General features: G+C 39.2%; 1 protein-coding gene across 3 annotated transcripts; it reads right to left on the bottom strand.

Annotated features, from left to right (window-relative positions):
- Positions 1–20,718: 20,718 nt before the first annotated feature.
- On the bottom strand, positions 20,719–49,387 carry LOC132040082 (DNA mismatch repair protein MSH7). 3 transcript variants are annotated; one of them, XM_059430697.1, is made up of 17 exons: positions 48,993–49,385; positions 48,043–48,553; positions 46,352–46,447; positions 46,182–46,237; positions 45,795–45,861; positions 45,440–45,535; positions 45,050–45,181; positions 44,917–44,950; positions 44,768–44,815; positions 42,898–43,094; positions 42,688–42,814; positions 42,323–42,600; positions 25,947–26,138; positions 24,176–24,589; positions 23,988–24,084; positions 22,215–22,342; positions 20,719–21,612 (listed from the first exon to the last, which is right to left on the bottom strand). In XM_059430697.1, the coding sequence occupies exons 1-17, from the start codon at positions 49,217–49,219 to the stop codon at positions 21,133–21,135; spliced, it is 3,180 nt and encodes a 1,059-aa protein (XP_059286680.1). In that variant the 5' UTR covers positions 49,220–49,385; the 3' UTR covers positions 20,719–21,132. The 3 variants fall into 3 exon arrangements, with proteins under 3 accessions (XP_059286680.1, XP_059286681.1, XP_059286682.1); XM_059430698.1 differs by lacking the exon at positions 24,176–24,589; XM_059430699.1 differs by lacking the exon at positions 20,719–21,612 and having other exon boundaries at positions 24,160–24,589; positions 48,993–49,387.
- Positions 49,388–65,314: the final 15,927 nt, after the last annotated feature.

Here is a 65,314-nt window from a genome sequence, read left to right as displayed (position 1 = left end):
ATAATATTTATACGACTCGTCCATTAAAATAATTTTTGAAAATGTCTCGCCCTCAACTTTCCACGACGACCTTGAAATTTCCAAACGTACAATATACGGGCTATAACAACAGGCAGTTGAATAAGGTGACGATAAAGAATAAATATCCTCTTCCGAGAATTGATGATTTGTTTGATCAACTACAGGGTGCCAAGTGGTTTTCCAAAATAGACCTAAGTTCAGGTTATCATCAAGTGAGAGTTAAAGAAGAAGATATTCCTAAAACAGCTTTCAGAACGAGATATGGCCATTATGAATTCCGGGTGATGTCATTTGGGACTAATGCCCCGGCAGTGTTCATGAATTTGATGAATAATGTATTCAGGCCTCTCTTAGATCTGTTCGTGATAGTGTTTATCGATGATATTCTGGTATATTCTCGGACAGAATCAGAACATGCAGACCATTTACGTATTGTTCTTGGAATCCTTCGAACTCGAGAATTGTATGCAAAATTTCAAAGTGCGAGTTTTGGCTGAGTTCTGTGACATTTTTGGGTCATGTTATTTCAGATGATGGTATTCGAGTTGATACTCAGAAAATTGAAGCTGTGAAGACTTGGCCAAGTCCTACAACGCCCACGGAAGTTCGTAGTTTTCTAGGATTGGCAGGTTACTATGGGAGATTCGTGGAAGGGTTTTCATCTATTTTAGCCGCATTGACTAAGCTAACCCAAAAGTCAACTAAATTTCAATGGAATGATGCTTGTGAACGTAGTTTTCAAGAATTGAAAGATAGGTTAACCTCAGCCCCAGTCTTGACACTTCAAGAAGGGCCAGATGGTTATGTTGTATATTGTGATGCTTCTGGTGTTGGTTTAGGATGTGTACTGGTGCAGCACGGTAAAGTCATTGCTTATGCTTCGAGACAGCTGCGGAAACATGAAAAGAACTACTTGAACTCATGATCTAATTGGTTTAGCTTATTCATGCATTAAAGATGTGGAGACATTACTTGTATGATGTTCATGTTGATATCTATACAGATCACAAGAGTCTTCAATACATTTTCAAACAGATGGAGTTAAATCTGCGGAAGAGGCGGTGGTTAGAATTATTGAAGGATTATGATGTGAGTATTTTATACAGCCCCGGAAAGGCAAATGTAGTAGCTGATATGCTTAGCCGCAGATCAATGGGCAGCCTATATGAAGTTCCCTCAAAAAAGAAGGAATTAATTCGTGAGCTCCACCAGCTAGCTAATCTTAGAGTTCGTCTAATTGAATCAGATAGTATAGGAATTGATATTAATAATCCCACTGTTTCATCCTTGAACATAGAGGTGAAAGAGCGTCAATATGAAGATCCTCAGTTGAGCCATTATAGAGATACATTTCATGAAAATGAGAAGTCTCCATTTAAAACTTCTATAGATGGGGTTCTTAGATACCAAGGTAGGCTATGTGTTCCGAATGTTGCAGAATTACGTCGTCGAATTGTAGAAGAAGCTCATTATTCTCGGTATTCTATTCACCTGTGCAACAAAGATGTATCATGATCTCGAAGTTAATGTATTGGTGGGATGGCATGAAGAAAGATATAGCAGAATTTGTAGCTCAATGTCCAAAACGCGTCAGCAAGTGAAAATCGAGCATTAAAAGCCAGGAGGGTTATTGCAAGCAATGGACATCCCCACTTGGAAATGGGAAGCGATCAACATGAATTTTATTGTGGGATTACCCCGTTCCCGAATTAAATATGACTCCATATGGGTGATCGTGGACAGACTCACGAAATCGGCCCATTTTCTTCCAGTTAAGACTACTTACTCAGCAGAAGATTATGCAAAGTTGTATCTCAAAGAGACTGTGCGACTACATGGTATTCCGATGTCCATTATTACTGATAGAGGGGCACAATTTACAGCTAAGTTCTGGAAATCCTTCCAAGAAGGTTTGGGTACTCAAGTAAAGCTTAGCACGACATTTCATCCACAAACTGATGGGCAAGCCGAACGTACCATTCAGACCTTGGAGGATATGCTAAGAGCATGTATTCTAGATTTTGGTGGTAGTTGGGATGACCACTTACCTCTTACTGAGTTTGCATACAACAACAGCTATCATTCCAGTATTCAAATGGCTCCGTATAAAGTTTTGTATAGAAGGAAGTGTAGATCCCCAATTGGGTGGTTTGAGGTAGGAGAGGTACAGCTAATAGGCCCTGAATTGATTCAACAAGCAGTAGAAAAGATCAAGGTGATCCGAGATCGATTGTTGACAGCCCAAGTTCGCCAGAAATCTTATGCGGACAACCGGCGGCGAGACTTAGAATTTCAAGTTGATGATTGGGTATTCTTAAAGGTGTCGCTAATGAAAGGAGTGATAATATTTGGTAAGAAAGGGAAGTTAAGTCCTCGATACATTGGACCTTACAAAATTATCCGCAAGGTGGGTCAAGTAGGTTATGAATTGGACTTACCCTCGGAGCTCGAATCAGTCCATCCTATTTTCCATGTCTCAATGCTCCGTAAGTGTATTGGAGATCCTACGAGGATTGTTCCAATTGATGATGTTCAAGTGACAGAAAGGTTGGCTTATGAAGAAGTACCCCTTGCCACACTAGATAGGCAAGTAGGGAGACTTAGAAATAAAGAAGTAGCCGCAGTTAAGGTCTTATGGAGGAATAACAACTGAGAAGAAATGACTTGGGAAGCGGAAGAGAGTATGAAATCCAAGTACCCGTACTTAATTCAACTTCCGGAAGAGATCCAAGATGAAACAACAAGATTATGAGGTATGTATGTTTTCTTTTTATGCTTTTGGGTCGTGTGTGGCCAAACTGTATTGCTATTATGTTGTGGCCCTGTGAGGCATTGTTATTATGGGCTGTTGTGACAGGATGGTAGTGCCATATTACAAGGGAAACTCTGGCGAAATTTTCATAGAATTCCCGAGTGCTTAACATTCGAGGACGAATGTTCCAAAAGGGGGGAAGAATGTTACACCTCAAAAATTTTCCGTTCATGCACAGTGAATAGACCAATGAAGGGCACGAAGTATACGATGTTTTGATAAGTGAGAAATGGCATTTGATGATCCTAATTGATATTTCAAAGATGTTCGAGGCAATAGAAGAGAGTTTTCCAAGAAAGGCAAGGTATATGTTGTGCATCGGGAGAGATTTTCGAATACCAAGTTAATGATGGCTTCATGATGTCTTGGAGAAGCGTTATAATGTCCCTTTGATTGGTAATGAGGTGTTAAATAAGTGTTAAGAAGGTTCCATAAGGATTGGAGATCAAACGAGTCGACGAGAACGAACTTCGGAAAGCTAGGCATTATACGGCCCAACATACTTGCCGTATGTTCTGCCCAGAATGGGACTTCCACTGGACCAAATCTACGGCCAGTATAAAAGATACGGACCGTATGTTGGTGCGTAGAATGCTGTCGGGACAGATTTTAAAAGTTGATATAAGGACCCAATCTCATTTAATTCATTTCATTCTTTTTCTCCACACTTCAAGAACTCTCTAGAAACCTTTCCACTCTTCTTCCACAAGAACTCAAGAGAGATTTGTGATCAACTTCATCAAACCAAGGAAATCAAGTGTAAGAAACTCATTGGAGTTCATCCAAGTCAAGAAATTCCATTGGAAGTGAATTAGGATTTTGGCTCAAGTGAAGTATTTCCACTCAAAGCTCATTCCTACACTATCTAAGGTAAGTTTTATGATCATTCCATGTTGTTTAAGGTATTGATAGGTTGAAAGACTTAGATTATTAAAGGAGATAGAAAATGGGTCACAAAGATGAGAATAATGAGATTTTGAGTAGTAGCTTGGGATGAGTCATGATTATTGATATGTTGTGATTGTAAATATGTTATAAATGACATTAAGAACATGGGATAACCATTATTTGTGAGAAAACGTACTAGTGTACTATGACCATGATTATGGATGAATTGAAGTGAAATTGTGAGATGTGGATAATATAGATGAATGAAGATTGTTGGTTATAATGTTGTGAATGTTATTATAGATGTTGGGAGTTGATATATGATATGAGGAAAGTTGTGTAAACAAAGGAAATGCTGCCCAATTTTCTCTAGCTTTAGTAAGCACGTTCATATAATCGATTAGCTAATGTTAATACGAACTCTCTTGAAGGTAGAAACGTGAGCATTGAAGGAGAACAATCAAGCGATAGAATAGCTAAATGAAAAGGTATGTAAGGCTAGTCCCTTCTTTCTAAGGCATGACTCCCATGGCATGATTTTCCCTTACTCTCCATGACCCTCTTACATTCCAAGAATTATGAGTCTATGTTCATGAAGAGCCATATGAGATAAAGATAAGAGATACGTTATGAGAATGATAATTATGACTTTGATAATGATGATGCTTATTGTATACACTCACCTTATATGCTAATTCCTTCAAGGTGAGGCAGAATGCTTATGAATGCTTTATATCGGAATCGGGGGTTCACGACCTTATGTCACCCCGATAAAGTATAGTTGTCTTTGAGTTCCTATGCATGCATTATGATAAGATTATGACAAGATTATGATAAGCCTATGAGATGTACATGATGATGATATTACACCGCGCCTATATGGCCGGGCAGACACCGTTAAAGCTTGCAGCGTATACACCATGTCTAGATGGCATGGGCAGACACCACTAGTGGGCGGCATGAGATGGTTACCCCCGGACGCGGGAGGCACTCGGACGCGGGCTAATGATGATCACACCGTACCTATGGTCGGGCGACTTATATAGATATGCATACATGATATGATGATGTTTATGAAGTAAGTTAGCATGCTTTATTTCTATCAAAAATTGACAGTCAGTTACAGGTTGTTCTTCATTTGATATCTCCCTATTTCATTGATGTATTATTATTGTTTATGCCTTACATACTCGGTACAATGCTCGTCATCCGACGTCCTCTTTCTTTGGACGTTGTGTTCATGCCCACGGAGTTGACGGGGAGGTGATCCGATTCATAGGAGCTATCGGCGGACTTGAGAGCACTCCATTGTTCCGGAGGTGCCATTACTTATGATTTTGTGTATATATATTTTGGGCATGACGGGGTCCTGTCCCGTCTATATGTCTAGTACTCTAGTAGAGGCTCGTAGATACGTATGTGTGGGTAGTATGGTCTCATGATTTCCTCATTGTATATATATTATTTTGATAGTCGAAGGGCTTATGTGTATGAAGGTAAATATGTTTCAAAATGAAAATGGTTTTCCTATGATTTTGAGTATGAGAATAATGAATGAACGCAGTATGAGAATAATGAATGAACGCAGGATGAGTACGATTGGTAATAGTATGAGCGGTGCTCGGTGATTAGCCCCGGGTACCAGTCATGGCCCCTAGTCGGGTCGTGACATCCAGGATGCATTGCATATGGTGAAGTATGTGCTTCACTCAAAATTTCTTTCCTCAAGCTTCATTTTTAGGAACACATAACCTATTTCAATAAAATAGAACACCATCCTCCCTTAACTTAAAATCAAGCTTTCCTCCAGTTTGAACTTTTTTGATCAATTTCACAAGCTTCTCTTCTAACTTCTGTGCTTCTTTCACCTGTTCAAGTAGAACTGGCTTGACTTGCAAACTAGCAACAATAGAGCCATCAGAATTAAATGCTCATGGCTCTCAATTCAAGAAATACAGCCAAAGGACTTAGGGACAAACTAGCAAAGGCTTTGTGACTTAGAGCATCTGCAACCATATTGGCTTTACCCAGATGATAGTCAATTATACAGTCATAATCTTTAATGAGTTCAAGCCATCTACGTTGTCTCAAATTCAACTATTTTTGTGTACCTAAGTACTTCAAACTCTTGTGATCAATAAATATGTGACACGTTTCACCATATAAGTAATGCCTCCAAATTTTCAAAGCAAACACTATGGCAGCGAGCTCAAGGTCATGAGTAGGATAGTTCAATTCATGTCGTTTCAATTTTCGAGAGGCATACGCAACCACCCTTCCTGAATCAGGACACAACCCAAACCATGATGAGAAGCATCACTATATATCACATACTTTTTCCCTTCAGTTGGTAGAGTAAGTATAGGATCTTGTGCCAATAAGGATTTGAGCTTTTCAAAGCTCTCTTGGCATTGTCATCCCGTACGAACATGACATCCTTCCTCAGAGTTTAGTCATAGGAGAGACTATAATAGAGAAGCCTTTGACAAACCTTCCTATAAGATCCCACTAAGCCCAAGAAACTTCTTACTTCGGTTGGACTTTTAGGCGGTTTCCATTCAACAATAGCTTGAATCTTACTAGGATCCCTTCGCACTTTCGGCGACACAACATGTCCCAGAAAAGCCACTTCACCAAGCCAAAATTCACATTTGGAAAGCTTAGCATAAAGCCTTTTCTCTTCCAAAATTTGCAAAACAATCCCGATGCGTTTCATGATCTTCCACTATTCTTGGAATATATTAAAATATCATCTATAAAGACCACCACAAATTGAACAAGATAAGGCTTAAAATTCATCAAATCCATGAATGCCACAGGAGCATTCGTTAACCCGAGTGGCATCACGAAGAATTCATAATGACCATATCGAGTCCTAAAGGCAGTTTTAGGGACATCTTGTTCACTTACCCGCAGTTGGTAATACCCAGACCTCAAGTCAATTTTTGAGAACAACCTAGCACCCTTTAACTGGTCAAATAAATCATCAATCCTAGGCAGTGGGTATCTATTCTTAATTGTTACCTTGTTCAATTGTCGGTAATCAATACAAAGCCTAAGAGTGCCATATTTCTTTTTCATGAATAAAACAGGAGCTCCCCAGGGAGAAACACTTGGGCGAATAAAACCTTTCTGAAGAAGTTCTTGCAATTGAATTCTCAACTCCTTCAATTCTGCTGGAGCCATTCGATAAGGAGTTATAGAAATAGGAGTAGTTCCATGAATAACCTCTATAGGAAATTCAACTTCCTTTCAGGGTAATCCAGGGATGATTTTCAAGGAAAACATCGAAATTCACATACAACGGTATATCCTTAAGGCTTGGACTTTCCGGGTGTGTATCAAATATATGAGCAAGATAAACTTCACAACCGACTAACCATCTTTCTTGCCACAACCGCGGAGATAGTATTAGATGTCAATGATCTTTCACCTTGAACAATGATGTATGAAAATGAAGGAGCTCTAAAGTTCACATGCTTCGACCTACAATCAACTACCACATGGTATCTATGAAGCCAATCCATACCGATGATGACATCATAGTCTTGGAAAGGCATTTCAATCAAATCAACAGGGAAGACTAGATTTTGAATCACCAAGGGACAACCTCTATAGATTTGATTACAAACAACCTGTTGACCCAAAGGACTTTGGACAAGCACACCACAATCAAGTCTCACAGATTTCACATTTTTAGGAAAAACCAAAGATGAGCTAACATAGGAATGAGTAAAACTAGGATCAAATAATGTAACAACACATAAGCCAAATAAGTGAAATTTACCAACAACCACGTCTGCCCAATCTTGGTCATCCCTCTGTCTCATAGCATAAGCTCGTGTTGTAGCTTTTGACCCACTAGCTTGATTAGCTCCACCTACACTTGTTGCTTTCATGTTTCTAGATCTTGTACCTCTATTCCCTTGAGAAGGAATGGTAATAGGTTTCTGGACTGAGCCTTCCATACGCAGAGAGAAAATAGGGTTAGGATTAGGACAAACCTGCATTTTATGATCGAAGCTCCCTGTCACGACCCAACCCCGTAGGCCGTGACTAGTGCCCGAGTTGGGCACCCAAACACACTCATCAAACCCGAATCACACACAGCTGGCCTACGCGCATACAAATATCAAACGCTGTCTCAAATTATTTCAAACTGTCTCAAACACATCTCAAACTCAATCATATATATATATATATATATATATATATATATATCTAGCGACAAGGCTATCAAATGGCGCATTGGCCCAAAGCATATAACCTACAAACCCATCCGTACGGGGTAGGCACACGACCCACTTATACGTCTACGGACCTCAAACGCAACAAACGAGAATCATATGACGGGACAGGGCCCCGCCGTACCCCTAAACAAATACACACAGATGCAGCGAACGAGTATATACCAAAATGTGGGCTCCGGAATAGAAGGAGCACTCCAACACAGCAGGGTAGGTGTCCTAAACTGGCGGATCACCAAGGCGGGCGTCTCGTACACTCGCGGGCATGAAACGCGGCCCCGAAGAAAGGGGTCGGTGCGGAATATATGTACCGAGTATGCAAAGCGTAAAATACGATAAACAAATCCGAGTCACGCTCAGAAACAAGTACCGAAAGTAAGTACATTTCCAAAATGCCAAATGTTTATTTTCAAAATGCAAATCATGCATAGGGCACAGAAAATATGGTCGCCCGCCCGTCGATGGCGCCATAACACAACATAACACCAGAAGGTTTCAAATCTCCGTATCCCCGTCACACACATCATAACGCCAAACACAACATAACACCGAAATATAAACGGAACCGGCCGCTAGCGAGGTTCGGTGAACCATAACACGAGATAACACCGGAGTATATCATAGTGCGCACGACAACACAACCGGCCCGGGATCCGATGAAAGATGTACCAACAAAACGCACGAGCAGAGTCGTGAGCAACCATATGCATAAAATCATTATCATAGATTCAAAAAGTAAGTAAAATGACCATACTTGGAAATCGGGAAAATCGTCATACCAAACTCTTTCAAACGTCATCGAAATGTACAAAGGACGGTCGCGGGACCACGGACGAGTGTCGACCCGAGCCGGCCCGTCTATGGAAAACATACTCATCACACGCCATACAACCTCCCACAATGATATCGAGGCAATCCGAGCTCTTTTACGCGAAAGTTACGGCGGCCGTAGTTTCAACATCGTTTAAGAATAAAACTCTTTTGAAAACCAAACTTTTATGCAACTTTAAAAATCAATTATTCCGAAAACATCAAAGCCAATATTTTCTCACATCAACGTACGAATACCGAGAGACAAACGCGAATCATAGACATGCTCGGATTGTGAGAATAGAATTTCCTCGAGGCTCGTATCGTAGCCTATTTACAACTAAGACATGCCAAAAGAAAGAAGAGTTAAGCTTTACATACCTCGCTCGCACACAACGCTATTCCAAATCAAACCTATATCTCGAACTCCCCAAGATCTACATAACATCAATAAATACCAACGTCAACCAAGCATTTAGAAGTTCATTTCCAACTAACACATAATCCTACGGAAATTTGGGCAGCACTTCCCCTATAAATAGACCAACCCCGAGGATTCAACTCGGCCAAATTCAACAACACAACAACACCAACAATCATTCCAACAATATCCCAATTAGGTTCACTACGACTACATACATATAAACCAACATATAGTCAAACCAACACTAGTGTTCACATATTCAATTACCAATCCGAAACCATTCAAACAATATTCAAGAACTCTTTAAACAATTCACACAATATTTCCAACAATCCAACAAATGCTCCATTCCACCCGAAATTGTCCCAAACCCGAGAACCTCAACTCTAACACATTCCTCGATTTCAAATCATGATTTGCTCCAACAATCCACACTCTAACCATGTCATTTCCATAAATATAAAAATTACACTAAATACACAAAATCTTCCAAATCAGCCCATAACATTTACAATACCAATTTGAGTCATTAAACTCTTATCGTCAACAATCAAAATTCCAAATAGAATTAATCCATTCTTTGTCCTACAACAAGGCCTATATTCGGCCATCTTCACACACATACATATTGATGATTTTCATTTATTTCAACACTCTACAATAACCAAACATGCTACATAAAACTTAGTTCATCACTTAGACACACAACACACATACACACGGCCAAACACCATAGTACACGGCTCAACTTCATCATGCCATGTCTCATGAATTTCATCCATATTAACATACAACAACACACATAAACCTTCCATAACCCATAAAAACAAGATTAGAACTTACCTTTCTTCACAACTCCTCAACTTGTCTAAAGTTGGCCAAGGATGAAAACGAGCAATCCAACGCTTCCAACAACACTTCCACGCTAATAAGCACCCTTGAATTAGTAGGTTTGCTTGACGAAATAATTTTTTTGATGGCTAAATCTTGGCCTCAATTTTTCAAGTCTATGGCCGAATGGTTGGTTGTTCTTGCTCTCCAATCTTCTTGATTTTTCTAATGGATGAAGATGATGATAAAATGGTCCCTTAGTCATCCTTTATTACAAATAATGGCCAACCATGTGGCCATGGCCCACTCAGGTGGCCGGCCACATGGCCCTATTTTATTCCCTCTTTTCTTTCAATAATTGGCAACTTCCCATTATTCCATCTTTGGTCCCGAATTTTCTTTGATGTTTCCATGCCAATAACATCATACACACTTAGGTCTCACGACAAAATCGAAGGTCACACGTCTCGACTTCGCATCCCGGAATGGTCTTGACCCTAACTTATCATAGTTAACCCGAATCATCTCAATGTTCCAAATACGGGATATAACACTCCCACAATTAAAACAAGCACCAGAAGCTCTCCTACAAGTACCAGAGTGATTCTTTCCACATTGTGCACAAGTGGGTATACGAGTCTTGCCTTTGCCATGGAGTGCTAGCGGTAGAGAAATTTGTTCTATTTTCCTTATCTAATGCGACTTGTGAACACTACCAGCTTTGGAATTGTCAAACCTTCCCCTATTTAGATGGACCTCCTAAATGCGCATCGAAACTTTTTGAACTTGTTTTCATTTCTACTAGCTTGTTCTTGTCGATCCTTTCCCAGTAAGAGCGGCTAAAACTAATTTACAAAAGTTCTCATGTTGTAGGACCGCCAAGTTTTACGATGGAATTATTCAAACCGTCTTCGAATCGCCTGCACTTATCTTTTCCGTTATTAATAATACCACCAGCATAACGAGAAAACCTGAGAAACTTCTGTTGATATTCAGCAATAGACATACTCTCTTGCTCTAGATTCAAGAACTCCTTTTTCTTTGCATCATGATAAGCATGTGGGACAGACTTCATATGAAACTCTTTCACAAAATCATTCCAAGTAAGAACAGGAGGTTTTTCCTTGGCATTTGGTACACTTACCCACCAATCATAAGCATCTTTTTGTAACAGTAAGACAAAGATACTTAAATTTGGCAGCTTCTGAACACTCTGTTTGCTCAAATACTCTTTCCATGTGCTCCAACCACTGCTCGGCATCAGTAGGATCAACATATATATATATATAACTCCACCCATTTTATCATTTATATATTCATTTCATTAGGTTCGGGCACACACACACACACACACACACACACAAATCGGCCATTTGTTGAAAAGGAGGATCAATAACGGAGTACTATGACTCATTAAGGATGTGGCCCAACTCTTGTACCCCGATTATTTCCCACTTCGGATCCACTAGTACAAGGAAGATTAGAATCGGAAAAATGTTCTCCAACCCCTTCTTGTAAGTGAGGTTCGGCATTAGAGTTATTTAAACCCTCACGAGCGGCTTCCATAGGTCTATTAGAGGAAGTAAAGGCCATAACTTAATTCCTACATAAGGGGAGATCACATATGCGCAATACACTCAACAAAACATGTTAAAAAAAGAAACAAGTATACCAACAAGTCACAACAAAAGTCCTAGAATTACAAACCTAGGCTTTGATACCAAAACTTGTAGCATCCCATTTGGGAGGATACCACTTACGAAACAAAAGCTAATTTCACACTTACAATGTTTAGCAGAAATTTATGCCAAAAGATATTCACAAAAATATTTAATAGCGGAAATAGGCCCATGCGAAAAAGGGTTGAAAGTGCAACGTTTTTTTTTTTTCCATTGTACCCTCCGAAAAATTTCTTAGATGAAATACAATATCAGAGTATCAATTTAAAATGGTAATGGCCTTCTTAAATGTGTTGACTATTTGAGAAGGGCATTACTATTTTAAATTGATACTCCGATATTGTATTTCATCTATAAGGGTACAATGGAAAAAAAAAAAACGTCGCACTTTCAACCCTTTTTCGCATGGGCCTATTTCAAGCTATTAAATATTTTTGTGAATATCTTTTGGCATAAATTTCTTCTAAACATTGTAAGTGTGAAATTAGTTTTTGTTTCGTAAGTGGTATCCTCCCAAAGGGGATGCTACATGTCTGATACCATTGTACTGTAATATCACGGAGCCTATAAGATGCACGCTCCACTGCCTCGACCTCATCAGCATGCATAACCCTCAAAGTCTGCTGCATACTATCAATAAAGTCCTGAGGGTCCATATTTTGCTTCAACACAAAAAACTCTGGAGGGTCTAACCCAAGAAAATTCTTAACCCTCGCAGTTGCCCGCTGAAAATCTGCTCGATCAACATCAACCCCTAAACCCGCCGCAGCTCCACCATCTGGTCAATAGTTGTATAGCATCCCGCATATCCTTGGTCGGTGCATACTGGTGAGGAACCCTATTGCATTTGGGGCCGGAGGCGGTATATGCGAAGTCTGGGATGGGCTCTCACTCTAGGACTCACCCCGAGCCCTGGTAGCCCGCTGAGTATGGCTGGTGGCCTCACTAGCCACTCCCTTTCCCTTCTGGGCAGCTGTAGCTTTATTGCTAGGGATTGCTGAAATTAGAACAAATTATTAGAAGGCGGACTCTTAACACATGGCTCTATCGCACGATCTAAGAGAGAAAGAATGATAATTTCCTAAATTTCCCGTAGCCTTCTATTTATAAGTGTTGTGCAAGACACACCCATAAACAAGACTCTATTAGACACAGTCTGTAGACAACCCTAGCATGGAACTGCTCTGATACCACTTCTGTCATAACCCAAACTGATGAGCCATGACGAGTGCCTGATCTATAGTGACCAAACACCTCTATACTCATTCCTGGATAATACTACATAGTAAGGGCTCACAAGCAACTCAATCTGGATTAAACTGACTCATGAAAGAATAATATCAGGAACGGCTCATCAAGAATAATATAGGGAACGGCTCATTATGCATATATAGATATACTGGAGATAACAATGCAAGCTAACTAATCTGCTCCATGGACTGTACACAAAAGAATGGGAGCCAACAAGGCTACATCACAAGTCATCTATACATAACTGTCTACAGACCTCTAATGGAATAAAAGCTGTAGAAAGGACGGGACAGGGCCCCGTCATACCCATATGCATATCTATACCTCAAAAGTATTATACCAAAATGATCTGTTGCTCCGGATCAAGTGGAGCGCATTGACCACCGTTGGAAGAGAGTCCTACTGAGCTAGACCATCCGTCTGTCTACCTGAACCTACGGGCACGAACGTAGCCCCCCGAGCAATAGGGGAATTAGTATGAACAATGCACTGACTATGCAAGGCATAAGAGTAACATGCATATATAGGAATCATGAAATGAATCTGAAACTCATAAACAAACTGACTGTCTGAATGCATCTGTATGACTGAAGACACTTCTATGGTGTATGATATGCATGCACTCTGTAAAAATAAAATAATTGATAGTGTTGTGGAACATACAGCCCGATCCATATCTCATATAACAGTGCCAAGGAACGTACGGCCCGATCCATATATCATATAATCCCGCATCCGGACATCCCGCGTCCGGGACGATACTCATCTCATGCCGCCCACTAGTGGTGTTGCCCCGCCATATATGCACGGTGTAATCATACATCATCATCCATATGCCGCCCACCATAGTGGTGTTGCCCGGCCATGTAGGCACGGTGTAAGAAACATCATCATCCATATGTCGCCCACCATAGTGGTGTTGCCCGGCCATGTCGGCACGGTGTAAGAAAATAGCTGTACATATATATATATATATATATAATTGATAGTGTTGTGGAACATACAGCCTGATCCATATCTCATATAACAGTGCCGAGGAACGTATGGCCCGATCCATATATCATATAATCCCGCATCCGGGATGATACTCATCTCACGCCGCCCACTAGTAGTGTTGCCCCGCCATATATGCACGGTGTAATCATACATCATCATCCATATGCCGCCCACCATAGTGGTGTTGCCCGGCCATGTAGGCACGGTGTAAGAAACATCATCATCCATATGCCGCCCACTATAGTGGTGTTGCCCGGCCATGTAGGCACGGTGTAAGAAAATAGCTGTACATATATATATATATATATATATATATATATATATATATATATATATAAAATGCATGAAAGATATACTCTGGATTACTCTACATAAGAAAAATCTCTAGAAGTCATAGTCACGAACATATGGAATCAAGAATACGATGAATCTTGTACCATCTAGGAATAGAGTTCTTGGAACTCGTTCGCTTACTTCTTCGTTCAGATGATAGGGATCATGCCAAAAGAATGAAATAGACAGCCTTAACATACCTTGAAGCGTATCTAATCATCCAACGTCTGCTTCTTTAACTCGTAAGTCTACAACCAAGATAACATAGGCCACAATTAGCCTCTATATAACACTTACTATCCAATTCAAGTGAAAAAGGAACTTAGCGGAGTTCGGGCAACATCTCTTTCATAACTCAATAATCCCTCGGTTTCCAATTTAACTTAATATCTACAACAATACTAACAATAACCATATCAATACTTACATATCAAAATACAATCAATTCTACTCCAATCATCCCTCAAAATAGCCCTCAAGTACAACTCTACCCTTATTCAACTTACAACTCCCATAACTATAATCGTCTTTACTTAAAACTACTAAAACTCTTGGTAATTAGCTTAAACACAAAGGTAGGAATCATATACATACCTTGAGAAGTCTAGGGTTCCAAGAATCAAAATTCAACTCCAATCTCCAAGCTCCACAACTTCAATGAAACCCTAAGAACAACCTTCTTCTTCACAAGCTCGGGTTTACGGGCTCGGATCTTACTAAAACTCCTCCAATATGGTGGAAAATGAGGAGAGGAATTATTACACCTCGAAAAAAAATTTGTTGATGCACAGTGAATAGAATAACGAAGAGCACGAAGTATACGGTATTTCAATAAGTAAGAAATGACATTTGATGACCCTAATTGAGATTTCAAAGACATTCGAGGTAAGAGAAGAAAGTTTGCCAAGAGAAGGCAAGGCATACGATATGTATCGGGAAGGATTTACGAGTAACAAGTTAATGATGACTTAATGATGTTTTGGAGAAGAGTTATAATGTCCCTTAGATTGTTAATGAGGTGATAAACAAGTGTTAAGAAGGTTCTATAAGGATTGGAGATCAAACGAGTCGACGAGAATGAGTTCGGAAGAAGCGGGCATTATACGGCCCAACATACTGCCGTATAAAATATACTGGCCGTATGTTTGGCCGTATAATCAGCCCCGTATGGCTAGCCTCACTGGACCAAATCTACGGCCGACATACAACAAGATAATTTATACGGACCGTATGTTGGTCCGTAGAAATTGGCTCGGACAGATGGAGTATTATTAATAAGGTATCAAGTTCATTTCATTTTATTTCCTCTTCACTCCCCTTCTCTCTAGAACTCTCTAGAATATTTCTCCACACTTCTCCCACAAGAATTCAAGAGATATTAGTGATCAACTTCATCAAACCAAGTGAATCAAGTGTAAGAAACTCATTAAAGTTCATCCAAGACAAGAAATCCAAGTGGAGGTGGAACTAGGGTTTTGCTCAAGTGAAGTGTTTCCACCCAAGGTTCATTCCTACACCATCTGATATGGAGGAAGTTGTACAAACAAAGGAGATGCTGCCCAATTTTCTCTAGCTTTAGTCAAGTATGCTAAGCTATCGATTATCTAATGTTATTATAACTCTAATGAAGGTAGAAACGTGAGCATTGAAGGAGAACGTTCAAGCGGTAGCATAGTTGAATGAAAAGGTATGTAAGGCTAACCCTTCTTTCAATAAGGCATGGTTCTTTGGCCATATATCTATTCTTTCATGAAACATGATGTCCTTTAAATGATTCTATCCTTAAAACTACTAAAGCCCGTGATTCTCGCTAAGTTACGACTCTATGAAATTCCTTATATGGTGAGTAATCCTCTAAGGATAGATATGATGAAACGACGATAATAATGATGCTAATGATGCTAATGATGCTTATGAGTTTTTATGTATATGTGTCTATATATGGCTATTATGTAACCCCGAGCTTATATGGCCGGGTAGGATATATGTATATTGCGCGCGCACCACTGCAATTGGGTACGAATAACCTTGAGCCTTGGTAGGGCCAGGTATGTATAACCCTGAGCCTTGGTAGGGCCAGGTATGTGAAACACCGAACCTTCATGGTCGGGTATGCTATGTATATGATATGAATATGAACACGACTATGCTATGAATACGGAAATGCTATGAATATGAATATGTAAATGAATACGAGTATGGATAGGAATATGACTATGAATACGGATACGGATATGGATATATGTACACAATCACGCATTAGAAATGGAAGGTCCCTATGAAAAGCAAGTAAGTGTTTATGATGATGATTCCACTACCTCCCATCTTATGCTATTTCTTATGTTGTTTATTATGCTCCTATAACAATGTTGATCATGCTTTATATACTCATTACATTCTTCGTACTGACGTCCTTTTGTTTGTGGACGCTGCGTCATGCCCGCAGGTGGCCAGGGAGACAGACTTGATCCATAGCTTTATTACTCAGAGACTACGTAGCGGAGCTCCATTTCATTCGGAGCTACAGTTTTTGGTATCTATTCTTTTGTGTACATACTTATGGGAATGGCGGGGTCCTGTCCTACCTATATGATATGACATACTCTCCTAGAGGCTCGTAGACATGTGTATATGGTTAGATGTATTTGGCCTTGTCGGCCCATATTTTTGGATATCATTTTGTAGCCTTGTCGGCTTATGTACATTATTGTGGGCATAAATGTTGACGATGGTATATAAATGTATTGTTTCCCAATGGAAATAGTATGAATCATGGATAGAAAGCATGATCTAGCTATGTGGCTCACCTAGATATAAATGTGAATGTACGATAAGAGGTGTCCGGGTGGGCTAGCACCGGGTGCCCGTCATGGCCCTCCGGTTAGGTCGTGATAGGAATATTCTAGGACTTTCTCTGATTTTGGAAGTGGAAAATAATGAAAATAAAACGTGAGGGTCAAATATATATTAAAAAAAAAACTAGAAGGTTCCAGTGGTGCGGGTCGACGGTGGGTCGACGGCCCGTCGACGTGTCGACGGCCCCTCAACGTGCTCCGTCGACCTGCCACCTGAAACTTCAGAGGCGGCGGAGCAGGGACGGATTTCTGCAGACTCTTCTAAGTCACTACGGCCTGCGTTGATTCGATTCATTTAGCTTCTAATCCTGTCGTGTCGTAAGGAACATGTACTTATACTTTGGTATACACGGAGTAAGGCACTTAATATCTTAAAACTCAGGTATGGATCTCCATACTAAGGGCATAAACCACCCATAGGCCAAAGACTTCCTTGCGACAAAAACGAGAGGTGTAACAAAATAAGTGTGGAAGGTTGATATAAAAAATGGGATCTTTTGGGATTTAAAAAGGTGTCAAATTCGCAACCCCCCCCCCCCCACCCGGCATCAATTTGCGGTGGAGTTGTAGCTCAGCATATTGGATATGCGGCCGCAACTCCCCTCCTCTCCTTAGGGAGGAGGTTGGGCAGTGAGGCCAGCCCTTTTGGTGAGTTTGCGGCCAATTTGCTGCACAAGAACTGGTCCACAAACTCCGATTTTTCAGCGAAAAGTATTATTTTCGATTCGTTTGACCTCCAATCCTTGTGGAACCTTCTTGTCACTTATATAACACTTCATTAACCATATAAGTGGCCCTATAGCTCCCTCTCAAGGTAATTCTACGCAATGTATAATTCAAATGATACGAAATCTTTCCAAAACATGACTCAAATTCCAATTCCTTCAACGAACTTACTTCCGCCGATTCCTGTGACTCCAAAACCTTAAGGTACACACTTAAAGTTATCAAATACCCTCTTTAACTTTAGGCTTGCATTAGTCTTCTCATAATGCAACGACACGAAATTTCCAAGATGTAACAGACTCCATTTCTAGAAATACTAAAGCTTATAGTTCTTGATGTTCTTATGATATTATTGAACTTTGTTTCATGATTATTGATCTTGTTCATTGTTGTTGATCTCATCTTATGGTAATTGTTCCTTCAAGGTGAGATATAGCGATGATGATGATTCCATAATGGCAATCGGAGGTTTACCGACCTTACGTCACTCTGATAGAGTTATAGCTTTCATTTGGGCTCTCATGCATGCTTTATATATATGTATGTATTTTCTCACACCGCGCCGCGCTATAGTCGGCCGGGCAGGCACATAGAGGTGCATACCACTGCAATGGGCAGGTTATGATGTTACCCCGAACGCGGGATGATGATGATATAATGATAACACTGAGCCTATATGGCCAACTACGTTATTATACATGTATGTATGAAAATATTTTTTTTTTAAAACTAAGCATGCATGACATCTGCCTTAAGAGGCATTCAGAGGTACAGATTAATCTCTTTATCTTATGTTATCTTCATACTTTCATTATTTTGTTACTTATGCCTTATATACTCAGTACATTATTCATACTGACGTCCTTTTATTTGTGGACGCGATTCATGCTCGCGGTAGACGGAGACGGACCGGACCCACTAGGTCAGCTTCATCAGCGATTGTACAGAAGCACTCCATTTGTTCCGGAGCTGCGATTCAGCTGGTATAATTCTTTTGTGTACATATATGGGCATGGCGAGGTCGTGTCCCGTCCCGTCTTTATGATGTTATGCACTCCATGTAGAGGCTCTTAGACAGATGTGTATAGTTAGATGTTCTGTGACCTTTTCGGTCCACATTTTGTCATATCATTTTGGCAGCCTTGTCGGCTTGATGGGCATAGTTTGATGGCGAATGAATAGATGTGCATTTATCTCTTGGAGTCGTGCCCTTACAGATTATGATATTTATGAGTTATCTTTGTGGTCCACCTAGATATGATTATGAGATGTATGTCAGAAGGTGCTCAGTAGGTTAGCTCCGAGTGCCCGTCATGGCGCTCTAGTTGGGTCGTGACATCGGGGCCCTGTCCCGACAATGTATTAGTTGTTCAGTAGTAAGTATTCGTAGAGGCTTCATAGACAGTACTTGTGGATTCAATTGTATTCAGTTGCATGTCATGGGTTGTTGGCCACATTTACATACAAAAAACATTGTATTGCTCAATTGCCTCATAAGTTATGTCATACCATTTGTACGGGGCCGTAGTAGTTGCATATAGTGTCCGTCTCATTCGGGTTTGAGGCGTGACGCCCCAAAATACCCTTCCCGTAGTTTCATCTCGATATTTATGAAGTGCTAAGATGGGTGGAGTGGTTCCCAAGACAATCGGGTGAGTTTCGGAGCAGTTTTAGCAAATTTAGAAAGTCTTAAGTTAAGGAAATCAGTAAGTTTGACCAAAGTCAACATTGGGGTAAATGCGTTCCTTTTTGAAGTTTTGTCGATTCCATTAGGTCCAGAATGTGATTTATGACTTACTCGGGCCGTTGGTTCAGGTCCCGAGGTGTTCGGGTATGATTTGGGTCGTTGGTAGAGTAACTAGCAAATTTGAGGAATTGAAGTTGACCTCGGTCAATATCGGGTCAAGACGACCTCTTTTCGGTGTTTTGACTAAAATGACGTATGGGTTGTTGCTAGTGTTTGGTGCGGTAAAAAATGCAAACCTTTGGTTGCAAATGCGAACCTGTGGTCGCAAATGCGAATATTTTGGTCGGAAATGCGAAGATCCCTGTGTATTAAATTTCAAACTTCTTCCATTTGCTATTTGCATCATATCTTGAGTTCTAGAGCTCCGTTTGAGGTGATTTTTGCAAAGTTCTCGTCTTTGAATGAGGATAAGTATCTAACCTTTTATTTGGTGTTTCCCCATGATTACTTCCATTGGTTATTATTTTTATCCATGTTTGGGTTGTAGAAATTGGGGTTTTGAGTCCCAAAGTTGAGAAATGGTAATTCCTTGATTGGAGGTCAATTCATGGTTGGTATTGGTTGATCTTCTGGATTTAGAACCTAAATCTAAGGGATCTAGGTTTGGGGTGAGCAGGAACGTTATCGACCGGTTTGCCTCTCATGAAGCTCAGCGATTGATAGGAAACTTGGATCACAGAGAAGGGGAACTATCTCTCTCTAGAGAGCCGTTATGAAAATGTTGTCGACCGTGGACCTCATTTATGGTAAATTAATTGTATGTGGATTGCGTTTTGTACCCTGGTTGTATATAATTTGCTATCAAATTATTGCTACTTTTTGTAAGACTGGTTCTATCATTATCTTTGGTAAATAGGACCTTAATTCTGCATCTCTAGGAAACTTTCCCTAATTAAGGACTTTCTTGAAAAGGAATAAACTAGGCATTAGAAATATTTTACTTTCTACCCAGAAGGTTATCCTAAAAAATATGATTAACTATTAGACATTAAAAATAGAAAATAATAGTTCAGATTTATTGTATTATATAACTTCAGTCTTCAAGCTTTCTTGCAATTGGCACAGTTATTTTCTATTTCTTCCCTTTGCGCTGGAAGCAATAACCAATTAAAGGATGATTACGTTCTATTGGGATTCATTACATTTTATTTTCACTCTATATGAACTCTTCATTTCGCAACTATTACGGCACACTTGAAGCAAAGGACAATTTTGCAACATTGCAAGTTTCTTTGTCTCTTCCCGTAGCAAGAAATTCTCTCACCTTGCTGCTATTATAAAACAGACAACATTTTACAAACTTAAAACAATTAGCTTTTCTACCCTCCAGTTATACCACTAGTACCATAATTTCATCGCCATTTCCACTGAAGAGTTTCACGAATATACAATATAATTCAGAGACCCTTCCGCACATAGGAACATGTACACCCTATTCTTCCAACAAAAAAAAAAACCGCATATCATTCGGTCTGTTCACAGCATAATGCTCAATCCCGAAGACTAACATCTTTAGCAAGTGGATCTATCAGCGTTTAGTTCATGCCACAAGCAAAACAGTGTATCAAATAGGTCATTGTCATTGTCATTGTTAAATCCATCGTCCGTCTTCGAGAATTCTAGAAGCGTCTTGAACCATTCTTCATGCAGTGTTGAAAAGTTAGCTCTTTGCTCACATGACCTAAAACTTTCTCCATTCATTTTCCTCATGACTTGCCCCGCACTCGATGCAGATTCAACCACAATTTTCGGGATTCCAGCCATGAGTGCTACTTGCATCCCATAGCTCTCCGGACATGCTCCAGAGGCTAGGCAGTAAAGGAACACCAGCTCTTGCTCTGTTGGAGATGGACTTTGAGATTTCAACTTGAAAGAGCAGGCCATGTGTTGTAATGTCACATGAGGATGAGAAGCAAACTCTTTAGTGAGTGGATGATAATGTGTGGCGAACAGTAAACGGCAGTTCACCATCTCTACAAGGTGTCGGAATACCTGGACAGAACTTGTAACATGTCAAAAAGCTCACTTCACAGTTTGAATGTATGAAACAAAACCAAAGATGTCACGACCAAAAAGACTCGAAGACAATCAACATTCCCTTTCAATAATGCAGAGAATCTTAAAAGGAATTGGCTGAGCCCCAACAAGTTTTCTGAATTTCATAGCTACAGTAGCTCCACTTTTTATCTTTTTTTTTTTGATAATAGTAACAGAACTCCACTTTTTATCTTGTGATCTTATACCTTAGGAATAGGTCACATGCATGAAAAGCTAACTCAGATGGCAAAAATAAACAATTACAGTAATTGCACATAAATTAATATGGTATGGCATGCCAAATCTTTAGGTAATAATTGATCTGAGTAACTCAGCTAAGCTCAAGATATTGTACTAAAAGCTCTTAAACTAAAATTGTGTATACATGTTAGGCACTTTATCATGCATTACACCAGTGGACTGGGAAAGACAGATCAAATATCAGGTAAACAAATGCAAAAAAAGGCTCCCACGCCTATCTATCTGAGGAAAGAAAATAGAACTCTTGTATGCAGCTAATCAATCATGCAATAAAAGAAAATAATGGGGAATCTCACAGCATATGCGATAGCGTATCCATCAAAAGTGCTTGTTCCTCTACCCAATTCATCCAGAAGAACAAGGGAATTATGTGTAGCATTTTGAAGAACTGACGCGGTCTCCGTGCACTCAATAAAGAAGGTACCTGTAAAAAGTATAAGTATGAATGAATACTGGTGCAACACAAGAATTAATCAAATAAATTTTATCCTGCATGTGGGGCATAGATGTTTCTGGTTCTGAGCTTTACACAGAACATGGTCTATTTTCTCCATGATGCACTAAAAAGAGGATAACAAATGTGAACCCACAGACATCTGGTGTCATTTACTTAAAAATCATCTTTAATCCGAGTCCGAAGGTTTTTCTACTGTCCAGCCCAAGACCACAGTTAGACTTCGAATCATGCCTAAAAACTGTGTGATAAAGCAGGAAGTATATTTACATAAGAAGTCCACCCCTCACATCATAGCTGAAGCCTGAAGTAATCAAATACATATAAGACAAGTGCTAAAATTTTCAGTGCTCATTATGATAATGATGATGATGCGGAGAGCATCGCGAACGATTGTTCAATTTGTGGAATCCTGGTGTCAAATTGAAAAGAGCAGGCACTCTTTTATTATTGCGGTAATTATAGGATATTCCAACTATGTTGTATGGGGTTGAGTGTTGGCCAGTCAAGAACTCTCACATTCAAAAGATGAAAGTTGCGGAAATGAGGATGCTGCGATGGATGTGTGGGTATACTAGGAGAGAGGATTAGGAATGATGATATCTGGGACAAAGTGAGAGTAGCCTCGGTGGAGGATAAGATGCGGGAAGCGAGGCTGAGATGGTTCGGGCATGTGCAGAGGAGATGCACAAATCCTCGGTGGAGGATAAGATGCGGGAAGCGAGGCTGAGATGGTTCCTCATGTGCAGAGGAGATGCACAAATGCTCCCGTGCGGAGATGTGAGAGGTTGGCTATGGACGGTTTCAGGAGAGGTAGGGTAGGCCGAAGAAGTATTGGGGGGAGGTGATTAGAAAGGATATGGCGCAGGTGCAGCTTACCGAGGGCATAACCTTAGATAGGCGGTTATGGAGGACACAAATTAGGGTAGAAGGTTAGTAGGTAATTGAGTGTTGTCCCACACACCCTTTCATACTAAGTAGTCGTAGTATTCTTTTTGTACTTTCGTGTCCATTAATCTCTGCTCTTCGTTGTTTTTGTAGTTTGACTATTTGTCTGTTGTACTTCGTTTATCGTATTAGTTTGCAGTTACTGTTACTTTTCTTTATAATGCTTAGCTATAGTATTTTGCCATTGCTTCTTTACTTTCGTTAATTCGTATCTGACCCCCTTTTTGTCATGCTTTTGCTTGAGCCGAGGGTCTTTCGGAAGCAACTTCCCTATCTCCCAAGGTAGGGGTAAGGTCTGCGTACACTCCACCCTCCCCAGACCCCACTTTGGGATTACACTGGGTATGTTGTTGTGATAAAAGGATATTCCACAAGATGAGTAGTCACGACGAGGAAGACTGTCACGTCAATATTCCAAAAGCAGCCAATTATAGACCTCTTCTAGATTGTCCTTTTCCTCTTTTCTCTTTTATTTTTCTGATTCTTACTCCTTGGGACAGTGGTCTAGAACAACTTGGAGACACTGGAAGACATCTTGAACTAGACTTCTCCTAGTAAATTAGGAAACACATCCGCCCAAAGAATGAATTACTACATAGATAATAAAACGAAGGTAAAAAGGGGGAGGACTGGTAGTTCAAATAATAAGCACTCCTATGGAACTTACTTTCACCAGTCATGATTCGATCAGTTGCTCCAAGACGGGTAAAGATGATGTCCACAAGTGAAAGCACACATGTTTCTCCAGGCACATAGCAACCCAACTGCAGTGAAATAGCTATCGTTAAACTTCAGAAGCCAAGTACAACCGAAATCAATAGATAATAGAAATTCCGAACCTAGAGAAGAATGAACCTGAGCCATTATGACGGCCAAACAAGTGGCACGTAAAAGAGTTGACTTTCCACCCATATTTGGTCCAGTCAATAGTAAAGTACGAGGATAACAGATATTCATATTCCCTCCAAGATGGAGATCATTAGGAACAGGCAGTCCCCCACTTTCACCAAGAGCATATGGATGCCACAACCCTTTGATGTTTAGTGTTGGTCCACCAGTCTCTTTGCAGAAATTTGTTGGCTTTGAAAGAGGCAAGATCACTGGTCTACACATAACTCCACAAGAAAATTTTGCAGTAATGGAAAATGATCTTAACACATCAACACAACTTATGGCATAAATGACTTGAGACCACTCAATAGCCTTCTCAACAAATAACTCCATCAAAATGGATAGCGTTTCAGCATCAAAATCAGTAGCATTATGGTCCTGGCACAGCACAGGAAGAGGGAATTACTGACACAGCCCTCTGCAGGATGAGGATAGTAAAATAACAGGTTCGCCATAAGGACACAGTCAAAGCATTGTATAATTAGGTTTATAATGCATACAACTATGGCTAAGCATCAAACTGAAGTACCAGACCACTACATAGGGATGTGAGTGAGGGAGCTGCATTCATGAACTGACAGGTAAAGGGTGTGTTCGGTATGGAGGAAAACATTTTTCTGTTTTCCAAATCTCTCATGTTCGGTTGGTCAAAAATGTTGGAAAACATTTTCTCTAGGGAAACAAATTCCTTAAAAATGAGGAAAATGACTTCCCTAATGGAAGTAGGGAAAACAAGTCGCATAAGTGGCATTCCAGATTAATTGTCTTCTCCCCACCCTCGAGCGCACCTCATCTTCACCCCCACCCCGCCATCCACCCCATCATCCCCCCCCCCACCCAGCCCGCACGCCCCCACCCGTAGTATTTGTCAAGATTATTTACAAATACTTTTAGGATAATAATTTTTGCTTACGTACCGAACACAAGAAAATAAGAAATCCACTTATTTTCCTGGAAAACATTTTCTTTCATACCGAACACACCCAAACTGTTTATTTTTTCTCTTTTGGAGGGGGGTGATGTAGAGGTTGTGGACAGCTGTGGGGAAAGGAAGCAATTTTCTACAGTACCAAAATGATGCTTTTACCTGGAAGCAGCAGACTGTTATTCACACTGGGCTTCAAAGACAAACATGACCAGCAAGCAAGCCATATTATACATTCTACTTAACGAGAACCTAACCAATCATAGTATTTGTCTACAATTTGTTATTAGGCTAGCTAATCCAGAAAAGTTTCAAAATCAAGCATAAACAATAATTTTGGTTAGAGAAAACAGGAAATAAAGTTGTGAACTGCGGAGTATAAAAGCACATATAAAGGTCAATCATACACTATGTTTCCCAAAGCCCTCAAACATTGCTTCTTTCCAAACAATAAAGGACTGCCAATGTAACAGTTCCTTCCAGTACCAATCAAAAAACTTGAAAATGCAGATTTAGGAAAACTCTCTGACTAGATTAACAGCCAGACTTCAACAACACACACATCATTAGATAACCAACTAGCAATCACATTTTCTTTTTTCTTTAGAGGGTAGAGGGTGGGTCCACAGTATCCGGAATTTTGAACCTGTACCCACAGGGGATTTTTCCGATGCTTCACAGAAAATAAAGAAAAGACGAAGGAAAAGATAGCAAGCACATTCTCATCAATTCGAAGATTAAAAAGATTTAAATATAATGGTCCAAAACAATCTTGACATGGGAAGAACCAAAGAATCTTGTATCACAAACCTGAAAATTGGGGAAGTCACTATCAATTGCTGCTTCAAATTGGGTGAGGAATTTATCAAGCCCGTTGTCACCATCTAGAACAGGCAAGCAAACCACTTTAGCTAGGGAAGATGTCAAATTTTCCTTCTGCAACAGCCTTAACAAATCCAGCCCAATCCGTAGCCCTTTAACGAGCAACACAAACACTTTCACCTGTAGTATCAAAAAGACAACCTTAAGTGAAACAGAGGTTATATTGACCACATCAATAGAGATGAAAGAAAAATTCCCAAGTGATCCAGAAAAATTCTTCAGTGAGGACAAAAATACCCAGGAATGAGTCGTTCAAAAGCACATAGAATATCATACGAATATTCATTATTTTTCTTCAATGAGCATATGAATTTTTTAATTTTAATTAAAAAGAGAAGGAAGCAATTTTATTGTAAGGGCTTTTGGCTTAAGCGCCACAGTGCCTGTTGAAGGGTTTTTGGTTTAAGCGCCATCGCACTATTGGTCTCAGTTGACCACCACGAACTCTTGGGCACGATAACGCTGGAATAGATTTTTGGCCTAGACCGCAATCGCGCAAAGGTACGTGTAGGTATGGTAGCAATCTATTTCAGTATTTCGAAGGGGATTTCATCTACAAAGTTGGGGTAACCAATCTAAACTTTGATTTGACTATATTTCATGATTACCCATTGAATCTAACAACTAAAACACGAATTTGAAATGGTGAATTTGGGGTATTTTGACCTAGGTTTAAGAGTGTAATCTGAGGATTTGAACATTGAATTGAAGTCGGATTGGAAATCTAGTAGTAGATTTGGACTCGTAATTTGACCGAGACTAAAAATATGGAACTGACATCAATGGATTCGTCTAGATATTCTTTTGAATATAACGAGTTTATTTGGAGGATTCAGGGTGAGGAAAGGCAATTTGAGAAGGCCAGAGTTACTTCGGACTGAGGTAAGCTTAGGCTTTGACCTTAACGAGGAATTTCCCATATTGATATTGTTTAACATATACTATTAATATATGTGAGAGTACCAAATATGTGAGGTGACGAGCATCTATGCGACTACCGTGGTTATGATTGTTATACGAGGTATAGGGTATTATTGTCATACATGCTTTACATGTTCCTTTCTATACCATGACACATTATACCATGCTAGAATAATGTTATAGGCATCATATTTTCATACTAGTTTGACATTATGAGGTATGTGCATGTTTGATTACATGTTTAGCTGTCAGTCAGGCGTTGTATGTATGCTTTATAATTGCATACTTGAAATACACCTAGATGTGTGAGTTATGATTTGAGATGTGAGTTGTTTGTGCGGCCTATGGGTATGAATCTGTCCCTCATGAGTCACTAAATAACCCGAGCGATGTGCACGCAAGATTAGTGCACTGAGAGTGCTATGTTGAGTAAAAGGTCGAGTCTTTATCATACATTCCTGATTCCTGACTCGTGTTTGTGCATATCTTAATATGTCGTATTTGTGCATATCTCATTCTGATGTATTTGTGCATACTTTATTATGTTGTTTTGTGCTTTACTTATGTCCAGATTATGCTATTACTGCACAAGTTATTTAAGTGAGTGTTTTCAGACTAGCCCTCGCTACTACCTCGCTGGGGGAGGCTGACGATACTTACTGGATACGTGTTGGTGTACTCAAGCTACACTTGGTGCACTTTGTGCAGATACTGGTCCATGCTACAGAGTACAGTAGAGCCAATAAGTGAATCGAGGAGCTGATTGAAACTGTCGTGGTGAGCTGCTTGATACCCTCCCCAGCACCTTAGAGTCTTTTAATATGTTTTGAAATGTTCACTATTCCGGACAATACAGTATTGTTGACACTTGTATTATCCCTTTATCTTAGACGCTCATGACATATACTACCAGTTCCTGGGGGTTGTAATGGTTTGTTCCTAAGTTGCGCGGACTCTTCGTTTTTGGTGTTGTTCCCGTCTCGATACGGGGGGATACGGGTGCTGGAGCAGGATACGTCCGGGATACATTCAACCAACTTCGGATACTCTGACTGGAGTCCATCTACAAATTTGGGGGGAAAATTGAGATTTTGATTTCTCAAAATTAAAGATAAAATGGATTTAAGATAAGGGAAATGGCATGCCTTCAATATTATAGTACTTTTGTCTCATTTTTGCTGCTTCGTGTTTCAAAGAAGCCAAGAATTCAATGTCATGTTTCTGAGTTCGGATGGTAAACAATAGCAGCGATATAGATGGAGAGTCGATGGAAGGCCTTGAATGGCTTTATTTTTCTCGTTTGAAGGAAGAACGAAGACGTGATCTATTTTTTATAATTTTAAATTTTCTTAGCCGAATCCCGGCATACGTAGGCCGTATCCATACATGGATACGCACCCCCAAATCTTAAAATTTAGATTTTGCCGAATCCGACACTCGGATCCGTACCCGTGTCGGATACCCGTACCCGAGTCCGAGCAACTTAGGTTTGTTCTGCACTATGTTGGTTCTAGCTTTGCTTCCATACGATATTTAACTGCTTTAAGATATTATCTGGTCTCTTTAATATCATGTTGGATTGTTATTGATTTTGGGTTTGCCTAACAGATTGAGTCAGGTGTCATCGCCGCTTAAACAAATTGGGTCGCGACATAAATATATCTACGTTATTGGACTTGCAAAATGATTCAGGTAATGCCCATTGCTCAAGTAGGAAAAAGTTGGAAATAATCAAGCAAGTTCATTACTCCCTCCGGTTCAATTAGTTTGTCTGGCTTGGAATTGGCCTAGAGTTTAAGAAAGTAAGGAAGAATTTTGAATCTTGTGGTCTTAAACTAAAGATATGTAGAATGTAACAAATGTCCTTTAATCTTGTGGTCTTAGACATGCCATGTGAAAAGTTGGAATTAAGAGTTACCAAAAAAGGAAAGAGACATTCTTTTCTAAACGGACTAAAAAGAAAAGTAAGACAAACAAATTGAAACGGAGGGAGTATTAGATATGGATGACAAACAACACGAAGAGAGCGACACGAAGAAAAAGTAGAAGAAAAAATGAAGAAACTTGCTTAGAGTTGATAATTTTGTCATTATCTATTAACACCAATGATCTGTCCTCAGGAAATTTTATAGGATTAAATATCAAGCGCTAAAAAGGATATGTAGGTTAACACTTTTGTTGTAATAGTCGTGAAATAAAATAAGAAACAGAATATGTCCACAGCATGAAAGTAAGTGGATATGATTAATTGGTAAATCTGAGATAAAGAACCGCTTGACCAAAGAAATATTGGCAGTTGTTTTTTTAGCATTTTACCAGAAGGACAAAGCAATCAAAACTGAAGTTGAGCTGGCCAATTTAGTATAATCAACTTACATAATGCTTTTCCGTAATCAAAACATGCAGAATCGGACTCCATTCGTTATATAATTACCATTCAATTGCTTATTTATACTTTCCATATGATTCAAGTTGGAGAGAATGAATAAGTTTGATATTTTTAAAGGTAACAACAAACTGCCTACTACCTTAGCTAACAAGACATATGGATTTTATAGTTAGAGGAAGAAGGATATCCAATTGAACTAGAAAAAGAATATAATCGAGTGCCAAGAAAAATCATGTGGTGGATGCTTAAATAGAAAGAAATCCATGTCAAACATATAAATCCCATAAATGATATGTACCAAGAGCTGGCAGAAATGTGAGAATATTGGAAGGATCTAGAGAGCTTACCCTTGAGCCCCTACTTGTTCTAAACTAATTAAGGATTAGCTAGCCAGTGAAACCTGCAGACTCTTCCATTCTAGGATCTCAAACTGCATTTCAGACTGGAAATCGACATGGAGGCTGCTCTGGGAAACCTCGAACAAGGTGAGGGTATTGTAACAAATTGGGCCATACTCGTGATGTGTGCTCCTCTCTCCATGGTAAACCAAAGAATGTTCATGTTGCTCAGACTGAATCCTCTGGTAATCCGACCAATTAATTGTTCTCTTTATTTGAGGTAGCATACAATGACTTTCTTAAGTATCAGGCGAGTAAGAAGACATCTCCATCAATAGCTTCCGTTGCTCTGACTGGTAATCTTGTTGCTTGTATCTCACAATCCACCGGACTTGGCCCTTGGGTTATGGACTCAGGCGCTTCTGACCACAATTCTGGAAACAAATCTTTATTGTCTAATATTACTTTTTCTCAGTCCCTTCCCACTGTTACCTTAGCTAACGGTTCTCAAACCATGGCAACCGGAGTCGGTCAAGCCAATCCTTTACCTTCTTTGACTCTGAATAATGTTCTTTTTGTCCCTGGTTGTCCTTTTAGCCTTCTGTCAATTAGTCGTTTGGCTAAAGCTTTAAATTGCTTCATCTCATTCTTTAGCAACTTCTTTGTTATACAGGACCTCAATACGGGAAGGTTGATTGGCGAAGGGCGTGAGTTAGATGGACTTTATTATCTCAATTCTCTAGCTCCACTACAGTGTGTTCGGTCTCCTACACTCCAAATTTAATCCACAGACGAATCGGACACCTTAGATCATCCAAACTTCAAAAGATAGTATCTAGCTTGTCTATGTTAGATTGTGAGTCGAATCAATTGGGGAAGCACACCCGACTTACTTTTCCATGTAATCCTAATAATCTTGCAGTCTCTTTTTTGTTTTGTTCATTCTAATATTTGGGGTCCTAATAGAGTTAGTTCTATGTTGGGTTTTAAGCATTTTGTTACTTTCATTGATGATTACTCAAGATGTACTTGGATTTTCTTAATGAAAGATCGTTCTGAATTATTTTCCACATTTCAAACTTTCTGTGTTGAAATACAAAATCAGTTCGGTGTTTCTATTCGCACTTTTCGTAGTGATAATGCACGTGAATATTTATCATCTCAATTTCAACAATTTATGTCTTCCCATGGAATTCTTCATCAGACATCTTGTCCTTACACTGCACAACAAAATAGGGTCATAGAGAGAAAGAATAGGCATATTGTTGAGACTGCACACACGCTTCTCATACAAGCAAATGTTCCATTGCGTTTTTGGGTACCTCTTATTATCTAATTAACCGTATGCTTCTCTGCTATTCAAAATCAGGTTCCAAACTCTGTTTTGTTTCCGAGTCAACCCTATTTTCTCTTCCACCACGTGTCTTTGGGAGCACATGTTTTGTCCACATTCTCACTCCATGAAAAGATAAATTGGCTCCTCGTACTCTTAAATGTATCATTCTCGGTTATTCAAGGGTACAGAAGGGATATTGATGCTTCTCACCTAACCTCCAGTAATACCTTATGTTCGTTGATGTTACTTTCTTTGAAGGTTAGCCTTACTTTACATCCTCTTCTGCTGAAAAGTTAGGCATTTCTGAGGTTCTACAGTTCCATCTTTCTTTTGGGGATCCCGCCATAGTCTACTATAACACCCCATACTTCTCAACGTGTGTAAGACTAAGTTGAAGTCGACGAGGTTACTTCAATGTGGAAGATTAAGGTTGTAGTTGTTGTCTTAAGGGTCCAAGTGTATGTAAATGTTAAGTCTAGTTAAGGTAAATGAGATTCATAAACTATTGAAACGTCGGACAAAGGTAGACGACCAACTAGCTTCACCTGTGTGTTTCACCTATGTGTGTCACCTATGTGCTTCACCTACTTGCTTAGACGTCCTATGTGCTTGAGCTACTTGCTTACTCATCCTACTTGCTCGAGCTATTTGCTTACACCGTTACACACCCTACTTGCTTGAGCTACTTGTTTCACGTCCTACTTATTAAACGAGGATGACCCGTGTTTAGAGGAAATCAACAATCTTCTAGCTTAAGTAATTGACAAGTAGGTGCATCACCTACTTAAAATGAGAGGCCCAAATAAAAAGGGAAAGGAAAAGGTGAGATGGGGCAGTCCAAAACCATTTAAGGGCTGAAATATATACATGATCCCTTCCAGATCTTGTTTCACGTCCTACTTATTAAATGAGGATGACACGGGCTTAGAGGAAATCAGCAACCTTCTAGCTTAAGTAATTGACAAGTAGGTGCATCACCTACTTAAAATGAGTGGCCCAAATAAAAAGGGAAAGGGAAAGGTGAGATGGGACAGTCCAAGCCCAATCAGCCCAAGCCCATTTAAGGGCTGAAATATATACATGATCCCTTCCTGATGTTGTCATTTATTTTCCTCTCTCCAAGATAAACCAGCCACCTCTTCTCTATCAACGTTCTACCCTAGCAAAGCAGCCATGGATTCTCCTCTCTTCTTTTTTTTCTCATAGCTTATAGCTCAAAGCAGCAAAGAAAATCCCTATTCTCCTCTCCATAGCTCAAGTATTTGAAGTGAACTCTAATCCTTAGAGTTTCCTGGGGCTTGCTCTATACAAACAGCCCATGTTAAGGTAAGTAACTTCAAGATTGAACTTGGATTCCCGCTCTATTATTATATGGTGTTGTACTGATCTTCCTTGATTTCAGTTGGTGGGAAGGAGCTTCAAGAATAGTAATTAAATAATTAAAGGAGTTTCAAGGTTGGAACAGCCAAGGTAGTTGTCACCTCTATCCCTATTTTTATAAGCTCGTCTGAGTATTTTTAGATGTGGTTTTGGTTAGAACTCATGGGACGGTGATCGGAAGCTGTGGGTTCGAGTTTTATTTGCTGCTTTTAGTTAATTGCGGGATGTTTTTTGATAAGGAGTTAATTGTGGGATGTTTTGATGGTATGGAGATCGGGAGGGGTCTGGTAGCTCGTGATGAGCTTGCGTGTTGTTAAAAGGAGGTTGGGTGTGAAGTGTACCATAGAATTATAGCCTCTGGAGCTTGTCGCTCCTTGGTTGCTTGATAATATTATTGGTATAGCTGTAGAATGTCATGAGACTGTTGGAATAGTTGTTATGTGTTATTGCGCTATCAGTGATATGATATTAGTCCATCTTAAACAGGTTTGAAGCTGGTCGAAAGGATTGACTTGTTGTAAGTCCTTCAAGGGCGGAGTTAAGGTACGTAAGGCTATTCTTTCCTTCGTCGCTACGGCAAGACCTACGGTTTCTTGTTTCTTATGTATAGGTTGTTATGTCTAGGGATTATTAAAAGTATGTCAGTTCCACGTTGTTGGTTTCATGAGTCGAATAGAAGTTATGCCATGTGATTACGAACCGTCACTTTGAACAATCGTCCACTCTTAAGGATAAGTTTCCGGAATGATCGTTATTAAGTTTTAGTATCCTACGTAAGCTAAATCATACCAATAAGCCTTGTGTGATCATTGGTGGATTATAGTTCCTATCTAAGATAAATCATATTGTTAGCTTCCAGAATTACCATCATTGGGATATAGGACTTTACTTAAGATGAACCGTATCGGAATAGGTGTTCCAAGCTTTCCCTAAGTAGAGGATCATTCGAGCGATATTTTTTTTGGTAAAGTAATCAAATGTCATTAGTAAAGCATCAAGAAGATGCAAGGTTACAGGTGAGCAAAAGAAGCTGCTTCAATCAAAACGGGAAGCAAACTTAGACAAAAAAACTATAAAACAGCCAAAAGGAATCCTGCCTATGGTACTAAGCTAAGCTAAAGACAGGGAACTAACAAAATCCAAAAAAGTATCCACACTGTTTACATGGGTAAGAAAATGCCAACTAAATAAGCACTCTAAACATCTAGCCTTGAGAGTACTAATAGGAGTTGAGATTCCATCAAAGCATCTGAGTACTAATAGGAGTTGAGATTCCATCAAAGCATCTGCTATTTCCCTCCTTCCAGAGACACCCAAAAATAACTGTAGGGATCATTCTCCAGATTCTTTTGATGGTTTTTCCAACTCTCCACAGTGACCAGCTTGCATAGGCATCTTTCATGGATAAGGGCATTACCCAGTGAAGCCCAGTTAAGGAGTAGAACAAATGCCAAAGGTCAGCTGTTGCAGGACAGTGTAAAAATAGATGGTTTACTGTTTCATTGTCCTGCCCACACATGAAACATCTATTAATAAGAATTATTCCTTTCTTCTTGAGATTGTCTTGTGTTAGGCAGGATTCTCTAAGAGCAGTCCAAGTGAAGCAGGAGACTTTGAGAGGCTGCCTAGTTCTCCAGATATGTTTCCAAGGCCATTCCTCAAGAATGCCATTTTGAGAGCTCTCAGTAGTTACAACTCTCCTTTACAGTGTAAATTCCATCCTTTGCTTTGCCCCAAAGAACTCTATCTGTATCTTCAACCACCATATGTCTGCCCTTCAATGTTGCTAGAAGATTGAGGAAGTCATTGATTTCCCAATCTTGCAAGTTTCTTCTGAAATTCTTCTAAAAATTGGACTCCAACAGTTGTTGTCCTGGTATTGAGCAATTGTGGCATGCTTGTTAGAGGCTATCTAGAACAAAGAGGGGAAAGAATCTTTCAGTAGAGTGTCCCCAAGCCATCTATCTAGCCAGAATCTAATTTTGAGCCCATTCCCAGCCTTGAAAGAGACACTTTGAAAAAAGTCTTCCTGCAGACTACTGATAAATTTCCACACCCCCACACCATATGGTTCATTACTCTTCTTCGGCCTCCAGTGGTCTTCAATGCCAAATTTTGCTTTAATGATGATGCCCCTCCAGTAACCTGCTTCATTCGGCCCAAATCTCCATAACCACTTCATGAGCAAGCTTCTGTTATGAAGCTTTAGATTTCTGATTCCCAACCCTCCATGGACCTTGGGTTGAATGACAGATTGCCATTTTACCAAGGGGAATTTGTAAGTATTGTTGTTGCCCTCCCATAGGAATTTTCTTCTGAGCCTATCAATCTGCTTTAGAACCGAACTTGGCAATGGAAAAAGTAACATACATTAGGTGGGGATGCTGTCTAGCACACTATTGATAAGAGTAAAGCCTACCTCCCATAGATAGGTATTGCATCTGCCAAGTTGCCAGTCTCTTCTCCATTCTTTCAATAACACCATTCCAAATTCCAACTGATTTAAATTTAGCACCCAAAGGAAGTCCCAGATAAGTTGTGGGGAGGGAACCTATTTTGCAGCTGAGGATGCTAGCAAGTTCCTCCAGGTTAGCAATTGTATTAACAGGGTAAATGGTACTCTTAAGCATGTTGATATGAAGGCCTGAGATGGATTCAAAGAACATGAGAGTAATGTTGAGGTTGGAGACTTGCTGGTTGTCGGCTCCACAAAATATCAAGGTATCATCTGCATATTATAGATGGGAAACAGTTATTGAAGTGGAGGGACAAGAACCTACTTGGAAACCTTGTATCCATTGGAGTTCTTTTGCCTTAGCTAACAACTTTGAGAGTCCTTCCATAGCTAGGATGAAAAGGAAAGGAGAGAGAGAGGATCACCATGCCTAAGGCCCATTTGAGAAGAGAAAAAAACCCACTGGACTTCTATTCACTAAAACTGAGAATTTTACTGTTGATATGCAGAAATAAATCCACCTAATCCACCTTTCTCCAAAACCCATTTGTTTCAAGATGTTGACAAGATAAGCCCAGTTAAGTTGATCAAAAGCTTTCTCAACGTCTAATTTACATAGGATACCAGACTCTGCTTTTAATTTTCCAGTCTAGCACCTCATTAGCAATCATAGAAGCATCTGTAATCTGCCTATTTTTCATAAAAGCACTCTGTTGCCCTGAAACCAGAGATCCCACCCCCTTTTTCAACCTCTCAGCTAGAACTTTTGCTAGCAGTTTGTAGACCCTGCCAATAAGACTAATAGGCCTGAAATCCCTGAGTTCCGCTGCTCCTTTCTTCTTAGGGATTAGAGCAATGAATGAAGCATTACAGGATCTTACCATTTGACAGTGCTGATGGAAGAAATTGAGAGCTGCTACCAAGTCTGATTTGATAAAGTCCCAAGATTTCTGATAGAAAGCCATAGTGAAGCCATCCGGGCCTGGGGCACAAGCCATGAGAGCAACTGAGATTTCTAATTCAGAAAAAGGAATTTCAAGCTCCTCCCTTTCTACTGTGCTAAGAGAGGCAAGTCCCTCAAAAACAGCTGAAGGTCTCCAAGTTTCTGTCTCTTTGTAGACTTGTTGAAAATAATCCAGAATACCCTCCTTGATCTTTCCTCTGTCTTCAATCATTTCATCCCCTATCTTTAGTCTGTCAATGCAATTACCCCTCCTGTGAGAGTTTGCCATTCTTTGGAAGAACTTAGTATTCTTGTCTCCTTCTTTAAGACATAAGCATCTTGATTTTTGTCTCCATGAAATTTCTTCTGCAATGGCAATCTGCTGAAGTTGCATTTTCAGGTTGAGCGACTGCATTTTCTCCTCTTCTGATAGAGTTCTAAAATTAGCCTCCTGATCCAGCTTCCCCAATTCCATTAGAGCCTTGTTCCTTTGGACTTCTATTTTCCCATATACCTCTTTATTCTATTTAGTTATATCCCTTTTGAGATTTCTGAGTTTTTGGATGAGAACAAAGTCCGGAGTGCCCAAAACAATGTAAGAGTTCCACCAGCCTCTTACCATTTCAATGAAGCCCTCCGACTGCAACCACATGTTCTCAAACTTGAAATAAGAGGGTGAAGCTTCCCAATCCCCACTCTCCAAAATAATAAGCCTGTGATCTGAGAGTACTCTAGGCAATGTGTACTGTTTAATGGCATTGAACATTTCACTCCATTCAGGTGAGATGAGATACCTGTCAATTCTTGAGGCTTGGAAAGGCTCCTCCCCTCTTGACCAAGTAAATTGAGCTCCCTGAAGTGGAGGGTCAATCAGTTCCAAGCCCAGGATTGTGTTAGAGAACCCCTGCATGGCCCTACATCTTCTGTTGCAGTTCATTCTTTCCTCTTCAAATCTACAGACATTGAAATCCCCTCCTATCACCCACAGATCAGACCATAAACCCCTAACAGATGCTAATTCTAGCCATAGATCCTCCATTTCTGGATTAGTGTGAGGTCCATAGACACCCGTGAAAACCCATTTGAAGTCCTCAGATAGACTTTCAAATCTACAGGAAAGTGAGAAAACCCCGGCTTCAGAATCAACACAATTCCACACTCTTTTGTCCCACATCATTAAGATTCCATCTTTTGTGCCAATAGCTTTGAGTTCTGCCCATGATATCCATCTATCCCCCCAAATTTGACTGATTAGTGAAGAATTCCATTCCTCAATTTTTTTTTTTTCTGTAAGCATATAATATCTGCACCCCATTTGTGAATAAGAGATTTCAAAGTGCTTCTCTTTTTTCTTTTCATTAAGCCCCTGTACATTCCAGCTGAGTAATTTGATTCTCATATGGAGAGAACCTTTTGAGACCTGCCCCTTTCTTTTTTCCCACTGCTTTCTTGGAGTCCCCAGTCCAATTTTTTGAGTTCACTTGCTGTTTTATTTTTCCCCTTCTTGTTGGATTCCCCTGTTTTCTTGTTCTGTACGAGTAGCTGTGCTTTTTTCCTTTCCTCTATTCTCAAAATAATGTCAAATAATTCATGCTCAAATCCTGCAACATTCACTCCCAACACTTTGCATGTGTTCATCATAGTCAATTTAGTCCATTTAGAAGTTGTCACCACCTCCGGAATGTCAATTTTTTTATTGTGAAGCTCGCCATGCCAAACTAGAGGAAGAAACTTATTGAAGGAGAGTAAAGAAAAATCAGACTCCGACTCTTCCTGAGGAGGACAGTCTGAGATTGGAGAGATTTTAGTGCATACACCTAACAAAGAGTCTGCCCTATCAGCTTCATCGTCTGCTTCCAATTAAGAAATTTCCCCCTCCATATTTTCCAAATCCCTGAGCTTCAAAGCTTGAACTTCCAACGCAAGGGTGTCTAAGGATTCTTTGATTTGAGAAGCTGACAGTTTAAAGCTGCATGGGTCGAGTTTGGACACAGATACTCTCCAATGTTGGGACTTGATGGGCCACTTGTGGTGTTTCCCTTTTGTTGGGCCTTTTGAATAGTAGCTGCTATTCAAGGCCATTGAGGTGCTCCCTTTATAAAACTTCCTTTTGCTTAGGTTATTTGAGTTGATTTGGGCCGGCCCATTAGCCACTAAATCTTTTGAATTGATTTTAATCTTTGCAGGACCCCTCACGTGCTGCGCATCTGGCTTATTAGCGTAGATGCCACGTGGTTCTGCACAAGACGCTGGCCCTATCTGCTTTTCAGACCTAAGCAAACCCTTCGATTGTCCAGCAATTAAAGGAGAAGACCAGTTCTCTGAAATAACTGTAAGATCATAGACCCATCCATCTAATTCAAAATTTAAACTCGCCGGAAACTTCTTGCCTGAGCTTGCAACGCAAATACGAGCCCAAAAGAAATGGGATCTGTTTTTAGTGTCTTCATCAACTCCTACGAAACCGCCACACTGATTCCCAATTCGCTCGAAGGTATCTGATGACCATGCATTCAGTGGAATATCAAAAACTTTCAGCCACATGTTATCTGCAGCTGGTTGCGATGAATTGGACTTCAGCGACCACCAAGAGAGGGATAGGTGTCTGCCACTCCAAAACCAGTCCCCCGCCTTTACTCGCACAGCCTCTTGTCTGGAAGGAAGTTCAAAGAGAAAACAATTATGATCCATTGGAGTGACCTTGATCCCAGCAGTGATTTTCCATCTAGAGACGAACCATTTCCTGATTATCTCCGGGTCTGGGCTGTGATTGAATGGATCGTTAAAGATACCCACTAAGCTTCTGTATAGAGGGTGTTTCTCAAACTCAGCACCCCCATTTGCTGACTGGCTGAGCTCCGGCCAACTATCAATGGAAGTAGCTGCATGATAAGTTTTTGTTAAAGGAGGTGGTGGCCCTAACGTGATGTTCTTCCCCAGAAATCGTAAGATTTTCTCCGCAATATCTGTCCACCCACTGTTGAAGTTAATCTACGGGATGATCACTGCCGCTCTGGATGAACGAATCTGCCATATACATTGAAATTTTGATAAACTCTGTAAAGATTGTGTTGTTGTTTTCTTCCCCACCTTCTGTAAAGACAACCAGAACCTTTTGATGCTTGTATAAGTGCCTCGCACACCCATCTTAAGTTATGTGCATCCATATTGATCTTGCTTGTAAATCTCCTGCCCCTTTCTATCAAAGAATACCATTTGAACTGATTGTCCCTAATGTTTTTTAGCTCAAAAGATTTATCCCCATAATGAAGGAAGAAAGGTTTGACATGGTCTGTTATGAGGGCAGCAGAGGTCGCAGGTGGTGAGTAATGGGTTCGGATAGATTCAGAGAAGGGTTGGAGAAGAAGGGGTTAGGGTTTTGAGGAGAGAGTAAGTTTAGAAGGAAGATTCAGAGAAGGGCTAGAGAAGAAGGGGTTAGGGTTTTGAGGAGAGAGAAAGTTTAGAAGAAAAATGGAGAGGGAAGATTCAGAGAAGGGCTGGAGAAGAAAGGGTTAGGGTTTTGAGGTGAGAGAAAGTTTAGAAGAAAGATAGAGAAGATCAAAAAGGGTTTAGAAGAGAGAGAAACTCAGAAATTCAGGTCGGAAAAGAGATTCCGATGACCTGCGTTGAGTTTGGAGGAGAGAGAGTGTTGGAGGATGGGGATTTGAAACTTACCTCGGGATCCATGGCAGAGAGCATTTTTGCTATAGAATCTATGAACTCCCTACTACTGAAGATTTTACATACTATTCGAGCAATATTCTGAAGTGTCATAGACCTTCTGTTCATATGTAGGGTTTCTCTATTCTTATCATCCTTGAGGTTTCTTATGTGTTATGTCGCGGTAATTGAGTCTCTTTATAAGCATCATGTTCTTGTCATTAAAGAGCCTTCTAGAGCTATTGTACTTCATTGGCTACCGAGTTCTTATAAATGATCTAGCGTCTGATGCCACTAAGTCTGTGTGTTTCTAAAGTGTCATTACGTGCGTTTATTGTTTCCTTATATAAGCACGAAGCATAGAACTTATAAAGTATTGATCCCACGCTAAAGGTTCTATAAGTCGCATAAGAAATATGTCATACATCTATAAAGTGGTTGTCACTCCAGCATACTATGCTCAAGGTCGAGTTCGCAAATGATCATTGCGGGTTTAGAGTTCCCTTCAGGTGGAATGATGTTGATGGTTTCTAAAAAATGGTTAAGGGAATTATAGACCAGTAGCTAAGACAAATGATATCGATAGTTCATATGGTCGAAATTAGTATAGAGAATCATTTAAGGTGAACTATGTTGATAGCTTCTAAAGAGCGCTAATGGGCGATAGAATGATGTGTAGGATCATCGTATGGCTAACTTCCGGTGGTGGTTAATGGGTTGTAGATCAAACGGTAAGATGAATCAAATGACCAGTTTCGAGCTATCGTTGACAGGTCATAAGTTTTATTGAAGATAAGTTATACGGATAAGGTTCAAAAGGTATCGTTGAAAAGTTCTAGAGTTTCTAGAAATATATTAGCTTCATGTTATAAACATCTATAAGCTAAATAAGGAAATATGTTACGTGTTCATGATTCGGTTTGTCATTCGAGCGTATTACTCCCAAGGTCAAGTCACTAAGTTGTCATTATGGGATTAGAGCCTCTCCCTCAGATGGGCTGATATTGACAGGTTGCAAAGTAAGGCTAAAGGGATTATAGGTCACTGCCTAAGATGGACTCGATGACTATATTTTTTATGTCATCGGAATCGGGGTGTAGAAACTCAGTTAAGGTGAACTAAGTTATGAACGTTATAGCCTTCACGAGGATAAGATCATATAGACAGCTAGAATACAGGTGCGGGAAGCACCAATGAGGATTATAGTGAAGTGAGTGCGTATGTCCATCTCGCATTTAGCGAGATAAAGTCCTAAGATGATCCTTTCCTATTTGAGTTAAGTGAAGTATCGTGACTCTCTTGTTCATACTCAGATGTTCCTTTCACGTGAGGTCAGTTGTATGGTAACAAGCTATTATATGGGCTTTTTTTTTTTTTAAACTGGTAACAAGCTATTATATGGTTAGCATTCAGATGATCGTTTTGTGTTTTATCATCAGTCTGCTCCAGGTTTGTGCATGTATTTGGTGGTGCAGGTTGATGCATAGTCATCACATGTAATGATGATGAGGGAATTACCAAATTGAAACATCACCTTTTTCAGCACTTTCAGACTAAGGATCTTGGTCGATTGAGGTACTTCTTGGGCATTGAGGTTGCTCAATCCAAATCAGGAATTGTCATTTCACAGAGGAATTATGCACTTGATATTCTTGAGGAGACAGGGATGACAGATTGCAAGCCAATTGATTCTCGAATGGATCCAAATGTTAAGCTCCTACCAGGTAAAAGGGAGCCTCTTAGCGATCCTGGAAGGTATAGAAGGCTGGTAGGAAAGTTGAATTATCTCACAGTGACTCGACCTGATATACCTTACCGGTTAGTGCTGTAAGTCAATTCTTGAATTCTCCTTGTGACAGCCATTGGAATGTAGCTATTCGTATTCTTCGATACATAAAATTTGCTCCAGGGAAGGACTACTTTATTAAGGCCGAGGACATGAGAAAAATGTTGGATATTCGGAAGGGACAGACGATCCACTTCTGGATATTGTTTTCTTTTTTTCTTTTTTTTTTTCTGATGACATGGGAACCTGCAGCCGCTACCCTTCGGGTGCGCACAGGGTAAACCCAACTCCTGTGCAATAGCTTGCAAACCACATAGAAGAGGTAACCCGCACTAGGCAAGCCCGGTGCGACGAGCTCGATCCAAAAGGCAAATCCCCTTCTAGATATTGTTTTCTAGTTGGGGAAAATTTAGTGTCATGGAAAAGTAAGATACAAAATGTGGTTGCTAGATCTAGTGTAGAAGCAAAATATCAAGCTATGGCAGTGTCGGCATGTGAACTCATATGGATCAAGCAACTACGGAACGAGTTGAAATTTGGAGAGATTAAAGAATGGAACTTGTGTGCGATAATGAAGCTGCACTCACATTGCATCAAATCCAGTGTTTCACGAGAGGATCAAACACATAGAGATTGATTGTCATTTTGTCAGAGAGAAGGGGTAATCTCAGGAGACATCGAAGGTAATCTCAGGAGACATCGTCACGGTTCGTGCGATCAAGTGATCAGCTTGCAGACATATTTGCCAAGTCTCTAACCGGTCCCGGAACGAGTTATATATGTAGCAAGTTTGGTGTATTAATTTGTATGCACCAGCTTGAGGGGAGTGTTAGGATCCTGCGAATATTCTAGCATATATGTAGATATAGTAGGTAGAATATATGTAATTAGGAATTGATTTCTATTGATTTCCTTTCCTTTTTAGGACATGTAAACTTAGCTATTTAAACCCAAATAGCTTGAGGGAATAATCAAGCCGAGTTCCTCTCATTTTTCTCTTCCGATTCGCAAACTGCACATGTAGTGAGAGCTTCTTTTGGAGCATAACTGCACCACAGACTAAGCAAACCAAATTCCTATGTCAAACAAGACTTACTCGTTGCTTCAATATTTTGGCCCCAATCAAGGGCAGAAGGAGTGCTTCAGAAGATTGAATGCTAGCCTTAACCCGTCCAAGCAACCTATCCAAATCTGGAAGCTTGCGAAGATATTGAGCAGTGGATAATGTAGCGTCTGAATTTTCAACAAGTCTGTCAACCACATCAAGCCTATGGTTGATTTTCTCTAAATCTTTGAGGGGATGACAAACCCAGTTTCTTAAAAGTCGCTTCCCAGGTGATGTAACACAGTTGTCAAGATACTTGTATAAAGTACCTGAAACACAAAAGAAAATATAATTGCCAGAACTGTGCCTTAGAATGAGTACAGAGCTTTGATTTGACCAAAAATTGTTGCACTTGCCTGATGGACTCCCATCGGCATTATTGTTGAAGATTTCAAGATTGACAAGTGTCTGTCCGTCCATTTTGAGGCAACCCCTATAGACTTCATATGATAGAACATCACCATTACGTAAGACCTCATCTAACTGTTAAATTCAGAACAAAACAATCACCAAAATAATACCACACATATTACACACAGAAAATAGGCCACGGTTCAGAGACTTACCATCAATCGCTCTAAATGATAAACAAGACTCCCAAGAGCACATAAAGCAACATCATGGTTCGCTCCATCAAAGGTTTGATCCCGCTTATTACAAAATCCTTTAAAGTAACCTTTCAAGTCAAGGAAATGTTTCACTTCTGCAGGATCAGCAAAATCAGAACCTGGCTGAACTGGAGAGAGGAGTGGTGCTGCAGGACCTAAATGGACAAAGGAAATTTATCAAGAGACCTAAGAAAGTGAAAACTCCATCATATCCCCCTCCTCCACCCCCACCCCCAGCTTTTTCCTTCTTTTCAACTTTCCCTTTTGCTTTTCCTAATTCTTTTTCTTGATTGCCCCATGTCAATAAAAAATGATACTGTTTGAGTTTATAACAGAACTCAAGGTCAAGAAAAACATCCACATGGAAACACATTAGAAAAAAAAAAATTGTTCAGGATTTGTGTATCTAAGAGATCTGATGAATGGCCACTCCATCAACACTATCCTTCCTCTCCATGCCCAAAATTTCTGGAGTTGGAAGTACCCCACATCCGTAGAGCAGTTTAAGCCCTAAAGACAAGGAAATAATTAGGCATGGCAGTGCAATTGAAATTTAGAGATCTTAATTCCCACTATTTTGGTGGAAAAGTTAGCAAAATTAGAGCCTGTTTGAATTGTCTTATTTTAGATGCTTTTTAAGACAAAATAGCTTTTAAGCACGTTTGTAGTGTTTGGGTAAGATAAAAAATTTCTTTTAAGCACTTATTTTTAAGCCAAAATAACAAAAATAAGACAACAGCCGTAAGTTAGGATTCCTAACTTATGGCTTATGCTTATAAGCCATTAGTTATAAGCCCGTCCAAACAGGCTCTGAGCCTAAACTAGACTCTCTTGGGTTGAGATCCGAGGGGCTCGGGTGGGTTTCGGTACATTTTTTAGCTAAAAATAGTGCTGGTGTAGGTCTGAGGCTGGTGAGCCGCAATTGCGGAGTGCAAGGCTGCAATTGGAAAGAACCTGGTCATGGGCTTGGTCCTCAGCTGCAGAGAGAAGGACCACATTTGCGAAGGACCTGGTCAAGGTATAAAAAGGACAGAATTCGGGATTTTATCATTCTTTCACCATTTTTGGACGAAGTAGTTATGGGATTAATGGGATTTTTTACTTGGATCATCATAGAACCTCAAGGTAATGATTCCACACTTACCCATGATAAGTATACATGATTCTTACCCATGATAAGTATACATGATTCTAATCAAAGTTTAGCCATTAAAATATGGAATTTGATGGTGGAATTTGGAAGTTTTTGGTTTAAACCCTAGAATTGGTAAATTTATGACTTGAGTTACTAAATGAATTCAAAATGAAAATTTAATTATAGATTTAGACTCGTGGGGTTATGGATAACCCAGCTACAAATTTTGTTTCAAGGTTTGAGCATGTGGGCTCGTGGTTGACGTTTTTGTTGACTTTGACCCAGACCGCGTATTAAATTATAGAATTGAGCCCAATGTCATTTTTTGAAGCCGTTAAATATTCTTTTGAATAGAGTTGAGCTGTTTGGAGGGTTTCGAATGTAGAAAAGTGATACGAACTGATACAAAAAAGAAAGAACAAGTGTGCTAAAGAGCAAATGAAACGAATTGGATTTAGGCCACTTCTCATTACGTGCTATAGAAAAATGACGGATAAAGACTACATACATGGCTTTCAGGGAAAAAGTTAAATGGAACAATATGAAGATCCAGGCTTTCACATAACACAGAAAGAAACAGCTTCTTCACATGATAGGCAGGACAAACTGCCTTAGATAATCAGGAAAGAACTATCACACCACAGCTGTTTCATGATACAGTGAGCAACTTATAAGAAACAAGAAAATCCTCACCTGTTAATGAATATTTTTTCAGTGCTTTCTGAGCATCCTTTGACAAACCTGTTACAATGGAAGCGCGAGATAAGGATGTCAGGCTCAACAAATTTATTTCCAGAGAACAAAATAATCCTCTCAAAGTCTAATTTAACAAAAATGTATACCCCTAGCATTGTATATAACCTCCTTCGGTGACACCTACACATGCAACAGAGAGCAACATACAATAATCAACCAAACAAATCGCACATCTATTAAGCTACTCAAAGAAAGATATTAGATCTTAAACTGTCGTACTTGCATCAGCAAAGCCCCCAAAGCTGCACAAGATGCATCATCGCCAATAGAACCTACCCAAACTTTCAGAGCAGCACAATCGACAAAAGCAAAGCCAAAAACAGTTGAACCATTTTCCAGCTCATTGCAAGTCTATATGTCATAGTGAAAGAAAAACATTTAATCATCTGCCTCAGTTGAAGTCTCACATTGTAACACAAGGATGAGCATATGAACATCAAAAAATAAAAAAATAAAAAAAGCTTTCTTTTAATTATTTTGTGAGAGAAAGAAAACGTAAGATTGCATAAAGCTTTATTCTGCACATATAATAGACAACTCTACTGGCATGCAGAATTAACAGACTCTATCATGGCAATGTCCTCAATTTTAATTTAAAAAGATACTGACCTCCTTAACAGCAAGAAGATGAATTGCATCAGGCCCAACATTACCCTCACTTGTCGTAGAAGGGGTGAGTACATGAACTAGTTTTCTACGAATAACCTGAAAAAGATATTTCTCGCTATCAAATCACTCAATGCCTTGATGAACAAAGACCAGTGATAGTGCTCATATGAGCAAGCTAAGAAATTTATGAGTGCTCAACGAAAAGATCCATAAAAATATAAGAATTCAGATTTTTTCAATGAATTAATTGCTTCAATGTATCTTCTGTTGCTTGGTTATCACATTTATAACTGTAAAAGGACTATCACTGTTTTTAAGGAATTAGGTAAACCAAAAGAATTCATGCTGCACTTACAGAAGTAGAGCCTCTAGATTTTGCTTGCTCAGATGTTTCCAACTGTTCCATCCGTCCTACTTTGTACCTTCAAATTGTTAGATAAACTCAAGATAAATGACAAGATACCATCATATGAGAATAAGACACTTAAATAAGAAAATTATCAACAGGGTGGTCAGTTGCTAATTGTTACTAACATAAGTCATAGTCCATGCAGAAAAGGTGACATAGTGAGGACTTCTTAAAGAATGACCAAGACAAAGAAACATATCAGCAATTCTAATAACTGATAAACTTGCAGTGTCATTAGGAAGTAGGAAATCGGAAATCAGTAGCAGCAAAAGCTGTTAGCCTGTTTCCCTGAAAAAAGATACGGATCTCAAAAATGAGACTTCTAACTCTTACCCTCGCGCTAGGAGCTTCTGAACAGCTTCATCAATCCCACTTTCAGATATACCAACCTGACAGAAAAGCAAGAAAATAAGTCCATGAATCAGATTACTAAGACTAAACTAAACCTGCAAATTATCAAAACTACCTCTACAGATATCCCAAGTGACCTATGTATAGCATACCTGTCGACATTTTCCCACGCCACTTTGTGTCATTTTCCAATCGAGCTCCTTGTGACCAATTTCAGCATCTAGCTCATACAGCTCATAAAATTTCCCCTTTTAAAGCATCAATGTTTCAGAGAAAGCTATATCATATAAGGAACCTTGTGCATTTTGAAATGAAAGAAAATTGCAGTATTGAAAATCAAACAAAGACAAACCATAAATCATTTAAAAGTAGGACTAATTATTTTCTTCTTCTCAAGTCGAAGTGTCTAACCATATATAGAATAATCTATCCTAGCTCTTATAGTGCAAGTATCTTCACCTATATTGCCCTTAAACTATTAGGAGTGGATCCACTTAAACTATTAGGAGTGGATCCACCTCACATTCCAAATACTCATATTGTTCCCTGTTTTTCTCCAAAAAAGAATTGCAAAATATATTAAACGATTCAAACATGTGTTTCCTAAGCCACAACGAATGAATACATGTATCCCAAAGGTTTTTTTCCACAAATAAATCCTCTCATGAGATTGGTTGGATAATCCACAACATCTAACAAATATTTATTTATCCTATCAACAGTAAGGCCTCTTTTTCCCAATAGATCCCATCAACAGTAACGTCATTGCTACCCATCTAATAATAAATTTCAATAATTCTTATATTTAAACATTGAGGAACCAATATCACATGTGATTTATCTGTCAAATGTTAAAAGCACGACCTTGTAAACCTGGTAACTACTATTTAAGATGTATTAAAAATCTCGTATTCTATGGTATTCAAAGTTCAAATCAGGATACTCAGTAGTAAAGGTAAATAATCTTAATATGTGAAAACAAAGACTTTCAAATCAGCAAATGACTAAGAGGAAAAAGAAACACGCATCAGATAACTAAAAGCAAGAGGCAATAGTTGTATTAAATTAAGAACTCTTTCCACAATAAACCTCATACTGTTACTCTTTTTACTAGGTAAGCAGAGACCTAGAGTAATGTATGATACAAATATATTGTTGGATATTTAATGTATATAGTAGACTTAGTATCCCTTTGGAAAATGTATATGCACCGGCTTTAGGGGGAGTGTTAGATAGTCAATGTTTATAGTAGACTTAGTGTCCCACATTTGAAAAGGTGCATTATGTACTGTGTAGAATATAAGTATAAATAGGGATAATACAGTAAAGTTAAGCATCTTAATAATATTTTTCCTGTGCCTTTATTTCTCACATATATGACCTACAGAAGAAGAGAAGACCTAAAAATGCTGATCAAGAAACTTAGCAATGCTTAATGCATTAAATTATACCAAGAGAAAGAACAAGGAGACAATCTGCATTTCCTAGAAAATCCTAGAAGCTATACCATCTAGCAACATCTTGTTAGAAAATTAACCTTAAAATAACAAGAAAAAAATAGATCTGATGCGTGTGGAAAGACTTCAAAGGCTTTTTCCCAGCGGTATTACTATTTTCCAAGTTCCATCTAGAAGCCTTTAGGTAATTCAGTTAATATTCACAAGCCTATCCATCTGGATCGTTACTATTTGCAGTTATCTTATAGCTCAACTTCTTAAATATGGTGAAGTAAAATCAGCATTTTAAACTATCTAAAAGCAAAAACTTATTGCACTGGAAAGAAAAAGAATGAAGTAGCATAACATACAAGAAGCGGGAAAGAAGAATATAAAGTAGAACTAACCACTTTAAAGAAAAGCACAATGTCCATGTATTTACGTTTGACATCCCAATACTGCTTCTGAGAAGCGGACATTTTTCTCAACACATCAGGAGGAATATATAGTGTCTGCTTGTCATAGAGTGGGTCCCCTGGCCTTCTACCATTTGCATCCTTGATTTGAGATGGATGAAGCCAATCAAACTTGCCAGTCATTTCAAACTCCTCCTCAAGGTTCTTCCTTCCAAAATTCAAACCCTCAAGATGTTTAATCCTCTTGCTTGCGTTCAATGAAAAGCAATCACTAATGTCATCTCGGACTCGCTTTAATCCAGGTACAAATTGAGGTTGCATACTTGGTGTTTCTGGCCCAAAACAATGATCATCACTGGGTATAAGAGATACTAATTCTTGATTACTATTTCCATTAGGACTAACAACACCTTTATTAGTGCCTAATTGTAAGGCAACAGAAGCACTCACTGATCTTTCATTTTTTGAGGAGATCGTAAAAGGATCATCTTTCACTAGATCCCTGTACACATCAAAGAGTAGTTAATATCACACGACAGTATGCATATTCTGTCAATAAAATGAAATGACAGTTAACATTTTCAAGTGTAACATAATAAATAGCCACCAAAATAGCAAGGAACCAGTGAGCAAGAAAAAAAAAAGAGAAGCAAAATCTAAGAACTGAAAAATGAAGCATAACCACAGGACCTTTAACATAAACTCGGTTGATAGTGAGTGGGATATAAAATGTAAACCCTTGTTTTCAGTGGAATAAATTAGCAAATAGGAATAACGGAGAGCAGTCAATTAGTATTTAGGTAATATTGACAAGGCTTATAGCAATAGAAAACAGCAATTTACAACATGGTATAGTATGAATAAGATTATGCAGAGCACACAGTGACAAAGCAGAGAGTGGATAATTAAAATTGTAAGCACTCAAATCTGAAAAGTGATACCGTTGAAGGTGTCTGGAATCAAGCTTGATAAACTTGTGCTTAATAAAAGAGAAAACAGAAGACTTGTTTTCATCATGGAAAATCTGAGGTGGCACCTTTTCGGGAGGAGTTTCAGTTCCCAAAATGTCGTCCTTAAGGTCTATGGAGGAACTTTGAGATTTGCCGGAGGTTTGGTTCTCCGGCGAGGGTTTCTTGAGGAAGGAGAGTATAGACTTCTGCCGCTGCATCGAAAACAGAGAAAGGAGAATTGGCACCAAAGAATTATTTTAGCTTTTGGAAATTGGAAGGGGGAGCGTATAATTATGTAAGCTCTGTGAAAAGGGGAGGCTAAAAAGGGATTATCACCCCGGACTACTGTCACGTCCGCGTGCCAACGGTGGGTTACCCTTGGATCTCATTGACATTTACTCCGTCCGCCCGGCTTACTTTCATTTTTGGTCTGTCATGATCTGTCCCAAAAGCAACTCTTTTTATATTTACTTTTATATTTATCATATGGAATAACTAATTTCACGATTCTAGTGTAAAAGTTATCACCGGATTAATTAATACCTCAAACCAAATATGGGATAAAGTTAATCCCAAAACTTATCCCGGGATAATAATTCTTATTCGATGTACCAAACGACGGGTCTCTTTAAAAGAACACATGGGAATTAGATTTAAGTGTAGTTACACAGTTTGATATGTCTATTTGGCCAAATAATTACTTAGTTAGTAGAGAATTGGCTGTAATTGAGAGGGGTAATTACACTATTTAATTATCAAAAGGGTTTGGAAATTGGGTTAGTAATTACAAGGTTACTTTTTAATTTCCTTCCTTTTTGTTTTTATTTAATTTCTTTTTCTTATTATTTTTTCTTTTGATTATTTTAATTTCGTTTTTTTATTTTTACCTTTAAATTGTATCTATTTTCAAGAATATAGTTTTCTTTTTATATTATTTATCTTTCATTTCCTTTCTTCTCATTTCTCAACCTTTACTTCTTGTGATTCCATATAAATGCTCATACTTTTTTCTTATTTATTTTATTCATTTAACTGCATTATTATTCTAGTAAGAGTGATGTTATTAAAGTAAGAATTTCGCTGTTGAATGAGAAGAATTTTGCTATTGAATGAGGTTAAAGACTTAAGTTTCTTTCTTCTGAATTATATTTGATTATTAATTAATATATTTTCAAGATACAATATGTATCTTAGATACATAATTTTATATCATCTATAAAGGCACATATTTTTCAACTATTAATTTTAATATTTTGTAACTAAATTTTATTTTTAAATTAATCTAACTCTATAATTACACTTGTGCAACCAAATCAGGCTTGGAACTACACTGTAATTGCATGATGACAAACAAACTGCTTGTCGTAATTACTATATTGTTTAACTACTAGACTGTGTATTTATTACCTTAGTAATTACACCAATTCCAATTACCAAGTGGCTTTCCACACTAAAAGAAAAAAGTTTCATATTTAAACATGCAAAATGGTTCATATTTGTCCTTTTAACTCTGTTATAAATATGAGCCTCCTTTGTTGACCAATGCTCAACTATTAAGACTCCCCACCATTAAAGTAAAGTTGAGAGGTAAATTTGGACCAGTTGAAATAAATAAAGGTTTTAAGAATTCCAGTGTGGAGCTCACCAGTGGCAATAGAGGCTCAACGAATGCTATAATTTTTTTAACATCAAAACACCGAGAAAAATCCAACCCTTCATTGTCTAAAATTTAAGAAAACTATGCACACTCTATATTTCATTCCCCGGAATTACTACTTGTCACGTCCTGAATCTGGACCTCGGCGGACTGGCACCCAGTGCCTGAGCTAGACCGAGCGAACCACATACATGACTGGACATAACGTTAAACATGAACATGTGTGCAATATAAATCATAATCATGTTTTAAATACTGAAAGTCTGTAATTATAAATACTGAAATAGTTTTGAAACATAACATGTAGCCACTATGGCTAAAACACTGCCTGACATGAACTCCTAGTCCAGTTATGAAGTATCTGACATGAACTCCGGCCTACCCTAGATGTGGTATTGTATCTTGTGAGAGAAAAAACCTCTCTTCTCTCTCCTCTCCCATTGTTACACCTCGGAAAAATTTTCCGTAGATACACAGTAAATAGGCTAAAGAAGAGCACGAAGTATATGGTGTCTCGATAAGTAAGAAGTAGAGTTATGACGACCTTAAGAAAGATTTCAAAGATATTCGATGTTAGACGAGAAAGGTTGCCAAGAGAAGGCCATGTATGCGATATGTATCGAAAAGGATCTATGAGTAACGAGTTAATGGTGACTTAAAGAGATTATGAAGAAGAGTTATAACGTCCCTTAGATTGGTATTGAGGTGTTCGAAAAGTGCCAAGAAGGTTCCATAAGGATTGGAGATCAAACGAGTCGACGAAAATAAGATCGGAACCCACAGGCATTATACGGCCGGACATATACGGCGTATAAAATACACGGACCATATGTCCGGCCGTAGGTTCAACCCGAATGGCATGTATCAACGGACCAAATATACGGTCCGGAGATACGGTCCGTGAAAATTATACGGACCGTATGTTGGTCCGTATATACGAGTCGGACGATTTGAGTATTTAATGAGGGTTCAAGTTTTATTTCATTTCATTTCATATCTCACTCCCCTTCTCTCTAAAACATTTCTCCACATTTCTCCTGAGTTTTCAAGAGAATTAGTGTTCAACTTCATCAAACCAAGTGAATCAAGTATAAGAAACCCATTAAAGTTCATCCAAAGCAAGAATCCAAGTGAGGGAAAATCTAGGGTTTTGCTCAAGTGAGATATTTGCACCCGCGGTTCAATCCAACGCCACCTAAGGTAAGTTTTATGATGCTTCCATGTTGTTTAAAGTAATGGAAGATGAAACACTTGGATTACATAGGAATATAAGAAATGGGTCATGAATGGGTGAATAGTGTCACTTTTGAGTAAATGTGTGGAACGAGTTATGATTCTTGATGCTTTATGAATATAATCATGTTATAAATGATATTGAGAGTAGGGAAATCAACATTGTATGTGAATGAACGTATTGTTGAGTTATGACTATGAATATGGAAAATTGAAGCGAATTGTAAAGTAAGGGTAATGTAGATGACTAAAGGCTATTGTGATGATATTGTGAATGTTGTTATTGATACTTGGGAGTTGATCTGTAATACGAGGGAAGTCGTATAAATAAAGGAGGAACTTTCCGATTTTCTCTAGAATTAGTCATAAATGCTAGATGCTATCCATCATCTAATATGAGTATGCACTTCAATGAAGGTAGAATGTGAGCTTTGAAGAAGAACGCTCAAGTGATAGAATAGTTGCACGAAAGGTGTGCAAGGCTAACCCTTCTTTCATAAGGCATGGTTCTTGGACCAATTGTTCATCCTCTTATGAGTTCAAGATACTCTCCAGTGATCCTAGCTTGAGAAGCTATTAAGCTAATGACGCTCAAATGACATGATTGTACTAAGTTCCTTATATGACGAGTAGTACTCTAAGGATAGAAAGTAATGAATGACGATAGTAACAAGATTAAAGGTAGATATGAGCTAGTGTGTATGTATGCCCATGAGAGGCTATTGTGAACCCCGAGCTTATGTGGCCGGGTAGAATATGATAACTATGTATATGTATATGTATATGTATGTGTGCCCACGAGAGGCTATTGTGAACACCGAGCTTATATGGCGGGTTGAGTATAATGAACATGTATATCTATATAACGATGCGCGCACACCATCTGCAGTTGGGTACGAACAGACACTGAGCCTTGGTAGGGCCAGGTACGTGAAACACCGAACCTTCGTGGTCGGGTATGCTATATACTAAGCTATGTACATGACATCTATATGAGTACGAATAAGCTATATGTATGACATCTATATGAGTACGAATAAGCTATATGTATGACGCCCATATCAGCATGAGTATGAAAGGAAATATGATTACGAATACGAAAATGGATACGAAAGCTAAGTGAGTACGGATATGAATGTATGTACGCGAGTACGCGATAGAAATGGAACGTCCCTGTGGAAAAGCAAGTAAGTGCTATGATGATGATACTATTATCTCCCATCCTATGTCATTTCATATGTTGACTATTATGTCAAGTTATATTGATATTGATCATGCTTTACATACTCGGACATTCTTCGTCGACGTCCTTTTGTTTGTGGACAACGCGTCATGCCGCCGGGTGGCCGGGGAGACATTTGATTCATAGCCGCATTATCCCGGGGACTACATAGCGAGCTCCACTTCATTCGAGCTACGGCTTTTTGGTATAGATTCTTTTGTGTATATATATTTATGGGCACGGCGGGGTCTGTCCGCCCATGTGTTACGGTATGATGTACCTTCTGTAGGCTCGTAGACATTATGTATATGGTTAGATATGTTCGGCTTTGTCGGCCTATATTTTGGAATGTTGTTTTGATCGCCTTGTCGGCGCATGTACATTTATGTGGGCATAGATGTTATTGATGATATAGATATGTTGTTGCGCGATGAGATTAGAATGATGATGACTGAAAAGTGTGATATAATTATGTGGCTCACCTAGAATGTGATGTATAAGTATGTTAAGGGGTGCCCGGGTGGGCTAGCACCGGGTGCTCGTCGCGGGCCTCAGGTTGGGTCGTGACACCCATGCAAACCCTAAACCTAGTATAGCCTCCATGGCTACGTCGGCCACTGGTCAGCCGTCCACGGCAGCTGGCTAGCCTTTAGATATTGTCTCTCACGATCTTTTCCCTACATTACTGATGTGTCGCGGATTTGTGGCATATTCGACGCCATTTTATTATGAATTTTGGTTGTTTTCAAGTAAGTTTGGGTCATTTTAATGTGTTTTTGTTGTGTTTTAGGAATACGATGGCCCAAAAGCAAAAACAAAGGAAAAAGGAAAAAATGCCCAGAAATGAAGATTCGACGGTCCGTTTGAAGCATTGATAAATTCAACTTTCCAGTAATGGCCTTAGCTGAAGAGGACAAAGGACGGAGGCATCAACGAAGCGTGGAACTGATCGACGTTTCGTCGCTTGTATCGGCAAACAGATTTGTCAACAAGAAGAGAGAAAGACGAAAGACTCGATGGAGTGTCGAACTGGTCTATGGCACCGTCGAATGGACCATATAACTGAAGAAACAAAGGACGGAGGCTTCGACGGATCGTCGAATTGATTGATGGTCCGTCGATCTTGCTACCAGGGGCAGTTTTGTCAATTGTTGTTGTGCGTTTTTGGAGCCTATTTAAAGAATATTTTAGGTTTTTTTGTTCGGATCTAGATATTCTCCAACATTTAATATTAGTTCCATTGGTGGGTGAGCATTGAATACACCATTTTTGGAGCTTAGTGAAGACAAAAAGATTCTATTTGCACCATCTTTACTACACTTTGTAAGCTTTATGTCTCTATTATTGCTTTCTACTTTTGTAAACAATATGTATGAGTAGTTTCTTTAATCAAAGTTGTGGACCCAAATGATGGGTGTTATGTAATGGGTGTATAACATTGCATATATATATATAATGGGTTGTGATGTGTTTTATTATTTCTCATATTAATTGTTAGTTAGTGGTTGCAAACACTTACTTATACACAAACCCTAATTTTGTTTGGAAAGATGAACTAGGGTTTGAGTTGAACTAATATAACAAGGACTCGGGGCGCTAACCCTCGTTTAATAAACTCACTTAGGGATAAGATGAGTTCTACTTGGCATATTTAATCGGTTTTACTTGCAACTTTTCTATATTTGGGAAAATTATGAAAAGATATACTTTCTAACTATTGGAAAATATTAGAAAGTGCATTAGAGATTAAGTGCATACAAAACCACGACCCATTAGAAATATATCATATTGATACCCATAGCATAACATCTAATCACAATGGGGACACAACTTTGGTTCTTTTAATCCAAACAAATTCCAAATACTTCAAAATAGTGAATACAAACCAAAACCCTTTTTCTATACTAGTTGGAATAGAACTAAAGTCTTTAGAGATTAGTAAAATATATAATTAGTATTTGTTTCACACTTTATTCCCTGTGGGATTCTACCCCAACCTAGTTGGGTTACTATATTTAACACCGACCGCCTTACGCCATAATTTTGGTGTAATTTGAGCATATCAATTACCTTCCACGAAAAGACCCGCAACATTACCTTCTCTCTCATCTCCTCCATCAAACCCTAATATCTCGTTTGCTTAAAGTGTACTACATGATACTGAGTCTTCTTCATTAATGCATTGTGAACCAATCCCTCAGAAGAAAGTAACGTACGTTGATGGCATCCTGTATGTGAAGTGGACGTCGAATGAAGTGGCTCGAATGGAATTGATTGATAACTTGCATTATGCCATCGTTGGTAAGTTTTCGTATGGTTGGCCTGAGTTGGAAGAACTGAGAACCATCATTCCTAAACAATGTGGTGCAAAGTGTAAATGTACAGTAGGGTTTTTTAGAAATCGACATGTTTTGATACGAAGCACGTTAATGGAAGATTTTTTCAATATTTCTTCTAAACCTGCATTTTGGTTGAAGTCGAGGGATGGTTGTTCTTATCAAATGAGGCCTCTAGTTTATGATTCCAACTTTAAAATAGATGAAGAAACATCCATAGCCATGGCTTGGATTTCGTTTCCAAACTTGTTGCCTACTTATTTTGTGAAGGAGTCACTTTTTATGTTGGCATCTGCTGTTGGAATGCAGTTGGACTTGTCTACTGTTAACAAAACAAGGCCAAACTGTGCGAAGGTTAAAGTTCAAGTAGACTTAATTATTAATAATGTCACGACCCAACCGTAGGGCCATGACGGGCACCCGGTGCTAACACACCCGGGCACCTCTTGTCGTACAATCATCTTCACATCTAGGTGAGCCACATGGCCTACTCATGATTCCTATACATAGACAATACTAATCACATCGGGCAACAACACATTTATATCATCATCAACAACAATGCCCATATCCACATACACCAGCCGACGAGGCTAACAAAATAATATACAAAATACGAGCCGACAAGGCTACAATACATCTAACCATACACAACTGTCTATGAGCCTTTAATAAGAGTATGTAAGATCATATAGACGGGACAGGATCCCGCCATGCCCATATGTATGTGCACAAAAGAATAATACCAACAACTGTAGCTCCGAATGAAATGGAGCTCCTCTATGCAGTCCCTGATAAGAAATCTATGGATCAAGCCTGTCTCCCTGTCCACCTAGGGGCATGACGCAGCGTCCACAAACAAAAGGATGTCAGTACGAATAATGTACTGAGTATGTAAAGCATGATCAATAACATAATGAAAGCATAAGAAATAGCATAAGCTAGACGATACATGAAATGAAAGAGCTAGGTATACCCACACAGAGTCGTTCGTCATATTTACTTACCCTCGTTCAAATGGGAAACTTCCATTTCATACATTCATACATTTAGAAGTATCATACCCGACCATAGAGGTTCGGTGTTTTACGTACCCGACCATGATGAGGTTCGGTGCTATACGTACCTGGCCCTACCAAGGCTCAATGTTATCCGTACCCAACTGCAGTGGTGTGCGCGCGATAAATATCATACCCGGCCATATAAGCTCAGTGTCACATAATAGCCATCATACTTATACACGTATACATACTAGTTCATAAGTATCACAAACATCATCGTTTTCGTTACTTCTTTCCTTGGAGGATCAACTATCATATAAAAGGGGCAATGGCATCGTGAAAACATCAAGAATCATGAGCTTTAGTAATTCTAGGGATGGAGTCATTTAGAAGACATTTTAGAACCCATGAGGTGGTATATAGCAAAGGAATCATGCCTTAATGAAAGAAGGGTTAGCCTTACATACCTCGTCGTCTTCTTAACTATTTAACGTTCACCGTCGAGCTTGAGAAATCTACATTTATAAGGATTCATACCATGGTTAAGCCTTAATGATACTCTTAAATTCAAACTAGAATAATTTGTGATCTGACGAAAATTGGGCAGCATTTCCCCTATTTCATCAACTTCCACTTCATCAACTTCCACCATATTACAAAACAACTCCCAAACAACCACAATAACATCCACAATATCATAATCAAGTAACCACATTACGTTAAGCCTTCAATATTCACTCTCATATTCAACTCATACTAGCAACTTCATACCAACTTTAGCACATTTTCATACAATGCTTCCTCATAACTATTATTACCTTCCATAACAAGATTATACCCATATCACACTAAGGATCATGACTCAAGTTAGCTTACTACTCAAAAACGTCATAAAAGCTACATTTAGACCTCATTTTCTACTTTCTTCTTCTACCAAGTTGTTCAACAACCAAGCATTCATGATAACATGCAATAAGCATGAAAACTAACTTTTTATCTCATAAGAATGAGCTTTGGAGAAGCTCTCAACTTATATGAAAACCCTAACTTCAATACCCAAGAATTTCTTGTAGTCTACTAAACAAGACTTCTAACACATGGGTATCTTGATTCTTGCCTCTTGATATTTGTTTTCTCTTGGGTTAGAGTGGGATATACTTGGAGAAGGGTTTGGAGCTCTCAAGACTTGAGGAAATGTGGAAAAATGAAATAAAAGAACAAGGATCTTCTATTTATACAAAAAAAAAATAAAGCTGCCCGATAGAATTATACGGACCACTTATACGGTCCGTATAATATCATACGGTCCGTATAACACCACCAAGAAAATGTCCCTCTCTGTAAGGGTCATGTTATACGGACCCCCTTTATACAGACCGTATAAAGTTATACGGACCGTATAAGTGGTCGTATAACTCACAGTTATCCGAAACTTTCTCTCGTTGATTCGTTTAACTCTCAATCCTTGTGGAACCTTCTTGACACTTATATAACACTTCATTAACCATACAATAAGCCCTATAGCATCCCCTCAAGATATTACCAAATAAATATTAGCTCAATTATAGCGAAAATCTTTTCGAACACGACTTACATTTCACTTCCTTCAACAAACTTAGGCTCATACATTCATACAACTTCAAAATCTTATAGTATGCACCTTAAGCTATCTAATACCTTCCTTAATCTTGTAAGGGTTTCATAATCACCTTAAGCTCACGTTAGCCTACTCACAAGGTAACAAATCCAAAATTTCCGAGGTGTAACAAATAAACCAAAGTTTGTGATGATGGAAATTGAGGATGATGATACTAAGGTTATCAGTGAAGTCAAGGTGAAGATCCAATACGATTATCTACCTAGATACTGCACTGAATGTATGTTACAAGGACACTCAAATGCTGAATGTAGAGCGTTGCATCCAGAATTAGAGGAGGAGGAGGTCGTTGCTAGTCCTAGCAAGGATAAACCATTGGAGAACCATGATGGTCAGAGGAAGCAGCCAACGGAACAAAACCATGAAGGGAGGTATACTCATGCTTATAACAGGAGATATAAAGGAAGATTAGTACAAAAATTTATTCCAAAGGTTTTGTCTAGTGGTGTTGTAGTTACATATCCTGGGGAGCTTATTAAGAAGAATAATTTTGAGCAAAGTGAAGTGAATAAGAACAAGGTTGATGTGAAAGATCAAAATAACAGCACCAAGCAATAAGAAGAAATCCATTTGATGTTCTTGCTAGTTTGGTGGAGGAAGATTAGCACAATCAGGAGAATACAAGTAGTTCTGAAGTTGTTCAGAAAAAGCAGAATTGTCACGACCCAAACCGATAAGCCGTGACGGGAGTCTGACCTCTAGCGACCAAACACCCCTAAACATGTAACTGAAACATACTGAACATCAAAAGCCCATAAATGGCATAAACTAATCTCGTAAGAGGGAAACATCAGAACTCTGTACAATCAACATATACATACACAACATGCGAAAGAACAGTGCAAGCCAGCTAGGCTGCTACATAAACTGTACACAAAAGAATAGAAGCCGACAAGGCTACATCATCTGACTACTACATACAATCAGTCTCTGAGACCTCTACCGGAATAAAGGCGTAGAAGGGACGGGACGGGCCCGTCATACCCATATGTACACATTCAAAAAGGGCATACCAAAACGGCCGTGCTGGATCAAATGGAGCGTACTGACCACTGCTAGATCTAGAGTTCCTACTGAACTGGACCACCTGTCTGTCTCCCTGTACCTGCGGGCATGAACTCAGCCCACCGAGCAACGGGGAGTCAGTATGGATAATGTACCGAGTATATAAGGCATAAGAACAACATAAAAATATAAGAATCATGGATAAGATCTGAACTCATAACTGAAATAACTAACTGCATGAACTTGTATGAACCAGTATCTGCCTAAATCTGCGTAACTTACAATGCCTCTGTGGGCACTTGATATGCATGCTCATACCTATCTGTTACACCTTGGAAATTTCTCGTTAACGAACAGTGAATAGACTAACGAAGGGCACGATGTATACGATGTTTTGATAAGTAAGAAATAACATTTGATGATCCTAATCGAGATTTCAAAGACATTCGAAGTAAGAGAAGAAAGTTTGCCAAGAAAGGCAAGGTATACGTTATGTATCGAAAGAGATTTACGAGTAACGAGTTAATGACGGCTTAATGATGTTTTGGAGAGGAGTTATAATGTCCCTTAGATTGGTATTGAGGTGTTAAACAAGTGTTAAGAAGGTTCCATAAGGATTGGAGATCAAACGAGTCAACGAGAATGAGTTCGGAAAAACTGGGCATTATACGGCCCAACATACTGGCCGTATAAATTATACTGGCCGTATGTCTGGCCGTATAATCAGCCCAGAATAGCACACCTCACTGGAACAGATCTACGGCAAAACATACGGTAAGTATAATTTATACGGACCGTATGTTGGTCCGTAGAATCTGGTCGGGACGGATTTTAAATGTTGATATAAGGACCCTCTCTCATTTAATTCATTTCATTTCCTCACTCCACACTTCAAGCACCCTCTAGAACTCTCTACGCCCTTCATCCACAAGAACCCAAGAGAAATTGATGATCAACTTCATCAAACCAACAAAACCAAGTGTATGAAATATATTAAAGTTCATCCAAGCCAAGAAATTTCAATGGAAGTGAACTAGGATTTTGGTGCAAGAAGAGTATTTTCACTGAAGGCTTATTCTTCCATTATCTAAGGTGAGTTTTATGGTATTTTCATGTTGTTTGAGGTATTGAAAAGTTGAAACACTTGGATTGTAGAAGGAAATAGGAAATGGGTCATGAAAGTAAGAATAGTGTCATTTTTGAGAAGTAGTTGGATTGAGCCATGATTATTGATATGTTGTGATTGTAAGTATGTTATGAATGACATTTAGAACATGGGATAGGCATTATATATGAGAAAACGTTATAGTGAACTATGACCATGGTTATGGAGGAATTGAAGTGAAATTGTGAAATGTGGATAATGTAAATGAATGATGATTGTTGCTTATGATATTGTGAATGTTGTTATGGATGTTTGGGAGTTGATATGGAATATGGGGAAAGATGTATAAACAAAGGAAATGCTGCCCAATTTTCTCTAGCTTTAGTAAGCACGTTCTTATAATTGTTTAGCTAATGTTAATACGAATTCTCTTGAAGGTAGAAATGTGGGCATTGAAGGAGAACGAGCAAGCGATAGAATAGTTAAACGAAAAAGGTATGTGAAGCTAGTCCTTTCTTTCTAAGCCATGAATCTTATGGCATGATTTTCCCTCCTTCTCCATGAATTCTCTACATTCTGGAAAAACTAAGAGCCTATGTTCATGAATAGCCATATGAGATAAAGATGAGAGATACATTATGAGCACGATAATGATGATGATGAGCTTAAGTCTAAAGATTCTAGAGTTTATGATATGATGTTTCTACAAAGCTAATGATGTTATCTATGATCCATTGATGTTGTTTGTTGTATACAGTCACCTTATATGCTAATTCCTTCAAGGTGAGGCAGAATGCTTATAAATGCTCCATAATGGAATCGGGGGTTTACGACCTTATGTCACCTCGATAGAGTATAGTTGTCTTTGAGTTTCTATGCATGCATTATGATGAGTACATGATGATGATGTTACACCGCGCCTATATGGCCGGGCAGAAACCTGTCACGACCCAAACTGATGGGCCGTAACAAGTGCCCGACCACTACTGGCCAAGCACTCCTATGCTTGCATTTACTGCTCACTAACTATCTTGGGCCCATATACAATCTGTAACTGAGTTGTACTGTCTCCCGAAACAATTAACATAAAAGACACCGTACCGGGAACTCACGGCCAACGCATACATATAAACATAAACACTGAGAATAACAGCGTGAGCCGATTTGCCACCGCACATATACACTGTACAACAAAATACACGCCGACGAGGCTGCATAATATCACGACTAGATATCACTATCTACAGACCCCTATGGAGTACAAACTGTAGAAATGACAGGACAAGGCCCTGCCGTACCCATATATGTACGTAACCGAATAGCGTACCAAAAGGACTGAAGCTCCGGATCGGTGGAGCGTACCGGCCGCCGCGGGGAGGTCCTACTGCTGTGAATCGTCCAACTGGCTACCTGATCCTGCGGCATGAACGCAGCGTCCACAAGAAGGGGCGTCAGTACGAGTAATGTACCCAGTATGTAAGGCATGAATAGTAACATAATAAGGGATGTAAAGTATGAACAATAACTGAATGGAAATATAAAGCATATCGTGAGATAAAAGAATAACCTGTACATGTGAGTGCCTCTTAGGGCGGATGTCATGCATACTAGCTTTCTTTTGAAAAACATTTCTTGTTCATATATATAGAAAATAGAACATATCATATTGCCGAGGCGTCGGCTCCGATCCATTTAACCACATATGTCCCGCGTCCGGGATGAGATCATATTATACCAACTGATCAGGTGGTTACGCGTATATAACGCTCTGGTCCTTTGTCATGACCCAACCTGAGGGCCGCGACGAGCACCCGGTGCTAGCCCACCCGGGCACCCCTTAGCATACTTATGCATCACATTCTAGGCCCATCGGGCAACAACATATCTATATCATCAATAACATCTATGCCCATGTAATGTACATACGCCGACAAGGCGATCGAACAACATCTCAAAATATAGGCCGACAAGGCCGAACATATCTAACCATATACACAATGGCTACGAGCCTCTAAGAAGGGTACATCATATCATATCATATGGGCGGGACAGGACCCCGCCGTGCCCATGAATATATATACACAAAAGAATCTTGTTATAGCCCGTACTTCGTACGTTCGGATGCTGCGAGACAATGGCGAGAAGTTAAGGACAAGACTATGTCCTAAAATAACCTTAGGGTGCGAGTTGTTAGGAATATTAATTGTGGACAATGGTAGTGTGGAAAATATTGAGAAAGGCTAAGGGCAAGAAGAGAAATTCGGAAAATGGGCCGTGAAAATAATGCGGAAGGTTAGGGACAAAATGGTAATATTGAGAAAAGTCGAGGGTTAAAATAGTAATTTCACAAGGTTCAAGAAAAATCCTTGGAGGGACAAATCTTATATAAGAAGACACTTGGCCTTCTTTATTAAATTTCAAGAAAAAGGGAAGAAAGCTCTAGAAAAAAAAAGGAAAAGGGGGCAAAGTGTAAATAAATGAGGGACTAAAGTGTGCAAGGGAAGACACTTGGTCTTCTTTGACCAAGTGAGGAAGTTCAAGAAAAGGAAAGAAAAATCAAGAAAAAAGAAGAAAATTCTAGAAAGGGAGAAGGAGGATATAAGGCCATACTTGAGGGGCTTAAATGCAAATATGGAAAAAATGGTGGAAGTCATGTATATATATATGAGAGTCATCTTTTAATTGAAAGAAAGAAAGAAAGAAAATGAGGGAGAAGAGCATAAGGGCCATTCGGCCATGGAGGGTGGAACAAGAACCTTGAGGAAAATTTGTTCAAAAATTATTTCTTCATGTATTCCAACTAAGTTGAAGGTCCTCTTTAACATGGGAGAGTTGTTGGAGCAAGAATATTATTCATTCATGCAAGAACTACCTTGGCCGAAAGTTGAAGGATAAGTGGAAAAGGTAAGACTTACTTTCTTTCTCTTATGTGTTATGGATAGTAGTATATGTCGTAGTATGGAGAAATGAATGAAAAACGTGAAATCATGTATGTTGGAGTCGTGGCCGTGTGTTTATATAGTTGGCCGTGTATGTATGGTGTATGAGGGAAGATTGAATCAATTCTTATGTAGTATTTTAATTGTTGTTGTTATGTATTTTATGATGAAATGAATGAAAAGCACGGAAAATAGAAGTTGTGGAGGTGGCCGTGTATGCATTGTGTTGGCCGTGGGTGTGAGTTGTGTGTATGGAAAAGAATGGATAAATTTTATATAGCATGTTGTTGTTGTAATGTATAGAAAATGGATGAAAAATGCATGAACATATGAATGTAGTATGTTGGCCGAATGGGGTTGCATGGTGTAGGTATGATGAAATAATGTTATTAAATAGTTTGAGTGTTGATGTTGTGAACTCCATGATGAAAAATGAAAGTTTAATGGTTAGAAATAAAATGGAAGTTGGTTGCGGGTTATTGGAGAAGTTAATGCAATGTTAGAATGTTCCCTTATATTTACATGAATGATGTTGTTAATGCATGGTTGTTGATATGGATTATGAATCTAGAATGAGAAAAATGTGTGGTTAATACTTTTGTTGAAGTTAGAGGATTCGGGTAGCATTGGATCATTATAGTATTGCTAGAATAATTGTTGGTATTGTTGTTGGTTTGGTAGGGTTGTATTCCGGGATTGTTGTTGATTGAAATCGGCCAAGTTAAACTTGGTGGCATGGTATATTTACAGGGGAAATGCTGCACGAAATTTCGGTAGCCAAGTTTCATCTAAGAATCCAATTCAAAATGCACTGATCAACATTTGGTAAACATGACCAAATTGTGGATTTTGGCGAATTTGCAACTTGGATTTGGAGTAGCAGAAGGAGCGGAAAGAGGTATGTAAGACTTCACTTTCCCTTCTTGGCATGTCCTAGATGTAATAGGGCTGGATACGGGCCTCGGGGACCATTCCTTTTCTCGGAATTCAAGATTGAAATTAGTTACTATTCATTCAGTAGAATTGAAATAGAAATTGTGCAAAACGTGGGAAAACTTCCTAGACCTCTAGAACTTGCATAAATAAGACCCGACTACCCTAAAACTCTCCTAAGTAACGTCATGAAATGTATTATACGTCAACTGTGTACGCCGCCTCATTTGACCCGAGGTGGGCCCACTGTCCCCGGATTTTCTTTAGTGCTCTGTTTACCAACCGACAAATGTTGTAACTATTCTAAGGGGAATATGTCCATGAGGAAAGTGATAACGATGATGTAAAGGAAAGAACATGTCTATGATAAGCACGACAAGGATGACTCCATGACTATGAGCCTTAAGTCAAGAATCCAATGCGAGTATGAAAGTGATAAACTAGTCCTTGATCTTTAATCCTACTCCTTAGCTAAGGTATTATTTTCTAAAGGTTTCAAAGTCTACAAATAAACGCATATGATGTCCATGATTTCATTCCATGTTTTCTTTTAATGTTATCTGTCCGTTGATAGTCTCGCCTTAAAATGCTCGTTCCTTCAAGGTGAGACAAAGCGATCCCGGTTAATCCATAATGCAATCGGAGGTCACCGACCCTACGTCACTCCGATAAACACATGACTTTCCTTGGGCTCTCATGCATGTATATAATACAGCTGAATTATATGATACATGTATATGTGGGGAATGGGGAGGGCAAGCGTTTCCCCCACCGATTCGGATTCCATCCGGACGCGGGATGCCGGACGCGGGGATATGGGAGAGCCGTACGCGGTGTTTGTTTATGTGATGTATGATATATAATATGATATACTTGGGACAACATTGTTGGGGGGGGTGGGAGAGCGATGAATTCGGCGTCGTAAATGCGAGTAAAAAGTACCGTTTTCCGAAAGGTATCTCGTATTCTATGTACAAGAATAAGAAACACCGTGTTCGAAAAAAAGAAAAAGAAAAAGCTAGGCATGCATGGCCTCCGCCCCGAGTGGCACTCACATGTACGGTTTCCAGTTACGGTTTTACACGTGATATGTTCCATATGTACGGATACGACTTCCATGATATCTTCTGTACGAACTTTTACTATGTTGTTAATTACTGTTCATGCCTTACATACTCAGTACATTGCTCGTACTGACCCCTCTTCTTCGGGGGCTGCGTTTCAT

The sequence above is a fragment of the Lycium ferocissimum genome, chromosome 12 (assembly GCF_029784015.1).
Source record: "Lycium ferocissimum isolate CSIRO_LF1 chromosome 12, AGI_CSIRO_Lferr_CH_V1, whole genome shotgun sequence".
In the NCBI taxonomy this organism is placed as follows: domain Eukaryota; kingdom Viridiplantae; phylum Streptophyta; class Magnoliopsida; order Solanales; family Solanaceae; genus Lycium; species Lycium ferocissimum.
The sequence above is the reverse complement of the archived record's forward strand: the minus strand, read 5'-3'. Positions and strand labels throughout refer to the sequence as shown.

What these genes read in the sequence shown, in the direction of transcription:
- LOC132040082 (XM_059430697.1), bottom strand. Translation starts at nt 49,219, where the DNA reads ATGCAGCGGCAGAAGTCTATACTCTCCTTCCTCAAGAAACCCTCGCCG. An exon ending in GGTTATATACAATGCTAGGG is followed by an intron (nt 44,816 to 44,916) that starts GTATACATTTTT and finishes CCATTGTAACAG; the next exon opens with GTTTGTCAAAGGATGCTCAG. An exon ending in GAAAAAATATTCATTAACAG is followed by an intron (nt 43,095 to 44,767) that starts GTGAGGATTTTC and finishes TTGTCCATTTAG; the next exon opens with GTCCTGCAGCACCACTCCTC.